The sequence below is a fragment of the Arachis ipaensis genome, chromosome B10 (assembly GCF_059453495.1).
Source record: "Arachis ipaensis isolate K30076 ecotype BB chromosome B10, ASM5945349v1, whole genome shotgun sequence".
NCBI classification, from domain to species: domain Eukaryota; kingdom Viridiplantae; phylum Streptophyta; class Magnoliopsida; order Fabales; family Fabaceae; genus Arachis; species Arachis ipaensis.
The window spans coordinates 146,228,605-146,291,426 of record NC_142435.1 but is presented as its reverse complement, the minus strand read 5'-3'; the positions used below and the strand labels follow the sequence as shown (position 1 = coordinate 146,291,426).

The window sequence follows — 62,822 nt, the reverse complement described above, 5'->3', positions numbered from 1 at the left end:
CAAAATTGGGAAGACATGAAAAGAATAAGATGACCATTTCAAGCTGGACTATTCCAAATATGATAAATGCATTCACTATTCAGCATTCAACAATCCAGCGACTCATACGAAGGTATGCGTGTGCTTTACAGTACAACAGGAACCTTGATTTATACAGTAGACCTCACTTGGGCTCTTTTGGAAAATGCAGCTTGATAAGCGCAGGGAGTTCTGCTAGCTCAACCCGAGGTTTCCCCAGCAAAATACCTTTTAGCTTTTCATCACAGTTGACTACATTCTTGTTGTTTGGATCCTGTTCAAATCAGTGAAGCAACTCATCTTTTAGTCAATCCATCAAAGCTACATCTTAATACATCAAACAAAAGAAGGTCAACTCATGTCTCAACCTGATACTGGACAATATAAATTCTCCCGTATGAAAGAACATACTTTTCAAAATAAGGAAAGAACCTGGAGATTATTGGTTTTGATGTAGGACCAAACGCGCATGAAGCAACCCAAGCGAGAGATCTGAGATTGACCTACAAAGTCTCTGAGAGAGGATGGAAGGTTGACAAGGTCAATCAAGTTGGCAAGCTTCTTTGGGTTATCAGTGACAGCTTTCTTCATGCGCTGAGGAAGCATTGCTTTTTGCTCTCAATATAAAATAAGATGTCGCTCAGAAAAAGATTTTAGGCTGAAAGAAAAGGGGAAACAGGCGAACTAACATGAGGGTACGGAAGAAAAGCTAATGGATAAATAATTAACAACTACTACTACTACTAAGTCCTTATTTATTTATTTATTTATTTTTGTGTGTGTGGGGAGGGGAGTTTTGAATTTTGCAAACATCTTAACATTTAAGGGGAATCAAAATCACCATGTATATAATTTTAATAATAAGCAAGCTCATTACAAATATTAATGCCAACACAAGCATTAAAATATACTGCATTGTCAAGTAAAGAATATGTCATTGTAAAAGGGTTTGCTTTTGCAGCCATTTAATATTGACAATCTCCCACTTCGAAAGAAATACAACAACTTGTCCCACTTAGGCATGGATCATACAACACTACTGCGCCCTTTGAAAGAAATAACACATAAAACGGAGTGCCTACAAAAATTTTGAAAATATAAAATCATACTTATTGAGAAAAAAGAAACTTATAACCACAAAAGATTCCTAAGGCTTATTTGAATCTAAAGATGTCGTTTCAACCATCCAAGTTGGAGGTCCAAGCACTCAGACATCTCGCAAACAAGGTTTTTCTACCTGATAATCAATGTATTTCTAAGGCTTATTTGAATCTAAAGATGTCGTTTCAACCATCCAAGTTGGAGGCCCAAGCACTCAGACATCTCGCAAACAAGGTTTTTGTACCTGATAATCAATGTATTTCTATGTTTAGATAAAATAAAAATGCTATGCACTAGCTAAATAATTCTTACGAAGCTTCATGTTAATATGTCAAAGATAAGATAACGAAATGTGAGACAAAAGTTAAAAAAGCATTAATATTACAAAAGTTGGAAGGGCATCATGCAAAAGAGCCATCATATCTGGACCTTTGCCATATATATAGAACATTTTTGCTATCCCTACACCCCGAACCAACTTTTCAGACAACTCGTCACATGGCCCCCAAATGTGTATACAGTATCCCGTGTGATTTCACATTATCACACAGCTCCTTGTGTGACTTCACACAGGCCGAGTGTAGACCAAACAAAAGAAAAAAGTTTCACTCATCACTCATCAGCAAAATTGTTTGGGGTTTATTTTCATATGAATATATGATGAGATCAGAGCTCATATAATTATTAACATATTTGGTCCACAACCTTACATATTTCTTATTGAATAAATGAAAAACTAGAACTCAGCCTGATCAATTATATTGCAACAATGAAGGGGGAAATGGGAAATCTATCACTTCTCTAAAAACAGTGTGTATTATGCAATTATAACAAATCATTCAAGAACTAGTTGCAGAAGAAATACTTATTTTGTGCAGGAAAGGCACTTAGCATGGAATAAGAGAATAAAAAGAAGAGCAACTGGATCAGCAGGGCTTGTATATCTATCCCTTTACTTCTTTTTCTCATCCTACCATTTATAAACTTGAAATGATGTGCAATTGATTCACTCTCAAATTCTCAATAAATCCATGTAGAATGTATACTACAATGCTAGATTCTCAAAAAGGATTAGCTGAAGGCGGAAACGAAGACAAGCTAGTTGATAGCAACTACATACCGAAAACACAACTATTCTCACTTTTTGACACTGAACTACAGTTATATTAGAACATGCACCCATACCTATACCTACACAATTTTTTTATTGGAATTGCTCCAATCATGAAAGCAAGACAAAGAAAATCTTCAGAATTTGATTACACCAGTAGGATGAGTATCAAACCCTAAAAATGACACTAGTAGGCAATAGAATCCCAACAATTCAATCAAACCTAGCCATTAAATCACATCACAAAGAACAAATAATCAGAATTGTTTCAGAGAAAGAGAAAAAGATAAATTCACCATTGGACACGGCGGAGCAGAGGAAGAGGCGCGGTGGATGGAAGAGGGAGGAGGAGAAGGAGCCGAAGTGGAAAAGGGAGGGGAGGCAGCGGAGTGTGTTTGGACTTTGGAGGGTTTGGTGTTGGACGCAGCAGCGAAAAATGGTAGTTTATTCTTCAAAATACTAATTTGTATTTAGTATTGGAAAAGTACAGGGGAAGCAACTTTTGTGTTTTCTGGCACTTAACCATCAAAATAAAAGTGAGTGATCTTCTACCATTAAATGTAATCTCACACCATTAAAAATATTATTGATGATCAATTGATAGTTACAAAACATCTCCCTAACATTTCTCGTATGTATTTACTAAGTAATTTTAATGCACTCCAAAGAGTTTTGGAGAGTAATCTAATTACCTTATTTTTTTAAAGACTATTTTTTTTTTACCAAAGATAAGAGACTCGAATTCGTAACCTCTTAATTGAGTATGAAGAGACTATGCCATTTGAACTATAATTCATTGGTAAAGACTATTTATGTTATAAATATAAAAAATTTTAATTTTAACGATAATATCACTATAAATAAATTTTATACTTATATTTAATTATTTAATAATACATTATAAAAAATAATTTTTTATATTAACTATATAAATAATTAAATAATTATTAGTATATTAAAATTAAATTTATATAAAAAATTATTTCTGTTAATATAATATAATATAATATAATTAGTACACTATTTTTACATTATATTAAAATTAATTATTTGTATTTTATTTTTTTACAATAAAAATTTAAGTGTAATTTTTTTATATAAAATTAATAATTAAAAATATTTAACTAAATTGTTGTTTTTTTTTGGTGACTAACTAAATTGTTGTTTAAGTGCCTTTTGCGGGATTCTAAATTTCTAATTAAACGGGTCATGGACTAGCTTCATTCCAAAGCAGCCAACTCGTCTGTCTGAGACCGAAAACCCCTTCCAAAATTCCTTACTATCAACGACCACCACAAACAAAAAAGAAATGGCAAATTTAATAACAAAATCCCTGAAATCAATAAAATCCCGAACACTACTCATCCCACTCTCATCATCCCTCTCACACTCTGTCCGCCGCTCAACCTCCGCCGCGCAGCACCAACAACCACCCGCCTCTGACTCCTCCTCCTCTTCCGCCTTCACCTTCTCATCTAACGGCGACAACAACAACAACAACCAGAGCATATATGTGAAAGGGCCGGATCGACGGTCTTCTTCATCGGTGACGATGCCGATGTCGTTCATGACGGGGTCGATAGTGGGGAAGCGGTTCTACAAGAAGGTGACGACGAGGGAGGCTGACGACGGGAACGGGTGGACGGTGATGCTGGACTACAGGACCCTCAAGACTCCTTCCAAGAAACCACTCAAGCTCCCAACTCTTGCACTTGCTAAAGCCATTGCTGCTGAATGGGAATATCAGGTATTCGCAATGTTTGATTTGTTATGACTTATGACATTGGTAATTTAGCTCTTGAACACTGTTTATATTTGGACAACCATGAATGCATTTCTTTTTTCCATGGACTAGATTGTCAGTAATATTATTTTCTGGGAATAAATTGGTGGTTTTCTCTTTATTGTTGCTGAATAGTGTTCTGTAACACCCCCATATAATGTAATTGGCTTGGAAGTAGGATGAAGCTGAATAAATTAATAAAAGATGTTGAAATATTGCAATAGTTTTAGTCCTTATAAATTTAGAGTAATAGTAATGACATAGCATTACTATGTGGTGAGTAACAGTAATGATATAGCATTAGCATCCTGAGTTCATAAAAATAATGATATAGCATCCTGAAAATGTTTTAAACATCATACAAGAATGAAGTAGTATATTAAAATATTGGTTTCAAGGCTCTGAGTCACTGACTATTATGGTGGATATCGATTTGTCGTCGATGGAAAATATTTAGGAAAAACTTTTAAATATACTAGTTGAATGAGTTGCAAATAATGTTTCATCACCAATCAGGGATTATCACAATCACAAAAACTACTTGCTGCAGTCCTGCAGTCGGTGATGAAATGTGCATAGCCAGTTATCAACCATTAATAGTCAGTTCCAAATTCCTGTGGCTTAATTTAATTCGACTTACTATGGCTTCTAATAATGTTGCATACTCAGCTTAACTGTAATTCTGGTTGCTTAGGAGTTAGGAGTCTATTGTTGTATGTGGACTGTGTAATGACACTTGATTTGTTGTAGCAAACAGATGGTATTAGACCCTTCACAATGCCTCTTATGAAACTTGCTTGTACCGCCCTGGAAAGAGTTCCACTCACCAGGCCGAAAATAATTGAGCATTTGATGAGGAAATTTCATCAAGATTTAGTCTTTTGCCATGCTCCTGCTGACAATGATTTGACAAGCCATGTCCATGGTATGTTATTCATTGATATGTCTTTTCATTTCTGGTTGCAGTTAATGAATTAATGAAGTTTATAGTTAATGCTAACATAGTCTATTATTGTAAAAATTGATTAAAAGAAAAGAAAGGTTGTATTCTATTAAAACAAGTTGAGTATGTTTCATTAGAGAAAGAATAGAACTAGAACTGATAATTTCAACTTGAACATTTGGTTAGTCAATTAGAATTGGAGGACCAAAACCTTGGGAATCAACATTCTACAATTTATAGTATAGGGTTAATATTCAATAATTCTATGAATTGGTATCTCAACCTCTACCATAGTATAGGTGTCCAACAATGCTTAGTCCATCTGGTCCATCTATCTGTTTAGCTACGAAATCATTAAGGCCAAAGATATACACCATCCTGTTTCGGAAAAGTGTCCATTTAGAAAAACTAGTCAACATTATTTAATATTTACTGTTTTTCCAGTTCCCACTGATAACTTTATTTGTTGTTGTTGTTGGGGGGGGGGGGGGGGGGGGGGCGGGCGGGGAGCATAAGAAAATACTTAATACGGGTAATTCGTACAATTAGTTTAGTGCAAAATCAAGATGTTTTCAATTATGTCCCTAATCCATGCGCGTATTTATAATATTATTGCGAAACAAAAGGAGTACTACATTGTTAGAAGTAGATTTCAGTGCTTCTTAAAGTGATGATTATTAGACATGTATTTGTTGCAATGTTATTTGGGTTAAAAAGAATCCAGTCTCTTACGAAAATAACCAAAAATAACTAGCATGGGAAAAACTTGAGAGATTTTATTTTTGAATCTTCTGACTTTGCAGATCGCCAAGTGGAAAAGTTGAACCCTCTGCTTTGCTGGGTGGAATCAGAATTTGGATTCAAGCCAGTTGTGTACTCAAGCTTTTTTGGTGGAAAGCAGGAAGATGGTCTGGTAAAAGCCGTAGAGAACCTTCTAAAGAGATCAGATGACTGTGAATTGGCAGCAATTGATGCTATTGCTGCTGCAGCGCATTCTTTAGTTATTGCTATAGCTGTTGTCCGTGATAAATTGCAGATTGAGGAAGCTATTGAGCTTATTAGACTTGAAGAAGATTTTCAGGTTCTTAGATTCGAAACACCCTATATCGTCCCTTAGATATACTTGTTTTCATTTTTTGGAGATTAGTACTGTACCTTATAAAGTTACAAGGTTGGTATGGTTGAAAATTTGTCCTGTCTCTCATCAACTAAAATTAGTGCATCATGGATCAGTTTATTTTATCTTTTCTGTTAGGGACTAATTTGTTTGAAGCAAAAATTGTTACAGACCAATTTAGAGTAATTAGCTTTTAAAATTTTAAAAAACTTGTGTCCAAATATTAGACTATTCATTATATCAAAGGTATGGATAACCCTATATAAAGAAAGGGTACCCTAACACATTCCCGTTATTTTATGATTTTTATCAATATAACTTGATTCTTTTCACAGGTGGAAAGATGGGGCCTGGTTGAAGGTGGCCATGATGTGGATATTGCCGACCTTAGGGTACAGGTTTCGTCGGGAGCTGTATTTCTCGGTTTGTCTAGGAGAACTTAAATTTTTGTCATCCACTCATCCTGTCTGTTTAGTGTTACATTCTTGAGAAGTAGCTAGCAGCTAGTTTATGAAATAAGGTTTTGTCGACATAGATATCCAAAACTTTGCAGAAGATCATGCGCAATCTTCGCCCTGGGATAGGTTGAAACGTTAAACCTTGTTAATGTGCCTTTACTCAGCATGATTGCAAACAATTTTTTTGGATTGCGGATTGGAAAATGCCAAGAAGAAATATAGCTGCTATATAAAGGAGTTTAGAATATCATAGTGAAATAATTTTGCTTTTTAGCATGTGATTGCAAGTTTGAACTCATGAAAAGTGGAAAAGTGTTGTACCAATTCGGATGATTGCTTTTTATGCTTATGATTCTATATGCTCTATTTTAAGACATAATACAATCGTGTAAAACTCTTTATGCTACTAGGATATCAAAATTAGACTATAAATGAAACAGAGATCAATACACCATATATAACAGAAATGCATAATAGGTTCCAATACAAAATCCCTCACTACTACTGGAATGAAAAACACCTAATAAGAACAAATCGCATCACACACAAACACAATAATTTTCCTAATAAGAACAATACTACACTAAAATCACATTACATTACATTACATATAGGAACCAAAAGCATCACAAGCCAAAACAAAGGGAAGGAATAAGAGGGTTATTATTATTCCAGAGACTCCAGCAAAGGGTGTAACTGCATCATGGTGTCCATGAGACTTGTCATGGTCATCTGGAACCAAAACCCTGATAGCCATCTTCTGTCCTTTCTCACAGTGCCCGGTGGCGCCACTGATGAAGTAGAATGTCCCGGAGTGTTGGAACTTGAACTCAGTGTTGCCAATGTTGGAGAAGAAGGTTGGGTGAGTTGAGTTGCATCTCTTGTAATCTTCCTCACCCACCTCCATCACTGAGTCCTTCCTGTACCTGAAACCTGCACACACACACAACTCAGAATTAGTCGCACTTGATTTATTTTATTTTATTTTTTTAAATATAGTACACAATTTTGTTTAAAATTTTGTGTTTTGATGTTGTATGTTGAACTTGTGCAATATGTTTATTTTGGGTATTCATTGAGCATATTTACTTTGTAGTTTGACGTTTTGTTTAGATTAATTATTTATAAATATCAATTTAAAAATAATAATTTGAAAAAAAAATTGATGGGAGTAAAAAATGATCTTAAGATCCCGAAATTTAAATAAAACAAGAAGTGCATGATATACCCACTAAGATAAATTGTGGGTTCAGGTGGAAATATTAACCGATTTGTTTTAGAAGGAAAATGAATTCTCAGGTCACAAATATAAATATGATTATCAACCTCTTCCCTCATGAAGAAAAATTTAGTTTATAATAAGACATGCACACACACATACATCTATTACATAGTGATCCTTTTGTTTTATCCATATGAAAGGTGAAAAAAAAAGTAATTCAAATTAAACTCGTAGAAAAGCAAATACTACAACATTGATCTATGCTGAAAATCGTTAAATAATTTGAAATTTATCATTTTCAAATATGATGATGATCCATTTATATGAGATGATGAAAAAAAAGTGATAGGGTTTAATAACCATCATATTTATAACCTATGGAATAAAAAAAATGAATAAATAACCATTTGTATCCATGAAATATGACACCGTTGACATATGTATCCACACTAGATCGAAACTAAATTTGTACCCATACAAGATGTCCTTCATGTGACAAAAGTACCCTGTCTTTGGAGGGTTGGAGTGCTACGTAGGGTACTTTTGTCACACGAAGAACATCTTACATGGGTACAAGTTTAGTTTCAATCTAGTGTTGATACATATGTCAGTGTCAGTGTTTTCATCTTTTATGGATACAAATGGTCATTTATTCTAAAAAAAATTATGTGTGGAAGAAATAATAAACAAGAAAGCATGGAATAAATAAAAAAAGAAAAGTACTTACGGATGGAGTCACCAACTTGGAACCTGTTGTGAGAAGCCCAGATATTGTAGATGTTGGTGTCATTAGAAGGCGGAACAACCCACCCCTTAGGGCCACCCACGTCGAACTCAAGGGAAGCCACATATTGAAAACCCAAGAAAATGGCCAACACAAACACAACAGAGGTAGTCATGGAACTCATCATCATCATCATCAAAGAAGAATGGCAAGAAGCGAATGAGTGCATATGCAATGAAACTGGCTGAATTTGATGTGTATATATAAAGGGGTTGGCGAAGTTGGAGGAGATATAGGGGTAGTGGGCAGTTACTACTTACTACGTTACACTAGTGCCATGCAAGCTCACATGGTTAGAGCCTTATTTTTTCTTTTTCTCTTTGGTTTTTAATGATTTTTTTTACTACCCTTATTATTCTTTGGCTAAAGTTATAATTGATTATGTCTGATATGTATAGTAGCATTATCAAAAAAATCAATGTTTTTTTGTAGTCATAGTCATTGTAATAATTATAGCTTAAATGAAAAAAACTCGTGTGTTCTAAGAACAAATGAATGTTCTTATTTTGTATTTGTAATGTAAATTAGCTTGGGATTAATTTTTGTTTAATCAATCACCTTGAAGATAATTAATAAATTAGAATAAACACAAAAAACTGAAGGGATCAATAACCATGTTAAAATTACTTTTTAAAATTGTGTATACTGAGAGAAAAAAAAGGGTTAGGAAATTCAGATACTCTAATCTTTTATCTCAATAGAGTATTTTTAGTTTTTTACACCTATTAACCTAGCTTCATCACGTAGGTTTGAGATATTGGAACAAAGTGGAAAATCAGTGGTGGTAATTACTACACATAAAGACACAAATTTTAAAATTTGATAAAATATGAAGATACGATATATATTTTTTTGGTGACAAGATACGATATATATAAAAATAAAGTATAAAATATTGTTTAAATAAATTATAATTATATTTTGATATTTTATTAATATTAAAATATAAAATAAATTTTTAACTATTTTTAATTTTTTTTAAATTTTTTTTTAAAATATATATTAAGAATAAAATTAAATATATTGACATGTGATGATATTTAAATGTGTCTAAATATATTTAAAATTTTTTATTTTTTTTAAGATATAATATATATACGTGTCGGAGAAGTGTGTCTAAAATGTTTCTGGTGATTGTGGTGGGGTGGTGGAGCATTGGTTATTTTTAATTGAAGGTATACGTAACGTCGGAACCAACTCTAAATCTGTTAAAAATGAAACAACTTAATTAATTATTAAATATTTCATTACATTTAAATTAAGAGAAAATATGTTCAGTATTATTGCAATGTGAATTACGGAATCTGATTCAATTAGTTTTTGTCTCTTCACCTTCTTTTTTCTCTAACGATCTAAAACATAATAAATCAGAAAATAGATTTAGAATCATTCAATTTATAAAAAAAAAAAAACATTCTAATGCTTAACATAAGTATCATCCATGTAAAGATTTTAAATTCATTCAGAGACATTTGACTAATTTTTAGTTGAAATCATCTTGATTCCTAGCATTATTGGGTGTGAAATTAGCAAAATCACTAGTTCATAATAAGAATTAAAAAAAAAAAAGAAAAAAAAAACTTCGGAGTGGGGACTAGAGTTCAGTCCACCACCACTTAAGTGATGTTGTCCCCAGCATAAGTATGGTGTGGTTCATCTTCATCATCCTTCTCCTTATCCAACGAAATTAAACACAACACACACCACCACCGAGTCAAACTCGTAGATACACAGATATGGCCACTGCAAACCTTGTCTTCCCTCTTCTCCACCCAATCAACCCCCGTTTCCTTCACAACCCCTCACCACAACGCTTCCCTCTCTCCCCAAACGCCTTCTCTTCTTATTCTTCTTCGCTCGTAGCAACTCGCGCTTTTAACACCAACGAGTTCTTGGGCGATTTTGGTGCCAGAGACCCTTTTCCCGCGGAATTGGAGAGTGGTTTTGGTGAGAAAGTCATTGGAAACGTTGACAGTGAGCACAAGATCCTCATTCCCAATATCTCCGCCCTCTCTCTCTCACAGCAACAATGCACTCCTATTTCTCCTCTTCAGTCTCCTATGTCTGAAGAAGATATTCAGAAGCTTGTAAGAAAGGTACCAATTCACTGCACCAACTATTATTGCTTTTGTAGTGATTGCTAATAGCGTTTGAAGGTTTGAACTTAGAATGAATGATTGCCCACAAAGTAGTTGAATTAGTTAGAGTAGTTAGATTCAGTTAGTTTGTTAGGAGCTGAGCTGGCATTTGTAACAGGCAACTTGAGAAACAAGTAAAATAAGTAGTTACTAGTTAGTGATGTAGGTGATATATGTGTATTAAGCTTACATGAATTCACCAATTAGGTAGCTTACCGCAAACCAACTTGGGTTGGTCAGGTGGTCAGCTCACTCATCTGCTTAAGCAAGTGTCGGAGTTCGAATCCCGCCATGTGTATGCAGCCACCATTGGCCAACGGCAAACCCTTAAATGGAGCTCCAATCCGTAACAGGTTAATCCTTGACCTGTTGGACTAGGAGATAGCGTGGGTAATCCAAAAAAAAGTAGCTTACCGCTAACCAACTCACGCTTACCGTATTTGTTTCCATACCGGAACGTATTGTGTTCCATGTAACTATGGTATTAAGCTAGTTAGCTGAGTAGTTTTCTTGATGAGTTTTTCTTCTGAGATGTAGTTGAAGTGCACTCCTTCTTCCTTCTACCTTCTGTGTTCTCTGATTTCAAAAACTTATGTTTAACGAGTACAAAAATTTAGTCTGCTCTGATAGACTTGATTATTCTATTATAACAGATTTGATTATTCTAGTCGCGGATTATTTTGTTGAAAAAATATGTAAAAATAACATGTATAAATAGACAGAAATATATAATACCGATTTGGTGATTGATACGTCGCGATCAAGCAAGTTTCTTCTCCCTCAATGGTAGAGGCACACTTGCATTGTCCAGCTTAAACTTATTTTCTCTTGGTCTATGTAGGTTGTGGGTTGGAGACTATTGAAGGAGGAAGGTGGATTTAAGCTTCAATGCTTGTGGAAATTGAGAGATTTTAAATGCGGAGTTGAACTCATTAACAGAATCTCTAAAGTAGCAGAGCATGCTGGCCATTTCCCAAGTATTCACTTGGAACAACCCAATCAAGTTAGAGCAGAACTATGGACAGCTTCCATTGGTAAGCCATATAACCTTGGAACAACAAGTCCAGAACAACCCTTCTTATATACTCCATCTGTTTCACAATGTTTGTCTTTTAAGGTTGTCTACGAGAATTAAGAAAAATCTTTCAGTTTATTATAATATTTTTATGAAAAATATAGACAAATGACTCTGATAACCCTTTTAGACAAATAGATCTATGAAGAATTTTGTGATAAACTTATAGGTCCTTGAGAAAAATTTGCAATGGACTTATAGGTCCTAAACGGAATGGAAGATTAACGGAAGAGTGTCATAGGATAAAAATGGTACAAAAATCATGCTTTCAGTTGAAATTCCAAAATGATAATGAATTTAAAATATGCTAAATTTTCTGAAAGAACAAAAATGCACTACATTCGGTTTCATTGGATTTCACATTATTTATTTTTGCTGAATTAGAAGTTTGATGTTGCAAAAGGACACTAGAAATGGTTTCAAAATTTTGCAGGGGGATTGAGCATGAACGATTTCATTGTAGCAGCAAAGATAGATGAGATAAAGACATCAGATCTTGCACCAAAGAAAAGAATTTGGGCATAATGTGTCCAATAATTAACTCGATGGAACATTTTGCCACTATTCTTGAAGATAGAGTTACCATTAATTTGCGTTATTTCAAGAAATGTATTATTCTTTTCGCTTATTTCAAAGGATGTAATTAAGGATCTTCTCTTTGTCTTGCCCCCATTTGTTATCTTTTTCTCCTCATTGTCTCATTCTGATAAATTCCTTTCTTAATGGCAACACCACCTTGTGGATCACTTCATGGTGAGAACAGAAAAATTGTCTGCCTTTTTAAAAAAAAAAAAAAATTACTCCATTAGTTTTATTAAAAAATTAATATATTTGGACGATATTTTTTTCTGTCTAAAACGTGTATTTTTATCTCTCAATTAAATAAGAGAAAGAACATTTAAATAAGTTTTAACAGATTAAGGTATATTCTCTCTGGTCAATTAAAAGGACAATTATTGACACATGACATTTAATCATTTAGATTTTAGAATGAGTTGCGGATTTAGCTAGATTTTATAGACTTAAGGTTTAGTTTGGTAAAATTTTTATTTTTCAAAAGTAGCTTGTAAAAGCTAGCTTTTAAAAGATGATTTTTTAAGAAGTGTAGTATTTATGTTTGGTAAATTAAATTAAAAATAACTTTCAATAAACACAAACAACAACAATTACGTTTGTTAATATAGCTTTTAAAATTTAAAAATACTATAAGAGACATAAATTTAAGCGTTAAATTTGAAAATTAGTTGATATATAAAGTTATATTAGACTTTTAAATTTTGAAAAGTACAAACCAACTTTGAAAAGTTCCACCTTAGGTACTTTTAAAAATATCTTGATCTTTTTAAAAGTTGCAAGCACAAACACATTGATCTTTTTTATTTACCAAACACAAAAAAGAGCTTGTGTTTTTAAAAAGTACAAGCACTTTTTCGAAAAGTTTTACCTAACCAAGTCTAATAATGTCATTCGTCAGATTAACAAGCATTGTTTCTCTTTTGGACTAACATTATGTGCATATCTCAATAATGAATTCATTTACAATATTGTATTTCTAATACCCGACTGATGTAACAAGATCAATGATATAACTATTTACACAAAAATGAAGAAGAGGACAAAATTGTTTTGTTTCCTTCATCTTATTGGGGATATCTTAAGAGACAAAAGACTATTTAGATCCGAGGTATGTGAATTCTGAGTAACAGGTGGTCCAAAAACATCCCAAAAGCGAAGAGTCTCATCTGCCCCAGCTGACACCACTGTTAACCCATCAGGGCTCTGCAAGAAGCCATATGAAGCTATTGTAATTGATCAAGCATACAAATCTATCACTTGAGAAAATACTAATAATAATTCAGACCATACCTGAGATACATGGAGGACTCTAGAAGTGTGTCGATCCAAGCCACCGATTTTGGTCATCGATGGATACCTCCACAAAGAAAGTTGGTTTTGATCTGCACTTGTACTAAAGCCATGGCCACTTAATATCTCCTTGTGATGCCTATTCCATTCTAAGCCACAAACCTGAATTGATCAATAAGATGGTAAGTGTTGCCAGATACAAGCAAGGTGTGGCAAAGTTTGTGTGCACTTAAGTAATTTGAGTTGTTTCTATCACATTATGTCACAGAATATTTTTATACTTTAGAAGCAGAAAAATGCCAAACTTACCTGAGCTTTGGTATCTATACTGCGAATGCAGGTTCCTTTTTGCACATTCCATAACTTAATACATCTGTCATGGGTGCCACCTCCAGAAGCAAGTACATCTGAATCATAAGGGCACCAAGCAAGGGCCTTCACTGCAGCAGAATGATCCTTGAAACAGTTCAAGAAGTTGGAAGAACTCATCTTTGATGAGTCCCATAAATAAATAACATTTTCATTGCCACCACTTGCCAATATGTTCCCCCTGCTTGACCATTTCAAGCCACAAACTTCTGCTGTGTGTGCTTTTACTCTTGAAATCACATTTCTTGCTCTAACTGCTTACAACAACACACCAAAAAGAAAAGAAACAAGATATGATGATATTATAACCCTATTTTATAAACAGCTTATAGGTTAAATAAGTTTTAGTCCTTGCATAATTCATGATTCTTTTATTTGTCTCTATAAAGTATAAACTTCTGTTCTTTGGTTTTTGTTTCTACCATTATTTTAGTCAATGCAAACATGATAAAACAAGAGATATCATTTTTAACTTTTCACATTTATATTTGATTTGTCACATCAACATTTAATGTAGGACTAAAATCAAGCACTTTAAACTATACAAGCACCAAAATTCCCTCAACACTATTGTCAAAACTTTGCGAAAACAATAAAATTCCATTTTCTATTCTTTGTTCACAAACCAAACAACCCTTATTTAACACACATCTTATTATACTATAAATGCATCAAAGGAGCGGCTGAAAGGGGTTTCTAGTTACCATCATGATTGATTATAGATTTGTCATGGCTTCCAGAAGTTAAAATATGACTATTCCATGCAGTGGTTGCAACCCTTTGATCATGACCTTCCAGGTTTCTTACCTAAGTGTACATTACAAGAACCAAGGAGTTAAGTACATCAAGACACTTTGTACACCAAATATCAATAGAGAGGTGCATTACCAGCTTTGAAGTCTCAGGATCCCAGAGTTGAAGATTAGAGTGCATAAATCCTATTGCAATGTATCTAGTATCGTCGGACCAAGCAACACTAGCCGGATAATTGTTGTTAGTGACTGTAAACAACTTAAGTACATTGCTATTCTGTGAGTTCCAAAGGTACATTTCTGAGCCTAACGCAACCGCTAGAATGTTGTTTTTCCCCCAGTCCAGAAGGTTTGTGTAGTAATCATTTCTAATATTTGGTGCATCCAATATCCTTGATTCACCCTGCATTCACAGTAGTTCAGTTTACTCAACCAGAAGATAACTCTAGAAAATGATGAAGAAATTAATGGATTTGATTCCAATTCTATTTTCTCAATGTATGACTCTAAGAACGTTTGCAGGGATGGGGATTGTATACTTCAAGAAGTATATATAGTGACACATGAGAGACTTGATTAGAAAGGACTATATGATATGATATTAATCTCATCTTTCTAATATTCAAATTATATACTATATAAATATAAATAAACTATAACTATTACAAGGATTTTGCTTCAGCTAATATACTACAAGAAAATTTGAATAATATATGCAAGGTTGCTTGCAAGATAAGATATATCTAAATTTAGAAAGTCTTCGCAAACAACCTCCAAATTTCTACACTTTTGTTGTTCAGGACAGATTGCAAAATGCAGTGAAAAAAAGTGAACAGAAACCTTTGGCAATTTACGAAGCATATATGGATTGCAACTGTTTTGAAGCGCCCTTGCCTCTCCCTCTCGAATCTCATCGATATGCCGGATGGATTTTCTACTTGATTTGGGGCTTCCCCTGAAAACCAGCATCTTGAAAGGATTACCTTCTGAATCCAAACTCAGTTTCTCATCCACTTTCTTTCTGTACACATCCTGCAGAGGAAAAACACAACACACACACACACATAAGTTAAAGCTCCTAACCCTAAACACATGTAATTTCTCTAATTTGATCCATTCCATTAGTTCCACAGAAAATAAGGGGAAAAAGAACACAAAATTAAACAAGAACCAATGATTCTGAGGCATCCAATATTCTAGAATGGGAAAACGTTTCTTGGCAGTGCGTAATCAAGGCTTCAAAGTTTGTTTCTTGGCATGAAAATCGAAAAGAAAAGAAGTAATCAAGTACATTGAACTGCTTGTTATGAATCTTTTTGGTCCTGTTTGTGAGCAAACTCTGGGCTTGATCAAGATCCATCAAACTCCTATTTGGTATGAACCGATCACCCTTCACCATATCAAAAAGCAATTCATTACAAACAAATAGAAGAAAGAAAGAATTCACAAGAGAGATGGTGAAGTTTTGGAAGTACTGGGAGATCATAATGAGTGGGAATGCTGAGGAGGCTCTTGGGAGAGTACCAATCACACTCGAAATTCCACATTTTGATGTTGTTGCTTCCAAGAAGAAGAAGATGGTGATGCTAATTTTGGTGTCAATGGCTGTGACGATGATGAAGAAAAGTGATGAGTGAGTGAGGGAGAAACGGGTTTGCGCCAAATACAGTTGGTGCCATTAAAGGAGCAATTTTTCGAACGTTGCAACTTTTTAATTTTTCTTTACTCAATTAACCAACAAATCCATTTGTAATATGAAAAATTTGGGCTTAAATACCAATATTCATCATTTTTGTATAGTAGGTATCAAAAAAATAAATTCAATTTTCATGTAAAAATAACTAATCATTATGAAGTGTCGCATCAGCAAAAATAATTAATTTTTAAATTTACTATTTAAAACATTACTTAAATACATGAATTTAATGGAGTAATCATGTGAAAAAAATAAATATCTTTACATAATCCCACATCATAAAAGATTTTCTTTTTTACTTTCATTTCATAAAGGTAAAAACTCAAGTGCAGTCAATTTCACATAAAATTGATTGTTGAGAACTGTTAAATAATTTGATTAATTTGACTAAATTTTTATCTAAAAGCTTTTGGTTATCAACTTTACGTTAAGTTGACTACAGATGAGTTTCACATTTCATGAATAGTCATAAAACAATAACTTATATTTGACAATCCTTAAAATAGTAGATGGTTTATGATTGTGCCAATTACTAAATATCTTTACAACACTTTTACACTAATAATACAAAACAAATATAAAGTCATTCATGTGTTTTTATTTTTTATTCTTTTTTTATGTAATAATTAGTTTTTGAGAGAATTAGTTAATAACATAGACATCAAAGGCTCTTCTCACTACAAAAAGAAAATAAAAATTTTATATGAATAAATTATAATGGAAACTCAGGTGCAGTCGACTTCACGTGAAGTTGATAGCTGAGAACCGTTAAATGATTTGACTGATTTGACTAAATTTTCATCTAACGACTTTCAGTTATCAATTTTAGTGAAGTCGACTGCACCTGAATTTTCATCATAAATTATATACTTAATATAGAGAGTAAATAGTCATGCATATTAACTGAAGCAAAATAGTGACATTGGCATTACGTGTGTAAATACTAAAGACAAATGCAAATGAATTGAAATGTAAGACATTCTATTGGACCCATTTTTACAATATTCTTATTCTTACAAACATATTATAGACACAAATATCATTCTTTGAGCAAAACTGCTATCTGGAGAACACACATTGTTTTCCTTCTTACAATGAAGTATCTAAATCTCTTGCATGTTCAGATGCTTCATCAAGACCGTTAGTTCTTTTGCCTTTGGAGGATTTCATGCTCATAATTCGAGGAAAGGCACTCTTTGATCTGGTGATTGTTGTTGATGATGCTCCTCCATGTCTCTCAGCAAGCTCATGAGACAATGTTTTCACCAGATCATCGAACCGCCGCTTGAAGGTTGGTAACCTTGTCATGTATTTCGTGATCCCTTGTAGCCTAAGAAACAGAAATTAAACAAAATGATTGACGAAGGAAAAATGATACCCAATTTTGATATTGTAGCTACTCACATGAATATAAGCTAAGATGTAGACACGTAACCTATGATGCATGAACAGCACGGACATGAAACACAACACGACACAAGACACAAGACACGCGGACACACAAATTTTAAAATCTTATAAAATACATGTACACGGCATATATATAAAATATAAAGTATTTTTTAGATAAATTACAATAACATTTTGATATTTTATTGATATTAAAATATAAAATAATTTTTTAACATTTTAACGTCTTCTTTTAATTATATAAAACATTTAAAATATTTTTTGTTTTAATAAATAATATATTATTTCTAAACTCATCTCAAGAATACATGTTAAGAATAATGTTTGACATGCTAACATGTGATAGTATTTAGGTGTGTCCAAGTGTGTTCGAAGAAGAATTTTTTATTTTTTATTAAGGCACGGTTGGACACAGCATACAAACGTGTGTCAGACGAGTGTCGATGAGTATCGTATCTAAAATGTGTCTAACACGTGGATACGACAACTCAACAAAGTGTCCGTGCTTCATAAAATGTAACAGTCCAATAAAAACTATTCAAGATTGTAACATTAAGTAACTTACACAATGTCATTTGAAGAAAAGTTACATCATTCATGTCTCTATAAAAGTTTACTTTTACCCATGGTTCTTAGACCGGAATCGAACTGGCCGGTTCAACTGGGTAAATTTGGAACCTATCACCAGACTAGTGCGGATCAGGAAAAAATCGATTGGCAATGAACCAGTCAAAGAATCGGAAAACCCAATAAAAAAATCAATTACCGATTGAACTGGTTCGATTTTTAACAACTAACCGGTTTAAAATAATAAAATACAAAAAAAAATCAAATTTTCTTCTAAAAATATATTATACATAAATATATTATTTATTTTATTCGATTCAACTCTGGTTGAACCTTTAAACCCTTGAACCTCTACCTCTATCAGTTCAATGACTAGTTCGGATTTTAGAACGTTGTTTTTTTTTTTTTCAATCATATATGTATGTATGACATACCTTCTGGCCAATGCATCAAGCTCAGCACGTTTGCGGTCAGATTCAGGAGCTGCTATTGTTGAATTTTCTACCCTATTTGGATGACCATTCAAGAGAACCAACTTGCCGAGGTAGTCCTCTTCTGAAACAGAAAGATCTTCTGCTTTGATTTGTTCTTTAATGATCAAAAGGGGATTAATCAACCATTCAAAAATCTTAGCTTTTGGCTTGTTTGTGCCAGTTAGTTCGGTACCATCACCTATATCGAAAAAGAAAAAGAAGAAACCAAAAATCTTACATACCTAAAGCCAAGGTAGCATGTGAAAGAGCATAAAAGAAAGTGTAAACCTGAAACTTGGGGAAAAAGTAATATCAGTGGGACAAGTCTTCTACTTACTCAACAATAAACCCTCAGAATCGGCCTTCGCAGAGCGCAAGAGCACCTGGAGAAGGCAGTATGCTGGCAAACCAATACTAATGACTCTACTCCCTTTACCAGACTTGGCCGCTTCTATGTCGTCGCGTGTTATCAGCTCTTCGGAAACCAGTGCTTCAGCTTCATTATAACAGTCCTTGAACAAGGCATCAAACAGCTACACTAGTCATGAACAAATATTCATTTAGAACAAATGCTGAATTCTTATGCAGAACTTGAACATTCAAGTGGGTAAAAAAGGTGTCCTATTTTCGAGTCATGCATCATTGGACGAAATTTTGAAAAGAATACCTCCAGTGGTTTCAACTCAACAATATTATCTTTCAGTGAAAATGTTCGAGAAGGAGTCTTTCGTAGGCGATTTAGCTTTGACAGGGAGTCCGAATGGGAAATTGTCCGCGATATTTTGACCTTTTTCCGATATTGAGGCCTATCAAACACCAAACTTGTCAAAAGCATTAACTGCAGAATCATAAGGACACATTATGCAGCATAACAGAATAAGAACCTAGGGAAGCAGGATCCTTCTGGCATGCCAAGAATGTCATTGCTGTATTCATCATAAAGGGATAAAGCTGCAATAATGTACCGAAGGCCAAAGAAGATAGACTCCTGCATTTTTAAGGAACAAATAAAGACATCTAATCCCCAAATCAGATCCAAGGATGGATACTTTTAGTCTTACTATCAAAATCTATTCATCTGAATTGTAAATTACATGTTTAAGACAAGGCACAAAAATGGTAGGCTTTTTAAGATTCAGAAAATAGAAATCCATTTAAGGGGTCGTTGAGTTGCCAATCAGCGATGCTAGTGAGAAAAGGATTCGATGTTGCCTATGTTACATGAGTATTGAGTACTAACACTACCTATGATATTAACAGAGATACAGAAACTTATATGAGGGCTGACCTGATAGGTCACAACACCTGCATAGGCACCAAGAAAGACACTGGCTATAATGGATGCCAGAACGGCCCCAATGACAGCCAGTGGCCACAGAAGGATTGCAAGGCCTGCAAAAGGCACACATATTGTCTCCAGGAAAGGACCTTCACGGCCGAGAAGATCATGAAACAAACGATTCCACCCTTTAAATAGCATGTAAGGACCTTTGCATATGGCAATAAATGATACCGCTGGCGTATCAACTATGATCCCAAGGACTGCAGCTATAACAGCACCAAGTAAATAATGCAGCCTGCATCAGCAAGGAAACATGGATTTCACACCTTCTTAGCCAAATGGTTCAAGCAATGACTTCAGTATGGACATGATAATATAACAACCAAAGTGAGAAATAAATGACATAAAACCTGATCTCGTAATATGTGTCATCTGGAGGCCCTTCTAGTCGCAAGTCGTCCATAACATCAAAATAAGAATGGTAACAAAGATTTTTTACATCCTTGACAGTATCAAAGGTCTTTGAAACAGTGCTCCATGTACCATCCTGTGAATGCAGCATCATATTTTTGGATTGACTTACCACAAGAGAAGACAAATAACAAACAAGAATTTTGTTAACTTCGAAAGCAAAACATACAATAAAACAGTGCCAAAGTTTATCTTCTTTTCCTTCCTCTACAGCTTTCAAAGTAGCGAAAATTGGCGAAAGAAATCCATAGGCTGCTCCACCTACAATACTCCCAACGATGCCAACCGCCGGCCACAAAACCAACAGCACCGGTAGTACACTTATGCATGTAACAATCTTCAGAATAGGCCCTAATTGTGTAGTTCTGTAAGTTAGGGGAAAGAGTAAAAAGCTCAAATCAACGACGATAAATCCGAGACACTGGAAGCCAAGAAGAGCACCTTGCAACAGAATGATATGTCCAAATACAGTACCTAGCAACACAATAATATGTCCAAATACAGTGTGCAGTCCAAAGACCAAGTATGAGAGCTGAGTTTCCAACTGCCATTATTAGGCATATGAATGGGCAGAGAAGTAAACCTGAAGTAATATTGCAGTTTGAGAGCTGGTGAGGAAGCTTGACAAACAAGTTATCATATGATTAATTCAACAGAACTCACGTTTGTTAAATTATCATTAATTAAGTAAAATCAGTCATTGAACAACTCATGTCAAAATGGAATACATGCATGAAACACCAATCTCCACCCTCATCATTGTTAAAGGAAAAAATTAAGATTCTAAACTCCACCAAAAAAAATAAAATAAAATGAAATCCTCATTTAAAAACACTTGAAATTAATAGAAAGAACTGCCATAGATGTTCCACTATATTGGTACATGTTGTAAAGCAATAATCAAGAAAATCCTTCTCTAGAGTTCACTTTCTATCTCAAAAACTAATAGAAATAATCATGAAGAGATGTTCCATATTCAGTGCTGCATTTTACCAAAGGAATCAACAAGAGAATCCTCTTTCTATGTTTCACACTTGCACTACTACTATTTCCCAATCAAACCAATAAAAACCAAATATCCAAGAAGAATAGATCCATGGTCATGGAAATTCACCTTTAATGGTTCCTAGAAGCATAAGGCCAATGAAATAAGGCAGAAAGCAGATAAAGCTCCACAATGAAGCCCAAATTCCCTTAGGAGGTTCCATTTCTACCACCCCCACAGAGAAGATCTCTGATACACACTCCCTTCACATAATCATCTTCCTTTAAGCACCACAATCACCACTCAAAAGTGAGAAAATTCAAAACTTTAGTCACTTTAACCCTCACCAAGAGAGAATAAAGATTGAAACTGAAATACCCAGATTCTAAAACTCAGTTTTATGCAAGCACCGCTAGCCACCTTTTCACAAAATCTCAACTTGATCTTCATTTTGCACCTAATGTCCATCTGTGTAGGAAAACAACAGGTGGGTCACTCTTAAACTCCATCTTCTCTTTTTTTCTTTTTTTCTTTGTTTTCTTTTATTTCTCTTTTAATAAGAATAAGTTGGAGCTTTAAATTATTGGAAACTCTTGAAAAGGGCACACAGGGAAGTGGAATAGGATTGTGTTTTTACTTTTTAATTTATTTAGGATTGTGTTTTTTATTTTGTTTGAGAGTGATGTAACCAAAGCCAGAAACCAAAGAAGAGAAGGTAACTTTGTGGTTTTGTTTGTGAATAAAGCAATTTATTTTTATTTCTTTTAGTGAAGAATGAATACAACAATGCATACATATATTTTTTTAATTATATTTAGCATCTGTTTTAAAAAATATATGACAACTTATTTCTTATTTTTATATAAATTTTAGTTATTATGAATAAAAATTTATATTTATGCTTAAATTTAGAATATTTATTTTAACATAAAATATGTTTAAAAAAATATTATATATATCATTTTTTATATACCCTTTTAATACATCTTTTATTTTCAATAGTTAAAATAATTGAATAAATTAAAAATTATTTTTTATATAATTAAAAAAAATAGATATGAACTCTTATATTTTAATAATGTTACTCTTTTTTATATATAAATTCATGTAAATATACAATATAAAAAATTCATATATAATCATGAATAGGCGATATCATAAAAAAAATGATAATATTATTTTTATTAAATATAAAAATATATATACAAAATAGTACAAATATTTTTTAAAAATAAATATATGAAAGAATTTCTTATAATGACGTATCTTTTCCAACCCCAATGACTCTTGTGATGTTGCCATGTAATGTTTTGTGCTCAGCTTGGGCATAAAGCAAAGCATAGCAAGTGTGTGTTACTCATTGGTGACTTGTGAGGTGTGAGTTTGTTTTGGTATGAGGAAAGGAACGAGCACTTTGCAATTTTGCATGTAATTGTAAGTGTCTTTTCTTTTTCTTTTCTTTTTTTAATTAAGATTTGGAGTACAATTCCAAAATAATTTCTAACAATATATCGGATAAATAAGTTTTTTGAAAAAATGATAGATTAATTGATTCCTACTTTTTTTAAATATCAGATAAATTAATTTCCGATAAAATAAAATGATAAATTAATATTTAACTTTTTTTTTAATGATCAATTAGTCTTTAACTTTTTTTTAAAAAAAAATAGCATAATTAAGAAATTGAATTATCTAAAAATCTGAAAAATAAAGAAGTAAAATTTTTATATATTTATTTAAAAAATAATTATCTAATATTCTAAATAATAAAAAATCAATATGTCAAATAATTTGATTGAAAACTAATTTGTCTCAATATAAAAATCATGCACGAATTCTAAGATTGAAGTGTTATTGTATAATTGTATGTTGCGGCAGGCAGAATGTTCATTCAAATGTAGGATAAGGCACGTGTGAGCATATAATATTACTTTTTAAGGGAAATAAAATAGGTGCCTAATCTTTTTATGCATGACTAGCCAATGAAGACAAAGCCATGGCCTAACTTGGCCTTGTTCAACAACTCTTATCAGATAGGAGGCATGGGAACAGAGAGGCCTTTAAAGGCTTTTTATTTCTTGTATTGTAGTAGCAGAGTATTTCTCGATAATGTAAAAATTTAATGTATTTTTATTTTGGATGAATATTATAAATTTGAGGGTTAGATTTGTAATTTTTTTAAAAAAAATTTACAAATTTAAAGATCAAATTTATATTCTAACACTGAAAATTTTTCTAAACATGCAAATGATCCTCTGATCTGAATTTTTTATTTTTTTTTTATTTTTTATCTAAAATTAATTATTAGTTTTTTATTCTTACCCAAAATTTAACCTTCAATTTTTACCTTCACCCAAATCTAAACTTTCAATTGGTAGTTTTTTATTTAAAAAAAATATCTTTATATCTATAAAAAACACACAAATTCTTCATAATTATGCATAACACACGCCTCTAATCTATTATATATAAAAAAAAAATAATGTTAGGGGCCAATAATTTTTGTGATTAGTAGTCATCAAATAATCATCAATGATGATTTAATGGTGTGAGATTTCATCCAATGGCTTACCTTTCTCTGCTGGTTACATGCTGGCCAAAATTCAATAAAATTGCTGGTACCCTAAACTTTTCCTAAAAAAAATTAGCCTCATTTAAAATGTTCCAATTAAAAGTAAATGCACTCCGTCATCTTCATTTATAATAATTAAAAGATACCTAAGAAAAATAAAGATCTATTGGTTATAATTATTTCTTTGAGCATGCACTACATTTGTCTTTTATTTTAGTATAAGATACAATGTTAGTTTTTAACGTCTAAATTATTTCTCAATTTTACTATTAATATGTAAAATGTCTTATTTTTATCTAAAAATATTTTAAATAGACTTACTATTATTCCTCCACTAAATCTTAAAGAAATACTTAATATTCTTAAGCACATGTATATTGATAACATAATTTGTTAAATAAATATTGTCAATTAATTTATTGTCATCCTATTTATGAAAAATGATAATGACTTCTAAATTGATAAGAAAATTTTCTCTTAATTCTTTTTTTTTTTTCAAAATTATCCTCAATTCTTATTTGTCATATTAATATTTTTTAATTTTTTTGGTGTCATTGTGAATAACAACAAACAATAACAATAATGTCTTATCCACTAGGAGGGATCGACTAAATGGATCAGACGATTTCATGGAACTATATCATATATTATGTCTACAGAAAAATTATTTACATGTAGATCTCGTTTAACCATCTTATAGATAGTTTTTCTCTGTCTTTTACTCCTTATCTATCTTCCATCTCATCCACCCTCCTAACTAGCTTTGTCGGTCTTCTTCTCACCTAAGACACGATTCTACCATCTTTTTCACAAATAGGTGCTACTCCAACTCTCTCCCTCTCTTATATCTTCTCATCTCTGCCACACTTAACTTACATTCGTGCTTCCCTTTGACCACCGAACACTCTGTACCATAAAGCATAGCCGGTCTGATAGTAGTGCGATAGAATTTATCTTTAAGTTTTAAATGCACTTTTTTGTCACATATAAAACCAGACGCACACCGCCATTTTGACCAACCTACTTGGATCTTATGATTTACATCCTATTCAAACTCTCCATTATCCTGTATGATGCATCCAAGATACTTAAAACTTTTAATTTTTTGTAGGATATTTTCTCCAATCTTCACCTCTGTATTAAGGTTTCTCCTTCGGTGGTTGAATATACATTTCATATATTCCGTCTTACTACAGCTTATGCGCAGACCATACACTTCTAGAGCTTTTCTCCATAAATTCAACTTCTTATTTATGTCTTCCCTTGATTCTCCCATAAGGACAATATCATCGGCAAAAAACATGCATCATGGCATAGGCTCTTGGATATGCTCTATAAGTACTTCCAAGACTAATATGAAAATGTATGGACGTAAGGAAGATCCCTGGTGTAATCCTATACCAATAGACTATGAAGTACGGACACTTCCCTGAGTTACCGCGTCCGCGTGTTGGACAAATTTCGGACACGACACTCACCGACACTCGTCTGACACATGTGTTTGCTGTGTCCAACCGTATCTTAATAAAAAATAAAAAATTCTTTTCCGGATACGTTTGGACACACCTAAATACCATCACGTGTCAGCGTGTCCAATCTTATTCTTAACATGTATTTTTAAAATAAATTTAGAAATAGTATAGATTATTATTTATTAAAACAAAAAATATTTTAAATACGTTATATAATTAAAATAAGATATTAAAATTAATTAAAAAATTAATTTATATTTTATATGTATATACCCGGTGTCTTATAAAATTTTAAAATTCGAGTATCCCGTATCGTGTCATGTTCCGTGTCCTTGTCAGTATCCGTACATCATAGCCAATAGAAAATTCATTTATTACACCACCTTGAGTCTTCACACTAGTTGTAACTCCATCGTACATGTCTTTAATTGCACGAATATATGTAATTCTTACTCTTTTCCTTTTCAAAACCTTTCATAAGACCTTTCTTAGCACCTATGAAGCACGGACACTTCGTTGAATTGTCGTATTCACGTGTCGGACACATTTTAGACACGACACTCACCGACACTCGTCTAACACGTGTGTCTGCTGTGTCCAAACCGTGTCTCAATAAAAAATAAAGAATTATTTTCTGGACACACTTGTACACGCCTATATACTATCACGTGTCAGCGTGTCCAGTCTTATTCTTAACATATATTCTTAAAATAAATTTAGATTAGTATATATTATTATTTATTAAAACAACAAAATTTTAAATACTTGATATAATTAAAATAAGATATTAAAATAATTAAAAAATTAATTTATATTTTATATGTATACATGTCTGTGTTCTGTGTCGTATCCTGTGTCCGTGTTAGTGCATCATATATATTGTACACTTTTTTCAAATTAATACATAATTTGAAAATGGTAATATTGAAAACTTATTCATCAAATAAGTTATAATTTCTTTAACATAAATATTATTAGCTTTTTACTTAAACAATCACAAAATAAATAAAATTAATAACATTTTCATTGCATATGCATTAACGACATTAAGTATTTCATTTATATTTAATGATAGGCCAATATTAAGTCTATTTAAAACAATTTAAAAGAAAAATAAACGTGTCAATAAAAAAAATTAATATTTAACCCAAACGTCACCTACTTTACCCATCATTTTATTAGTCAAAACATATATGAGTAGCAGTTTGTCTCCAGAGAAAATGAAGCAAAGGATAACCAGCTGGTTGATCCAGTAATTTTCATTAAAATGTATAGTCAACTCAACATACATGGGTGTCAGTTATACCAATATTCAAAGAACGCCCAACAGGACCACAATATTTTCTTTCTTCCCCATTTGTGACAGAAAATTACTCCTAAACTACACAAAAAACTTCCAGACTAATGATCCTGTACGAAGTGAAATAATGAACTGTGTAGGTTAAACGTACTTCATTCTCCCAAAGATCAGATCAATCATTATAGAACTTGATGGTTAACATGCTTTCTGCCCTAAGTCCCCAGAAGTGGTAGACAGTGCATCTTCACAGAGAAAGAACAACTTTTGTGCAACAAGTGCGCAGAATGAAATTGGCGGCGACACTCTCACGGCATAACTCGACATGGAAAGAGGCTCAAAATTTCAAATGAAGCCATGTCTGCTCTTACCTGGCAAAAGGAAAAACAAACCTTACACCTGTTCATACAGATGCAACTGGCATTTAGATACCCTCATTATATCCTAATTTCCCAGTAAAAGGCAGATTTGCAATCTGTTTGTTAATGCTTGGTTCATAACTTCATATACATATATATTCTCATTATCTGAATGCAATTGCTTATATTTTCCTTTTATCTTAAAATCAATATGAATTAAAGAAAATATGAAATGGAGCTTGCGAAAACTGCTGATCAACCAATCAACCATTCAAATAATGATAGTTAGTGACTCATGCTTGAAATTGATTTCACTGGTCAACTAAATTTTTACATATATAGATTACACAACAAAGCCCTTCATCCACTAGGTGATCTCAGTTTCCATATCTAGATACTAATCAAACAACAGGCACAAAATATGCAACAAATTTACTCCCCACAATAAAAAAAGCTTTAGGGATTAAAATACACACCTCAGGTTGGTAGCGAGGACATATGAATTTGACTATCGAATTCCCCATTTGATAAATCTGAAGTTTTTATTGAATCCGTTCTACTGCGATCCAATGAAGTTGCTTCATATATCCCTAAATAATTTAATAGCAGGAGCCAGGAGTTAACAAAAACAAGTTAGACAGAAACAACGCACAGTGAGATAATGCAATACTGTGCAGAGTTGGAACAACACCATATGTATTCATGATTAAAGACAAACTATCTTCAAGACTTCAAACATATAACACCAAAGCCTTTTTTATAGATATATAGCTATATTTAAGTCTAAGTCCAGTTATTTTTCACAAAAACATAATTACTTAAGCCATTAACATTGAGAACTACTTTCAAGTTATTTGAAATATCAAGTTCTTCAGTTATGGCTGGTAAGTAGGTACTTGAAATATCAAAACTCTCCCACTATCATATTTATAAAGACACTAGTAAGAAGGCAATAAATAAGAAGATAATATAAATAATTAAGCATCCACTTATTCAGGATAAAAATGATTCTTGAAATAATCTCTTCCTAGAAAATAACCTCCATTAGAACGAGGCAACAGGGAAAATCCACAAAAAGAGACTCAAAAGGAATAAATTACTTTAATTCTTGTTTTGGATGAAAAACTTTGTAAGAGAAGCACCTTTGGGAAACTAGCATATACTAATCTTGTCATTAGGGCTTATATTAGAGAAAGAAAGCACAAAATTAAGAAATAAATTGGTATTCTCTAAACACAATGTAGCAGGGTTTGCCCAGCCTGTCTGTAACTTCGAGATGGAAAATCCCTCAAAAAAGAATCACATCTATAATACCAAAGAACAGATAAAACAGATAAAGCCATTTATGAGTTAGCTGCATTTTCCATTATCAAGGAATGTGTTATCTGCAAGTGAGAACAAAAACCAAGAAACCTAATAAGCTACAAATGGTACCCCAAACTCGTGACTCCAACAACTAGCTACAGCACTTAAGTGGTTATTTTAACATACCACAACTTGGAAGTGCAAACCTATTGAAAAATAATTAGAACAGACAAGACAATGAAACAGCCACTTCATTGCTACAAAAAATTCCATGGGGAAAAAAATAGGTGAGGATATTTGTATTTAAAAATAATGACTGGACATACCAAAACCTAATATTAAGCAGCAAACCGTGAAGCCAATGAGAGAAAAATCCATCTTGTACACATTCTCCATGATGATGATGCATGCACCAGCTACTGTTAAATGTCTTGGTGAAGAGAAAACCATGTGCAATCTACAATAGAACTACAACTTTCAGTTGTTTCAGAACCACAAAGGGAACCCTAAGAAATCCATCATTTTATTGTACACCACACAGAACTCTTATTATACTTCGGAGCTCATCATATTACTTTAGAACTAACCCTACCAGATCTGAAACCAATATTTTTCAAACATTCAATGGAGTCAGACAAAGTAAGCAAATTATCTCCTGGACATGGAACTCTAAATTCATATCTGAAAATTGAAGCCGATTTTCCAATAAGATGAGCTGAAAATTACGGCTGAAATACAATTAATCAATAGTTAGCAAGTACAACCTTGTCTAACAATCTAATGAGCATACAAAAAACAACTGCCAACATGAAAGTTTGCCGTTCATTCACCTTGTCTAACAATCTAGAGAGTATACAAAAAACAACTGCCAACATGAAAGTGTGCTGTTTTTTCATTCATTTATCCACTAGAACTTATGGTAACAGTGTCTCAACATACCTCTCCTCTGCTATACTGTCAGCATAGAATATCACAATGTTTCCAAAGAAAATAGTGCTCAAAAAGGCCCAAGTAGAGAATGGCAACTTTCCACTATCGCCAGAAGGTGAACCCTGATAATCAAACAGATGGAGAAAAGGATTACAGATAATTGTCAAACACCAATGAACCCAGGAAATTAAAATAATAATCAGAAACATGTCATAGAACTCACTATGATCATGTCCCACATGGCAAAAGGAAACATAAAACATGTTGCTGAGGCAATTGTTAAAGCATGAAGCCGCCTTTTAAGTTGATTCTGAAAACATAAAATGATCAGTGTGTCAGTGATAGATAGTATGATCCAAACAAAATAACTGCAATTACATTAATATTTAATGCTACTACCTTAATTGAAACACGTCTCGCAATCACCCTTCTGAGGGCTGATAGGATTCCAGCCAAAATAGGAACTAGCATTTGCCTCAAGCCCAGAGCTTGTTCAGTTTGAGCCTCTGAGTCCTCTCTATCTTCCCATGGTGAGTTCCAGTTAAGTTTACAACACTTATGGATAAGATGAAAAGATATTTTGGTAGCAAAACTAGCTAATTTATACAATAAAATAAAATGAAAAGGGTGAAAATAACTAAATCTGAATGAGGATATAGAATGGAGAATAAGTTGCTGTAGCCCAGCCTTCAGAAAGCAGGTATAGAGATGCCAACATTGCAACTAGGCCACCTATCTGGTTCAAAATAAGAAAGTATCAGCCTGATTAGGGAAGATGTTAAACATATTGCATAAATGACAACCAGTAGGACACATCACAACATTTGATCTATATACAATTTGAATTTTCTTTTTTTTTTTTTTATTATGAAATTAGAAGTTATACAAGTTCACATTTTCTTTTAACAGAAAAACAATGTTGTGTTCCATTGGAGAGTAAAGAGGAAACTATATACGAGATCTTTCAAAATTGGAAGCAAGAGATAGAACAAGGAACATGAAATAAATCAAGAAACAACTTTCTATTTGGATTTGCAAGTCACTACCAACATATTATGTTTGAAAAGACAGGAGGGGGAAAATCATTAGAAATAGTGGGGGAAGAAAGAGGGGGGGGGGGGGGGGATTCAAGGATAAGTCTTTTAATTCATTTGGGACACATTTGTATGATATATCTATGAATGTTACAATCTGAAAGTTTCACCTTTTTCCACAAATTGCTTCTCCTCCCATATAACAGTGCAGATAGTACCCCAAGGACAGCACCAGAATACTCAGACAGTATTGCTCTGAATTAGTAAGAAAGAGAATAACTATGTTAAGTTCATAAATAAAAAATTAAAAATCTGATTTCAAGCATCACTCAACATGCGCAATACTAATATACTGAAGAAATAACTATATAATGATGGCAGCTGACAACAATTGGTCAATGACAAACTGTAAATCAGTTATCAGGGATCTATGCGAATGAATTTCATTCAAGATGCTGCATGAGTAAAAAGACATAGTTAAAGACTAATAATATGGCACACTAATCTTACAAACTAAAATTTTCTACAAGCATACTAAAACCAACCTAACTGGTCCACATGATCTCAGTCCCTTTCCCCACAAGACAAAATACAGTGCTGTTATAGCACCATTTATTATGGATGGCACAACCTGAAAAACAAATGGTACTAGTCAAGGACTGTTCATATCACTAAAACCTTTGGATATGAATGTATTGGTTTGTATATAGCACTCTGCCCTAAGATGAAAACAGTTAAATTTACCTGTGTATTAGAAAGTGGCCTGCCCTTCCAAGGCTTTTGCAAAATCAAAAAGAGGATTGCTGCAGGAGCTATGCAGGCAAACAAGAAAAGAACAACCGAAGCTCCACTTTGGGTTAAGTAGCGATACATGGAGTATATCGACCATATCCTCATGAAATTTGCAGCAACATGAATAATTTGCAATGGTGTTTGTCTACAAACGGAAGATTATCATCAGCACGCTAAGAACAAACCCAGTCACTAATCAGTATGGCATAGCAGAATGTCACTAGACTCAGAAATTCCCGAGTACAATAAAGCTTTTCCCTACTGCACCACATCAACTACATAAATCAAACAATATCTTTGTATCTTACCAGAAACCATATCCACAAACACTGAAACACACCATCTAAATCCAAGCTCTTCTTACTAATTTTGTCTACAAGTTAGAACTGCCAATTTTTAAATATTTTCCTACCAAACATCCAATATAATCTTCTTAATCTAGCATCCACTATCTTGTTCTCCCAAGACCAGACCACCCAAGACTTTCTTATATTATCATTATTAATTGATAAGTCCCATAAAACTAGATAGTCATGTCTTTCCTACAGTAAATGATACACCAAATTTGTCCACAATCCACACTGATTCCTAATATTATCTTGTCTACTGTGTCAATGTGTCACAGTAACATACTAGCACTGAGCCAACTACAAACACAAATCAAACTAATCTAGTACATATTAGACAGCATGGTAAATATTGGTAGGAATAATCATCATAAAAAGTTTGAACCAGTGGCTACAACCGAGTTCTTAAAACAACTGAAACATTAAGATAACGACTACAATCAAACGCTAAAACATTGGCGCACTAAAAAACACCATAAAGCAGAAATCTCCTATTCCATTGTCACAGGATAAAACCCAATAATAATAAATATTGCCACAAATTAGAAATAACCGTTTAATAATGTGCATATCCAAAAGCAAAATATTAGAGAAATGGGGAGAATTTTAGGTTTTTCTCTTGAGATACAATTTTACCTTAGAGGTTGAGGAGGAGAACCTCGATCCGCCGGGAATTTGTTCGGGGACATCATCGTTTACGGAATCCAATAGACGCAGAGAAAGATGACGATCGAAGGGAGAAATGAAGAGTGAAGAGTGTGACGCTTCAGAAGAAGCAAGTGTAGCTGAAATGAATCACAAATCCATGGCAGATTTCAGAGCTTAGTTGTTTACATCGGAGTCTTCTCTTTCACTTCTCTTCTTTTTTTTTTTTTGGTCGTTCCTTTCTCTTTCCTTTTTTTCTCTTCTATTTTTTTGGTCAGGATCATGCCTTTCTCTTGAATCTTGATCCTCAAGTTTCACTGGATTTTGGGCCTATATTGGGCCCCCAATCTACCTCTCTTAGAATTTATTTTTTTTTTACCAAAGATAAGAGACTCGAACCCGCAATCTCTTAATCGAGTATGGAGAGACTATGTCACTTGAGCTATTATTCATTGGTTCCTTTCTTACAATTTTATTTGTAATAATAAAAAAAGATTAATTTTAATGCACTCAAAGTGTTAAAGCGTTTTACATTGTTGTATTATCACATTTATTATTTTAGATGATCATTCATAAAGTCAATATAAAAGATAATTATTTTTAATTTTTTATTAATGCAGTATTACATAATTAAATACATACATCAAAATTAAATTTTAATAAAAATTGAAGAAAAAAATATAAAAGATCAAAATAAATCTTTAAATTTTATTAGTTAGTCAAATTATTCCTAAAATTTTTAGGTGTTTGCTACGATACGTTGATAAATTAATACGTATCGATACGTTTAAAATATGGACAAATAACAATAAGACATGTGGAATTTATTTTTCACGTCAGCATTTAATTTTTTCTTTTTTAAATATATAGTATATCACCACTTTTACTAAAATACCCTTTTAATTAAATAAAAATAAAAAATATTTATTTATTTAATTTTATAAAAAGACTTAAATACCTTTTTTGTATATATTAGACAAAAATTATTTTTTAAATTAATTAAAGTGTTTAATTTTATAATTTTAAAATTTAAATAATTTAAAAAATAAAAATAAAAATACATTTAACAAAATCATTTGTCTTTTCATAAATCCTAATCAATCATTCATACCAACAAAATTAAATAAATTTAAAAAATACTAAACAAAATCATTTTGTTCTTTGTTTACTGGTTCTCACGCAACCTTCATCTATAATTGTTCATACAAAAAAGTCATCTGAAAAACTGAGAAAAAAAATAAAAGAACAGAGCTTCGTGTCTTCATCTTCTCGGTTTCTCACCAGCACACTCTCAACGAACGTCTCTCTCATTCCCAATTCTGAGACTCAAACTGTCTCTTCTCTCTCACTGCCACTAGAGTCTCTCTCGATCTCACTAGATTCTCTACTCGTTCACACTCACCAGCGTCTCGTTGCTGCTCTCGTCTCGTCGCCGGCATTTCAACGTCTCACGGCCTTCCCTGGGCTCCTCCTCGCCGGCGACAGAAGCACTCATCAGATCGTCGTCGCTCATCGTCTTCTGGTTTCAAGTACTCGCTGTCGCGAGTCGCCGTGGATCGTGGACCGTCATAGGGTCGTCAATTGCTTCGTCGCTCGTCCTCTTTTGGGGTCGGGTCCTCTTCGTCACCCAGTCGCCGTTGGTAAGTCCATGCATCAGCACTTTCCCTGTTCTCCCTTTCCCAGATTCCCTTCTCCTTGTATTTTGAGATGATGTTGAATTGGTAATCAATTAATTTGTTAGTGATTGAATCTTGAATTTGTTGCTGTCTTGCTGAATAATCACCGAGTTTAATTTTTTTTCTTTGCTAAAAATTATCAGAGTTGAATTTGTTGCTGATTATCATCGAACCTTGAATTTGTTGCTGGCTTGCTCAAACACCCCCTATTATGTTTTCTATGCACTACTTGTGTATGTTACAGTTTTCATATGACCGGGCTTACAATTTGTTGCTGTCTTGCTCAAACACCCCCTATTATATTTATCTCTACAGTTTTCATATTGTACATTGCTTCATGATTTCAGTTTGTTTTTGCATGATATACTTCAACTGATAGCTTATTTCCCCTGAATGAATTAAAAAAAAAATTGTAAACTGAACATATACACCATTCGGGTATTTGGATCAAATAAAAGCAAACAAGCTAAACCCCCAATTGACAAAAGGAAAATACAGCCAGTCTTATTTCCATTCACATTTCACATATCTCTAAATTTTATAATATAGATAGAAGATGACTCCAACCATTGGAAGGAAAATAAAATCTTGAATGCAAATTGACATTCAGAATTGTAATGGTTCATATAACTTTAAGGAAGCCAGTAAATAACAACAAATTCAGAAATTAATAAATATGATAATGATAAAAGTAACAGTTAAGAGAATATATGAATATGTAAACTTTTAACATTAAAAATGCAAAGAGATATTTTTTCTTCTTATGTTCTAAAACATAATGCAATCGGATTACCAAATGTTCAAGCATCAAATACTAACTAAAGATTAATGTTTCTCATTTATATGGTCTAACTTCCCTGCTCACAACATACATGCTCATATTGTACATTACTTCATAATTTCAGTTTGTTTTTGCATGATATACTTCAACTGATAGCTTATTTCCACTAAGGTAGTTAGTGATATCAGTGCACTTAGGAGGTTGTATTATAATATGTACAAATTTTCTTATTTCACAAAAATAGTTTTGCACTTGGTTGACTCAGTTAAGTAACAATAGAAGAAGGAAGTATGTAATGCATGAATCATAATAAAATAATGGCCCAATTAAGCAACAAGATCCATTAGTTTGCCTTAGGTTTCTTCAAATTTATTACCATGATAATATTCTGGGGTAAAAAGTAAGTGAAAGATTACCGTGCAATTTTATGTTCATCTGTCCTGGTTTTTTTTCCTTGGTACTGTTCACTAATTTAGACAAGTGCTTTTCTCTAATATGCCTTCATTTTCAGGATTGTCACAATACACATATTTCATAACAATTTGATCACCGGTGAAAACTCATACAGCAAACTCTCTTGTTGATTTGAGGAGCTGTTTAATTTAGCCAACTCAGATTTAAGTGCCACTTCTCAGTACCAATTTAGCATTACCGGTTTTGAGCTCTATAATGAATAGGTCCTGTTCTCTTTTACTTACTGTATACAACTTTTCTGGTATCCACTGTTTGCTTCCTGGTTTTGGTTGGCAATTTTCTTGTATACAACTCTTAAAGTTGTTTATTTAAAAAAAGCCAAGTTCCTAGTTGTTTATAAGTTATCTTGGAAGTGATTATACTCCCTGTACAGATTGCACAAAATATAAGAACTCAAGTAAGACTTTATGTCACTATCTAGCTATTCTTTGTAAAATGAGTGGAGAAACTTTAATTTTCAGGAGGGGGAGACTCACATAAAAATGGCAAAAACAATTTTTTTTTGTAGTTGCTGACGTGTTACTCTGTAATTGGTTATTTATGTTACATTTTGTAACTTCTCTTTGTAACAAAAATTACAACCAAAATATATATTATTAGAGATGTCAACCAACTATTTTAATGGTGTATGCATGGAAATGTGGAACTGTATTATGTAAGATTATTATATATCTAGATCGCATGCATGGACTTCTTCAATCAAAAGGAGGGAAGACATGGTAAAGGATGATGACACTAAGAGGCTCTACCATTTCTACTTTAGCAATAATTTTGTATATTATTATTACTATTATGCATAACAAGTTTGAACTCTTAAGTTAGCTAGCTGAATTTGATTTACATATAATGGTTTTTCATATGAAGCTATTCCATGAAATATTTTCCCTTAAATTTGTTTGTTTAGTTGCATATTTTAATGCACAATCTTCTCAATGAACATTACAATGAGCATGTAACTAATTTAAAAATCATGGCTTGTAACTTTATTGTTGTATTGATGTGAACAAGCTTGAAACTTACAACCAAAGGTCATAACAACATTCAATTAAAATCAATCCCACACATAAATGGGGACACCTTGTTCTTGCCACAGAGAAGGAGAAAAAAAATTGTATTTCATACAACAAAAATGGTAGCATACAAAGAAGGAAATTTTTTCCCATTATTTGTTACCTAAAAGTACAAGGGACTGGCCCCAGAGAATTAAATGACACCAGGGTCAAGCACAAAAAATGAACTGTAAAGAATAGACTAAAACAAAAACAAGGTTGGGGAAAAAGAAAAAGAAAAACCATTGACATGCAACACACTTTTTTTTGGTGTTTGTCAGAATCTCTCAAAATTGTTCTAGCCATATTAGCCATTAAAGGTGTGAGTTAAAGCTTCTTCAAGGGATGACTTGGCATTGCCTTGCAAATCCTCGAGTACAGCAGATTTCTCACCAGGTGACAGCTTGTACGGTGATTTCTTTAAGGTGTATTCAAAGCCGAAATTGCAAGTATCTTTGTATGAGGAAGTTGACTTTTCAAATTCTTCAAAAAGTGGCCTATACGAGCAAAAGCATAAATAGTAAACACAATGCACAAAAGATAGCACAAAGGAGGATTCAAAAGTATATAACAAGCAATACAAACCAGTTGTTTCACTCAGGATTCTGACTTACCTTTCCAGGAGCGTCCCTTTGACCTGTAGAACCAATGCTTCGATGTGATAATGATGCACCATGGGATGCAAGCATTCCCTTAAATCCATGCCGCTTCATTCCACCCTGGTAAAAAATGAAAAATGAAAATTGAAAATCATATAACTAAGAGATTAAGGTCTATAAGACCAGTAGCAAACAACTGCCCCCTTTGAGTACAAAGAAGGATTCAACACACAAAGGACTATGCACATACATATCCAATGAATAAATAATATAAAAACAGCAAAAGGAGAACTACAAAGACCCTTGTTTCAAGATTTGTTGGATTTATTAACTTATTCTTGCAACTTCAGGACTTAGATAATTGGTAGCATCAAAATCAATATTTGAGCTTAATTACAATTTGCTATAAGAACTTTCACCATTTTTTAACCAATTGACAATTGGAGGAATGGTAAAAGCATTACTAAAAACAAAAAACAATAAAAAAAAGATGCCATGCACTATCCTATCATTGCATGAGAATAAATCCAATCACATTATACATATGAGCAGTATTTAACATTAAGATAAGAGATAATCACCTGAAAACCTTTTCCTTTTGTGATTCCCGTTATATCAACATACTGGCCTGGCACAAAATGACGAACATTTAGCGAAGTACCAATAGGAAGAAGTGCATCCTCTGTCACCGGAAAGTCCCTTAGCTTCCTCTTCATCGGAACTCCTTAAGCCCGAAAATGACCCACTTCAGGCTTGGTCAAATGCTTCTCCTTCTTCTGCCCACAACCAATCTAACTAGAAACAAAGCAGCCAAAAACTTTATAATTAGATAACACAAACTTAACTCTCATGCAACTTGCCAAGACAAAAGAATACTACTCCAGTGAGAAAAATAAAATCATACATTGAATTTCTGCGAGTTTGAGCTAAATTAACAATCAGGACATCGTCCTTTATTTACACTCTACTATTCCCTTTGGTGTAAATGACTCTAACCTCAAAATCAAGAACAAAATAATATATGACCTAAACTTTTTACAAGCAGAAACCACCAAAGGAATGCAATTTTGTTTTTAACACTCAAAAAAATGACAATGCTACGCACTTGAAGGGCAAAGATTCCTTCCTTCTCAGGAGTCTTAACTTGAGAAATGATATTATCATCGACCCAAAATACGGTTATTGGAATTCTAGCGCCCCATTTATCCCAGAGTGCACTCATACCACACTTGAGGGCTATAATCCCGGTTCGTTTGGAATTTGGGGTCATCACCCCTGGCTTCGCATCGATAATCCGAGACTTAGGGACGGCATCGGAGCTGAATCCCCTCAGAAATCGAACAGGGAATGGTGCCGCCGCCGCCGCCGCCACCGCCTCGGTTGCGAAGAATTGAAGACGAGAAACGAGACCTCTCGAAAGGGCCAGCATCGCAGAGCTGCATAGGAAAAATAGAGAAAAACCAAATTCAGAAGTTTAGCTTAGATAAAATGAAGAACAATTTGGATTTTTTGTTTTTTTAATATGTTTAACATAGATGAAGAATATTTTTGGTTTTTTATTTTTTTAATATGTTTTTGTTTTATTGTTTTAATTATTTAAAATTATAGAATTAGAATTAATTAAATTTTAAAATTTGATTAATTTAAAATAGTATTTTTGTCTAATTAAATAAAGGAATGATGTTTAAGTCTTTTTATAAAATTAAATAAATAAATGTTTTTTATTTTTATTTAATTAAAAGGGTGTTTTAGTAAAAGTGGTGATATATTATATATTTAAAAAAGAAAAAATTAAATGTTGATGTGGAAAATAAATTCCACATGTTTTATTGTTATTTGTCCATATCTTAAACGTATCGGTACGTATTAATTTATCATCGTACCGTAGCAAACACCAAATTTTTAGTCAATTAATTAGTTAGTGCTACAAATTTATTAAAGTTAATCACATTTTTCTATCCTCAACTTTATATCCATATCTTGTTCTTTTTCACTTATTTATGAGAATTTAATTTTTATTTGTGAGAGTTTTAAATTCCATAACACTAAACCTACATTTTAAAACTATTTTAAAATTTTTAAACCCACAATATGTAATATATTTTTAAAATAAATTAAAAATCCTCCAAAAATTATATTAATTCAATTTCCAAATTTTAGTTTTTCTAAAAATCTTATCATTTTATATATTAGAAAAGAAAAATAATATTGTCATTCTCATTTTTCATGATATTATTTTGTAGGTGAAAACTCAGGTGAAGTCGACTTCACGTGAAGTTGATACCTAAGAGCCGTTAGATGAAAATTTAATCAAATCAATCAAATCATCTAACGGCTCTTAGGTATCAACTTCACGTGAAGTCGACTGCACCTGAGTTTCCACCTACTTTGTATATGAGCATAATTTTTTTTGCATTATATAGTTGCATGAATTTATAAAGAAAAAGGGCTATTATCAAAATATTAATGATAATATTTATTTCTTAAATATTATTTAGTTATTACTTATTTGTATAGCATGGTTATTTTGGTTGAATCCTGGTTAATCTACTTGAATCTGTAAACCCGTGGTCAAAACGGTTCGACCAGTTTTCCTAAGAAACCAACATCAACTAAAAACCAACCAAATTCCAAAGCAAAAACAAAAAGAAGAACAGAGTTAACATCCAAAGCTACCCAATTCTCCAGAAGTGAAGTTTTCTACTCTTTCGTTATCTATTTATATATTTCAATGTCTTAGCATTCAGGTGAGCAACCATTTCCTCCTTCTCAATTTCGTGTTTATTAAATTCTTACGATTTCCTTGTTGCTAAAATAATGCTCTTTCAAATTTCAGCTTTAACCGATGGGACACGTTAATCTACTCCATGGCACAGTCTTTCTAAACAAATTAAGTTTCCATGACTTCCCCAAGTTGTTTAAGCAACGAATTTGCTCTTATACTAGAAAATTTCCGAAATTTCATAAGCATTATGCTGCTTCACTGGCTTTGCAAGGTTTATTTATTTATTAATTATTATTTATTATTGTTATTATTATTGTTTAGTTTTGCTCGTGTCTTATTTGATGTTAATTTTTTTTTTACAGTGGGTGAGAAGTTAGCAAGTCATGTTGAGAGCACACTTAAGCATAAGGTGATTCAGTTTCTGGATCCCTACTTTTTGCTACAACTACAATCTTATGGTTTGATATTGTTGGAACACTAAATTTAGTTCCTCATGTATTAATCATCCTACTTGATTTGTTTACAATTGATTGCATATAGAGGAAAGCAAGAAAGGATTCTCTTATGTTGATTTTCACATGACCATGTCACATGTCATGTGTGATTTCCCACCATTCATTTAAATATGGGAGCCAAACAAGATGTGATATTAGAGAATGCATGGTCAGTGATAACACATGATCAGGTCATGTGAAAAATCAATTTGCAAGGATTCATTCACAAAGGAAAACTGGTATTTTCTTGTTCTGGATGAGTTGCATATAGGGGAAGAGAGTGAGAGCGAGACATAGAGTTAGGCATAGTGAAAGGTAGATTGCAAATGTATGAAGTTTGAGACACTCACTAAAGCGATTCTGGCTTCGCTTTGATGTTATCGCATGGCATGGCCGGTTAAAATGAGTTATGTTGTTAATGGTTGTAGTCTAGGCTTGCTTCTTGTCTCTTCTCTCTTTCTCTCTTTTACATGAATGTATTTTGTTGTGGCTCTAAGTATAAAGGTTTCACTTTTAGATTTATGTTAGTAAGGGAGAAGAGTTGAATGGTATTCCTCATATACAAACTCTTGGAGAATTTCCTAGGGAGGAGCTTATTGGAAAAGTTGTCATGGTCAGATTTGATTCTAACATATTACTCAAGCCAGAGAGTGACCAGAAGATTCAATCAGATTTTAATGCAAGGTTTACAATTAAATATTTATATGATGCGGGAGCAAAGGTAATCTTGGTCAGTGATTGGGACATGAATAATTCAGAGTTTCTTTGTCAAGCTTCAGTTGCAGGTACACTAATCATTTCTTTATGATCTGTTTATATTTGCAAATTTGAGTCTTTAGCATTTTTCTTAACAGAGACAAAGGTGGGAAAGATTTATTTAATATTGAAGTGCTAAGATGTAATCAACATGAGTGATGATATTAAGAAATTGTTTCCTTTATATAGGTGACCTTCTATATTATATAATTTATGGTATTTTCTACAGATTTTTTGACAGAAATTCTTCAACTACAAGTTGTTCCACTGCAAGGCATTTCTTGTAATAAACTATCAAAGATTACAGACCTCAAGAAAGAGAATGTTTATTTGCTTGAGAATCTTTCTGATTTTAAAGAGGAAGTTGCCAATTCTTTGGAGTTTGCTACAGAATTATCATCAGGAGTTGATATCTTTGTCAATGACTCCTTCTCCCAGTCTCATAAAGTTCTAGCATCAACTGTTGGTATTACTCGTTTCTGTTATGCCTGTATAGCTGGTTTTCACTTTGAGGAGAGGCTTTCTATACTGAAGAATATTGCAGAAGCTAGTAGGAAACCATATTTTGCAATTGTATGTCTCAGCCACTGATGTAGCATTAGTTCTCAGAGACAACTCTTCCATTCAAGATGGCTTGTATTCCTTTAATCTTAAATTTATTCACTGTTAGTTTCTTATTCAATCCAGATTGGGGGCGGAAACTTCTATGATAAAGCAGCTTCCTTTGAGTTTCTAGCTTCCAGATGCCAGGGGTTTGTCTTTGTCGGAATGATGGCATTTCAAGTAATGCATGCATTAGGAGTATCAGTTCCTCAGAACTTGGTGGATCATAAGTCATTTAATAAAGCCTTGGATATAGTTAGACTTGCTCAGGATAAAAATATAGAGATTCTGTATCCAAAAGATTTTTGGTGTAGGAATAAATGTGATCCTAAGCAATTGCAAGTATTTCCATCTCATGGCATTTTGGATGGTGAGCTTTTTTCATCAAATTGATAATGCTGGTTGTGACATTTAGATATTGAGTCTGAGATATGATTTTTCCAGCAAAATAAAACTGATCCATAATTGATTTTGACCTAGTTTGGGTGCCTGTTGACCTTGGACCTGCATCATTGGATGAAATATGTTCCTCTCTTGCAAATTGCAAGGTATATAGTAATTTATTTTGAGTAGAGTCTAGTGCAAGCATAAGATGCTGTTGGTTTAATTTCTTATAAGTTGTCATAGTAAAATATCATAATAAGACATCTGGGTCGATATCTTATTTGTGGCTTATAGGATGGCTAATTTGTAAAAGGCATTTCATGCCTTTGGATTATCTGCTAATTTTAGTTCAAATTTGTGCTTGTAATCAATAACATCCAGTTGATATGCGCAACATACATAAATAAGTAATGATATTTCAATTTAATATATTGTACTCTACATCTGTTCAAAATGTCATGAGGGCATGTGACACCACATAACATCTTTTATTTCTTTGAAACAATACAGAAAATTCTTTGGATTGGTCCAGTGAAATTTGTTGATTCCAATAAGTGCACAAATCAGGCCTCTAAATTGGTGGAATTTCTTGTACAATTGAGCCAAAGCAACTGTAACATAACCATTGTTGGGAACACGGCTTGTCAACTGATGAGCCAGGAAAGAAGTCCGATGTCCTCTACAAGTATGATTGAGAATGCCTCAGTTGTATGGGAATTTCTCAAAGGAAGAAAGCTCCCTGGTGTTATGGCTCTAGACAGAGTAATAAACTGTTCCTTCATATTTTGCATGACCTATCTTGCATGTATCTTGTGGTTCAATTGTATATATTTTGGCCTGAGAATTTCTGGATATGATTAACTTTCTTTCGATTATGTTAATGAGAAACTATGACTGTAAACTGAAAATATATGGACCACAAATGAATGAAGCAGTTAAAATTGTAGTCAAATTGCACAATTCTGAATCGTGAATTGTGTGAGTCGATATGAGTCAAAGGGTCTGTGATTCAGATCAATGGCTTGAATCGTACACGCTTCAAAATTTGTAGATTTGGTATTGGAATTGTATTTTACAAGCCAGAACCGTGAATCACAGCTTCGACAATGATTCCGAAAACTGATGCCCTGATGCACTAAATAATTGCTATTTTGCTAGTATTTAATACTGTGTCTATTGTTAGATCTTTATTGCTGAGTATTTGGTGTTTTTGGAACTTACGTATGCTTTTATGATGACTATATATATGTTTATGATGAAAAAAAAATATTAAGATAAGGAGAAGAATAATGCTTTAAGATAAGGAGAAGAATAATGCAAATTGGGGATAAATATTGATATTAACATAGTTCCAGGATCATGGGTAACTTTCTTTTAGCAACTCAAAGCATTAAAAATAATTCTGCATTAATGATATTATTGTCACCTATGATTTATATTTTGCAGGCCTATCCATCTGAAATCAACTGGAAGGATGTTTATTCTGACCCTGCTCAGCCTCTGGTTGTTGATATAGGAAGTGGTATATTTTTCTTGTACAATTTTCACTATACAAGTATTTAGTAAAATTATGCAAATGAAAACATATATATTCTAGAAGTTCACAAATACTATAAATTACATGAGCAGTTAATCTGAAAACTTTTGTCAATAAATAATATTTAGGGATTTTAAGAATCAGTTTGTTGAACTTTCAAGTTTCTACCACTACTATTGTTGTAAGGAAGTTCCCGTTTTAGGCGGCAGAAGGGAGTGGAAGTGGAAGCTTCTAAAGTGATACATCTTGGTGACTCATTTGACATGTGTTTTAAATGACAGGTAATGGACTTTTTCTTCTCGAAATGGCTAGGAGGAGGCAAGATTTAAACTTCCTTGGTTTGGAGATTAATGAAAAGGTTCCTACTTGCTATATCCCCTTTGTTGTGGCCTGTTTTTCTTGCAAAATACAAAACTTCTATCTGTCTCTTAACGATTAACATCTTTTTCAGCTTGTTTTGCGCTGTTTGGACTCTATTCTTCAACTTGGCATAAAGAATGGGTAACACTCTTGCTATCCAAGTAGAATAGAAGCAGCATCGATTTGGTTTTTAGATGGCCAAGATAGGATGCAATTTATCTTTAATCAATACCACGACCAAGTGATGGCAGTCATTAAAACCTTTTGAGCTTATTTAAGGGGACATAAGATAGTGCATCACGGATTTTCAAGTTGTTTTGTAGTTGAACTGTTGTTCTTTTGGCTAACTTTGTAAGTTTTGCTTTATTGGTTTCCCTGTTGTAGGCACTTTATTGCTACTAATGCAACATCAACATTCCGTTCAATTGTTTCTACTTACCCGGGAGAGTTAGTTCTTGTCTCAATACAGGTCAAGCTTAAATTTTGTTACATTTTAAACTCTAGCTTCATTTTATTATATTTGATTTCTGTTACACACCCTGAAAAGGATGAGGTCAGCATAGAAGGGTCAACCACTGAAAAACCAAAGAAAATACCACCTTACCCTTTTAGCTATGTGAGAAAGAATTCATTTCCTTTCCCTATCTCTAGAGACCAGTTTTACATCTTCCTATACTGAACAGTCTTAAAAGATGGTTGCTGATGCAGAAAATGCTTACAATTCATGTAAGCTTTAGTCATTCCCCACTACTGACTTAGAATAGATTATTTATTATGTCACAATTTCTTCTACTTGATTTGCTTAACATCTTACAATCTGCTATGAATATAACTATATTTTACAGCTTGGATATAGGATATAAACTATTTTTAGTATGACATTACTTGTGACTTGCGAGTAATCATAACTTTGTTTTGAATGTTCTTCTACTTTATCCATTGACTACGGATCCTTTATTTTAATTTTGAAATTCTGTTTCTCTGTAGTGTCCAGATCCTGATTTCAATAAACCTGAGCATAGGTGGAGGATGCTGCAGAGATCTTTAATTGAAGCAGCGGTGGATCTTCTAGCACCTGACGGGAAGGTAGTTGTATTTTCGAGGAGTTCTACTATCATTGTTTGTCACATCTGAGTAGAGTAATGGATCTTGAAGTACAGTGAAATAGTTTCCTTGATTAGTAACACAGTTATGCATATGGGTGACTTACTGAGCTTTGTTTGTTATGTATCAAGGCTTATTTGCATTGTTGATATCTTCCAGGTGTTTTTGCAATCTGATGTCAAAGCTGTAGCAATGAGAATGAAAGAACAATTTTTAAGACATGGCAAGGGTAAGCTTGATTTGATGCATAGTCAAAACAATGGCCAAAGTGAGTGGCTTGAAGAAAACCCTTTTAGGGTTAGATCGGATTGGGAAAGACATGTTTTGGAGCGCAGGGACCCAATGTACCGAATGATGTTCTCTAAATCACATGATATTAATGAAATTTCAGCTGCAAATGATATGTAAGGTGGAAATTCACATACAGTTGTCTTCATGTGATAAGAACCGTTAGATCCAAATTTAGTCAAATATATCAAATCATATAACGGTTCTTAGCAATCAACTTCACGCGAGTCTCCATCACTATGTAATTTAGGAAGTTGGCTAATCCATCAACCCTCCAAAGGATTGCCGTGGCAGAGTAGCGCTGCTGATGGTTGAATGTACAACATGATCTGTATTTTGTGGCATGGAACAGTTGATTCATCATCCAACTAGCACTGAAATGTTGAATGTCACTACAAGTTGGGGAATACAGTGCAGGATTGTTGGCGTTGACCACATTGAAACATTTTCTTAAATTTTTGAAGGGGGTTTTGGGAGGGAAGCTACAGTGTATGGAATGAACACATAGGAATATTCATTAAAGGATTCACACCATGTTGCAAAATGTGCATATGATTCCTTAAATCTGAGATATCTCCTTCAAGGTTGAATGAAGTAGGTAACCAATGAAATCAAAGGTGTGGATCAGGAAAATGTCCAAATTTTGCATCATGCATTCTATTTGTAATCAACGTATAACTGGAAATCAAAATTGTTATGGATCTGTTGCATTTCTTATCTAATTACTCTCACTATATAGGCTCTCTGTTGCATTCTATTTGTAATATAATTTTTGTATTATATTGATAAGTTTTTGTACTTTTTTAACCAAAATTTATTTGCTATATCAATAAAGAAGCAGCAGCAGCTTTATGTGCGATTTTGTTGGATTTGGTCTAAAAAACGCTGTATTGTTATTGTTTTGAATTTAATTTAGTATGCTTTAAGCAATTAACGCATAATTCCCACAATTTTTTTGGATAACCAAAGTCCTAAGACTTTTATATTTAACTTTTTATTAATATGACTATGTATAATTTACAAAACTCTGAAGTATATATATGTAAAAAAGTATTTAAAATGAAAAATTGGTAAAATAAAAAAATAAATAAAAACGATCCTAAAAGATGGGAAAACATCCACATGAGGCCTTAGCTAAGACGCTCATCAATGCTCCCCGACGCCTAAGTGGCCGGACCAATTCCCAGCAACTCTCTCCTCCGTCGCTGGAGTCGTCCTCCGCCGGAAACTTCGGCAACGACACGGGCTCATTTCGCTCTTGCCTCATCTTAATGTCACTCAGATCCATCTGCAACGGAAACTTCACCGTTCCAAACATCCCGTTGTAACGCTTATTGGAACTGCAGCTCCTCCGGCACCGCCTTTCCATGCAGGACGGTGATTTAAGCAAGGCGGTAAACCCGTTGGCCCGACCGGAGTTTTGCTTGGCCAAAGCCTCTGGTTTACTGAGCTCCGGATCCGGTCCGTTTTGACGAGTTATGACTTTGCCGCAAAAAACGACGTCGTTGGGAACGGTTGGGGAATTAGGTTTGGGGAACTCGAAGTTGGAGTGAGATGCAGGTCTAGCTTCAAGTAAATTCTGGTAACGTTCCATAATTTGTTAGTGACTAATAATTCAGTTAGAGGGGATCTTTGTTTGAAGGTAGTTGTGGATGTTAATTGGGAGTGGAACACTCAGAGAGCCATTTATAATTGGTGGTGTGGTTCAACGTTTATGATACGTCATTATTTTTTTCTCCTTTTTTTTTTTAATTATTTTGTGATATAATAATAAATTAATACACGCAGAGTAAGAACTAATCTTGGCTTTGTAAGCGCTAAACAGTTTTTCTAGAATGGAGATTGTATTTGTAGCGGAAAGTTTGACTTGGTAATGTTTTGTTTCCGCGGAGTTTCCTTCAACAGCACGGCTAGCTCACTTATAAGCTAATTCTAGAAATTAAGAATGGAAAGAGATCCAGAAGAATTGCACTGTATTTTAAAATGGTTCTAGAATTTCTTCTATTATTTTAAACCAGCTTTTGTTGCACTGTATTCTTACTAGCATTTGTTGACTCCAAGAAATGTTTTCTCTTAGGCTCCTTATCATTCTTTAATTAATTGTATACTTATATGTTTTTTGCTTTTTTAAGATAGTACAAGTGAATTTGACATTCTTAGACTCATTAAAATTAGGGCCATATACATAAATAAATAAAATGATTGAAGAAAAATATTATGCAAATATAACATTTGTAAATTTCAGACACAAATACAATAAATTTAATTGTATATAATCTGCTACATTTTTTAGCGAAATCCAGATGCACATAATCCACTATATCCTTTCACGGATTCTTTTGTTTTTTAATATTAGTTTTAATATTTTTTATTTTTGTAAAAGGGTAAAATTGTCCAAAAAATATTATTTATGGACAAAAGGATGATTTTACAACGTTTTGTAACGTTGAGTATGATTTTAATAAGAAAAAAAAGATCAGGGACGAAATTGATTTTGACCCCAGAGGATGAAAAAAGTACTTATCCCATTTTTTATCTATTCAAATTTGAAAAAAAAATAACTTGACATGTTTAAATTTATAAGTATTCAATTGTACTCTATTATATTTTTTCTTCACTTTTTTTTTTTACTTTTCTTTTATATTTCGTTAATTAATTAAAAAATATATAAAATTTAGATATGTTAATTTTAGGATATATTAATTGGTATCCTACAACTACTACTAGTGGAATAGAGTTAATTCTAATGGTTGTTGATGATATGGCAAAAATAATCTTGGATTTATTTTTATTTCTGTTTCTCTATTTTTCTTTTTTTATTAGTTATTTTGTTCTCTTTATTGCTCCACCTAATTATGTTGAGTTTATTTCTTAAAAAAAAATCTACTTCATGCCAGTTCATATGTGTAAATATTGCAGTATTAAAAATTCTGCTAGTTGTCATCACTCCTACTTAATACAGATAAGATGTTCTTTGGTTCTTTAAAAAAATTCAAAATTAATAAATAAAATTATTACATATTGTTAAAGTTAAAATAAAAATAATAATATTGTTACTCTTATTTTTAAAATATACTATTTTATATATAAATTTTTTTATTTTATATTTATATAAATTTATAAAAAAAAGTAATATTATTCATTCTCTATAAAAAAAATCTTATAATTCAACAAAAAAAAAATTTATGTGGTTTTATTTCTAGTTATGAAAGCAAATAATGCTGCAATATAAAAACAAGTCATCATCTCTTTTCAAAAAAATATTTACAAAAGAAGATATCGTAGACTTTAAATCAAACTCTCTAATTAATGTGTTCATGATAAGTTGATTCGTCATCATTATCTCTAATTAAGTATTCATTCATAGCATGACCAAAATAAATAAACGGTTTCTATAGAATAGTAATTCTCCAATTAATGAATTTATGAAGGGTTGATTCATGCATCAATATCTCTAATTAGGTATTTATTTATAAAAGGGTAAAAAATAAATAGGTTTCTAATTTTTTTAATTATAAATATTTAAATTTTAAATTTAGAGAGAGATAATATCTATTATAATATTTTTAAATTTTAAAAGTTATTTTATTAAACGCATTTATTGTTATTTGTGTTTATTAAAAATTATTTTTAATTTAATTTATCAAATACATATGCCTACAACTTTTAAAAAACTAGTTTTTAAAAGTTAGCTTTTACAATCTATTTGTGCAAATGACGATTACATTTTGTATCAATTCGTTCATTTTGCTACATTGGTTATTACTATTACACAAGTTTATATAATAAGTCACTCTCCTCGTAATCCGCTGATTATTCTTTCACAAAATTTTGTCATAAACCGCTACAGGGTATAGCAGTTTATCTTATGCATGCTCTCAAGGTAATCTGCGAAAGGGTATAGCGGATTACGTGCATCTGGGTTCCGCTACAAGGTGTAGCGGATTATATACAATTGTATTTGTTGCATTTATGTCTGGAGTTTGCTAATGTTATATTTGCGTAACGTTTTTCTTCAATTATTTTATTTATGTAAATTGCTCTCAAAATTAAGATATATATTTAGTATTTGTCTATTATATAATGGGATAGGAAGAGTTTCAAGTGTATCGAAAACACTAGTGTTTCACTTGTTTTAACTGTTGATCTGAATTATAAAAAATATATATAATATATATTAATTGAAATCAATAATTAAAATAACTGGAACACTAATGTTCCTAGTATACTTACAATTTTCCAATGAGATATAACTATATAAGAGTAATTTGCTGTTTAATTTATCTTTTTAAAATATTTTGACTAATTTTAAATTTTTTATTATTATTATTATTATTATTATTATTATTATTATTATTATTATTATTATTATAATTGACTATTACATCTGTAAACTAATTTTAAATCATTATTCAATTACGTCCTTAATTTTTTTATCACTATAAGCATATAAGGTAAGACATAATAGATAATTAGATGTTCACATATTAATATTACAATAATATATGATAAAATGTTTTCATAAAATAATATATTACGGTAAAAAAACTTATTGATTTTAAAACTTAGTTTGGTGATTAAAAACGTCATAACCACTTAATATTTTAAATATATATATATATATATATATATATATATATATATATATATATATATATATATATATATATATATAGTGTGTGTGTGTTAATTATTAAGTAATCTAATAAAATAATAAAGAATATAAAAAGTAGTAAAAAGAATGAATAATTGTTTATCAACTAGGAGTCTCGGACACATATATCCGTTTTAACTTTTAACTAATATTTATGTTGTTTTTCTTAAAAAACAAGAGAGTGAAAAAATATGTTATTTGTTAGTTAAAATAATTATAAAATAATACTGTGTTCTGGTTGCTTTCTTTTTGTTTTCTTAGCGCTGATTATGTTTGTTTATAGAGAGACACTAAGATAAGGATATAAAAATATAGAATCGTGTTTGATAGATAAGATATGTACAGAGATATTGTATCCAAAAATATTAAATTAGTGTATTTTGTGTTTATCCTAATAGAAAAGACACAAAGATATTAACAGAAAAAATAACTTATTATTTATTTATTTTTTTATTATATTTGTTAATTTTTTATAATTTTACTTTTTGTTATTATATATTTTTTTAAATTTTTTAATAAAAAATTAAAAATAAATTATATTTTATAATTTATTTTATTTTATTACCAAATAAAATACAAGATTACTAAATTTTATATTTCTATTTTTTATGTCTTATTTTCAATATCTTATCTTATTCACAAAAAAACATATGATACATGTTTAAAGTAATCTGCCTTTTACCGATGAATAATTGTCTTTTAGAGTTTTAATGTTATCCAATAATTAATATTTATAATTAGTTCTTTTCAATTCTAACATTACTTTAGGCAACGGGTTATAGTTCTCTTTATACTCGCTTACAAAATTGTGACTTTGAGTCTTTCTATCTTTAATAAAAAAATTCTAACATTACTTTAGCAATTTACATATATCAACTTGTAAAATTTATATTACAATTTACTGATTATTAACCAAAAACATATTCATGACAAACAATTACTACTCATTTGTTTTCAAAAATAATTTAAATTATTTACTCTAATTTAATAACTTGTAAAAAATGGAGGATAATAAATTAATAACCAGTAAATAAATGTACAAGCAAACACGTATTTGCAAAATTTTAATTTTAAACCTTGCGGATGTATCTCATTGACAACTAACAGAAGTTGATATATTAAAAGTATTTCATCTCCGTACATTCTACAATCTATTGTACATTTTGTCATCAATGTACTCAAACAAAAGTAGACCAGCTAGCTTAAATATCTAATTTTTGAAAGACTAAATTCAGGTTTCTTTTGTTTTTAAAGGAAATTTATGGTTTTTGATAACTAGAAGATTTTGACGTGAGTCAGGTTAACGCGTACAAGATAGAATCTTAGGCATTACAAGGGGAAAAAAGTCCACATATTTCTAGACATGATCGGCCGGCCACATGGGAAGGAGCAATCAAGGAAAGGGATTTGTCCCGCCGTGCGAGCAGGATGCGATGGTTGACAAAACCCCTTTTTTTTAATAAAAAAATAATGATTCAAATTAGTCTTTAAAATTTTTAAAAATAGACATTTTAGTTTTTTTAAAAATTAATACACAGAATAATTTTAACATTTTTTTCATCAAATATAACAATTTTTTGTCTTTTTTTCGACATAATTCACTAATAAAAAATGTTAAATTGACATCCAAATTTATACACATATCAGTTAAGTGTCTACGTGTACGAAAAGAATAAAACAGTCTCGGACCTTCTAATAAAAGACCCTAAATCCTCCATAAGGACCCTAAATCCTCCATTACCCTCTTGGCTTCTTCCACCTCCCTCTAATCGCACTCTCCGCTGATCTCCACCTACGCATCCTCTGCATCGAACTTTCTCGCCGCAGCAACCTCCACCAACTCCTCCACTCCATTTCCAAGACCTCAAACATGAAAGTTGTTATTTTGGACTTCAAAAACTTTACTGTTACCACGCAAGTTACCAACAGACTCAATATCCATACGACCATACCTACTTTTACTTCGCTTCATGTGCTTTCTCTCTGAGCACTATCTTTTGTTTTCCAACTCTTTACAAAACCACCACAACATCCCTAAAAAATTTTCCACGCCTATTCAAATTCTTGGATACCCAAAATTTTCATTGATGATTTCCCTGATGTAATTAATGATCGTGAGAGTAGCATTTATTATGCTTTCCTTGACATATCCAAGACCATGAGAAACATAAGGGTGTTTATGGATCGGATCATATCTATAGATCTAAGGTAAATATCTGCATCTAATCTGAAAATTGTGGATACGATCCGATTCACACCTTTTAAGAATCAGATCGCGGATATCTGCTTTATATCCGTAGATTCGCACAATAATAATTAAAAATAAATAAATAAATAAAATATATATATATATATATATATGTTAGTCTCTCAGCCTTTCAAGAATTCAATTCACATTTCACCCTAACCTAATCCTAATCTTATTTCCGGCACACATCATTCTTTACGGCGTTGCAACCCCAACTTGCAACCATTCGCCCCCAATCTCTTACCCGTTCACCCATAATCTCTCACCCGTTATTCACCCATAATCTCTCACCCGTTATCATTCACCCCCAATCTCTCACCCATCCTCAGATTCAGAGACACCAAACCACTCATTGGCCACTTCGTCTTCGTCTTCCTGATCACCGTTGGAAGCTACTCGCCGGAGATCTCTTGATGTTCCTCCCTCTTCGTGGCGTGTTTTCTAGTCGAAGCTGTTCCTTGCGAAGTCGCGTAGTCAGGTTCGTCTCCTTCGTCACGTTCTCATCGATCACCGCTGTTTCCTTCGTGACTGTGGTTCGTGGTTCATGGTTCTCGCTGGCATTCTCATCCCTTGGCTCCCTCGACTTTACAACCTCCGTTATCTGTTCTTGACCTATTCCATTCTCAGTTTCTGCCATATCTCCTGATATCTGTCCTCTGTTTTCGAAATCGACATCTTCTGTTTCGTTGAATCATTGTTCAGAACTTTAGGAAATTTTTTAATGAACATCATTTGAATTTTGTGAATAATGCTCTTATTGTTATATCATTGGCTTTGACATATTTTGTTGTTGATGAATTGAATAAAATTTTCTAGAGTTATTAGTGTTGGAAATCTAGACGTTCAAAGTCAATTGCATCCTCATGAACCATCTTTGGTATTATAACTAAGTACTTGTATTAGTGTATAATAACGTAGATTATTTTTTTTTCAATTTATTCTAATATGTTTTACTAATTTTTCAATTGGTATTTTATTAATAGGAATACATGGTTGTTGAAATTACCTGATGCTGATTTAAGAAGGGATCAACTTGTTTTACTATTGTTATATTTTAAGCATGTGTAGATTGTTTAGACTTTAAGTGTGTTATAGTGTTGCTGTTTTATTTTAAATGAGACATTTAGTATTTTAGTGCTTGTTGTCTTCACTTATTATTGGAAGTGTTTTTAGAATGTTTGGTATTATATTTACTTTTTTTTTTTTTTACCAAAGATAGGAGACTCGAACCCGCAACCTCTTAATTGAGTATGAGAAGACTATGCCATTTGAGCTATTACTCATTGGCTGGTATTATATTTACTTATTTGTATGTTTTAGTTAGTAATTATTATTCATATATTGTATTATTTTATTTTTGTTATTTAAAAAAAATTGAGTAAAAATATTTTAGGAATAAATAAGTTTAAAAGTGTGAAAGAAACTTTTTTATTGAACTTTTTACATAAAAATATTATAAAAAAGAGAAGGTTAAATTATGCGAAATTCTCGATATTCGATTCGATACTAAAAAACGTGGATATCATATCCGATCCTATTCGATAGGAATTGTGCGGATCGGATCGAATTTTTGGCCATATCCAATTCGATCCAATAAGCATACACCCTTATGAGAGACAGCACTGGGATCATCGCCAACACCTGTAGCAACGACAACACCTTCAACCATGGAACGTGTCTCCAGTAGCAACAGCGGAATCGGAATAGGGGAGAGGCAGAACAACATGAACTGAAAGCTCCAGAGGCAAAGCCAATTGAGCCAGAGATTAATCCTAGACAACCGGAGATATTGGAGACGAGAAATTTGATGAGCTTCAATGCCAATCCAGAAAGAGAAGGAAGAAGGAACGGGATGCGGGGGCCGCAATGAGATTTAGTGATGGGCATTGGGCGGTGAGTGCAAGGAGAGGTAGGCAACCGCGAGCAGTGAGGGCAAGCAACGAGATTGCACAGTGCCACAGAGGGGCCAGCAAGAGGCGTCGTGACACAGAGAGGCTGGTTAGCGGCACGACAATGAGATGGGAGTTGGCGAGAGGCGACTACAGAGAAGGTTGAGGCTTTGAGTTCTGCCTCCGTCGTGTGTCGAACACTGTGAGTATGAGAGACTAGGTTGGCGAGGGGGCGAGCGACGCGACACCGGGACAGAGGCTAGCGAGAGGCGGTGATAGAGAGGATTGAGACTTTGTGTGCTTGAGAATTGAGACGTTAAGTGATGTGAGTGTGAGAGAGAAAGTTGGAGAGGGGGTTTCAAAGGCGCTTTGTATTTTTAATATGGGAGTTGATGGTGGTGTTTTTTAATAAGGTGGAAAGTTTGTGTTTTTTATTTGTATGGATATCACAAATCTGAGGGTCAAATTTGTGGTGTTAATTTTTTTTTTGTTGATACCACAAATTTGAGGGTCAGATTTGTGGTTTATAATTTTTTTTCACACAACTGACCCACCGATTTGTTTATCCGTTAAAAAAAATCTTTAACCCACACAAATTTGAGACTCAGATTTTTCTACTACCCTAAATTGGACCCTAAGTTTTGTTTTAGAAACAAAACTGAGCTTCCGATTTGTGAATTTCAATTAAAAAAAAAATTTGATTTCCATATCCATAAAAAATACACCATTTTTCCATAATAAAGCATAACACATTTTAAACTTCCATAACTAAAAAAATTAGCCTTTCAAAGGCCTTAATTTTTTTTCTTTTTATAAATACAAAACATCATCATATTATTGATAAGGACGGGGATTTATTTGTCCATCTGTGTCCTTTTGACACGTCACGTGCCATGTGGGCGTCTAAACGTACCACTTCATCATTTTTTATTGAGTACAAACGAAGAAAGCATGTCATGGTGGATTGATTTGTCTGCCAAAAAAACTTTGAGAATGTTTTTGTACATTAATTTTTTTTGGGACTAAAGTGTTTACTTTTAAATTTTTCAAAGACTAATTTAGATAATTATTCTTAATAAAATATTTTTTATTTCTAAAATTTGTGAAAAAAATTAAAATATTTTAAAATTTTATATTATTTTAATTTTATTCTAAAAATTTTTAATTTATATCAAATATATTATTCACAGTTAAATTTTTAAAAGGTTATGACCAATTCAACATGACAACTAGGTTTAAGAACCAGAATATTGTTGCTAAATTAATTTTAAAATTTTTTAAAATTTTAATATCAGAAATATATTTGATACAAATAAATTTTTTAAAATAAAATTAAAATAAAATAAAATTTAAGAATATTTTTAAAATTTTTAACAAATTTTAAAGACAAAAAATAAATTTCACCTTTTCTTGCAAGGTCATTTTAATTATCTTTTCATTTAATAGATAATAAATGCATTAAAATACTTAAATATTTAAATTTTTCACTACAAAATTTTATATAAATTTAATTTTAATATATTTATCCATAAAAAATTTTACATAACTTTAAAATGAAATTTATGTATTTAAATAATTTTTAAATAATAAATTTAAAAATGAGTTATTTTTAATGATATAAAAATACACAATTAAATATTTAAAGTGTACTTTTACCTGAGAAAACTAGATTTTATATTTAATTAACCTAACCAGAAATTGAGGACGATCATTAAGGTTGCATTTAAATTAGTGTCAAATTAACATGCTTGTTTAACAAGTTGTTTATTTAATTTGACAAAATTGTTAACTTGGACGGTTTTAAGCACATTCAGCAACTCAATTCAAGTTTCGTCAATAGTCTAGTTCAAACTTTATCAACGATATTATTAGCAACTAAGTGTGTGTTTGGATTGTAGTTTGCGAACGAAAGTTTACATAAAATTGATTTTGTAAAATTGATTTTGATGAAAAATAAGTTTGGGTTAACGTAATTTATGTTTGGCAATCTTTATATCAAAATTGATTATAGTAAAATAAATGTTGTTTGGATTATACTACTCAAAATCACTTTTAAATGAAAAATTACTAAAAGAGACATCAATTTAAATAAATTTTTTTATATGTATGCAAAATCAGAACACTAACAAAAATAATATAAAAAATATTTATCATATAAATAAAATAAATACAATAAAATAAATATGAAAGAGAGTACTATAAATTTTATAATATCAAACAAAAAAATATATTCTATAATTTTTCTAGTACTATTAGTACTCTTTAATTTAGTATTATTTTGGACTATAAATTTTCATTATTTATGGCTTTATTGTTACTTATAATTAATTTTTTATTTATTTTTTCCTTTTTTATATGATCATAATTTATATTATACAAATTTTTGATAATAAACGTAGTATATAATAATTACAATTACAAATTTTATAAAGTCATAATAAAAAATAAAAAAAATTAATACAAAACAAAAATAAAGTACATCAAAGAATAGGAAAAAAAATCATTCAGATAAGAAATAATAAAAATTCCATAAAATCAACAACATATATCATATGAACAAAAAAATACAATAAAAAGTAAATAAAATTCGTATGAATAAAATCAAATAAAAAATAAAAAAATTTCATACACAACATAAATATAATGCAGGAAAGGATAGAAAAAAAGAATTCATATGAAAAAAATAATAAAAATATCCAAAAAAAAAGGTCAACAATATTTGTCATATGAATAAAAGAAATACAATAAAATAAATAAATAATTATATGAACAAAGCCAAACAAAAATAAAAAAAAAGATTTTATAAAAAATATACCTATAAAAAATAGTATAGTAAATAATAAAAAAAAACTTATAAAAACATAACATGAGAAATTAGAACACTACACAAATAATATAAAAATCTTTATCATATAAATAAAAAAAATATAAGTAAAAAATACAATAAAAACATAAAAATTTAAATATGAAAATGAGTATTAAAAATAATAAAAAAAATAAAATATTCAATTGGCTAGTGATTAAAACAAATTTGAACTATTTTAATGAAAAAAAAAATTGTAACTAAGAACTATGAAGAAGTAGGAAAAACTACAAAGAATTATTGTGAAGGTAATAGTTAGTGGTATTCTTTTTATAGAAGAAAATGAAGAGTAGGGTTGGTAAAAAAGAAATAAATTTTTCACCTAATTTTCCAAAGACAATAAGCAACCATGAACATGAAACGCAGAAGCTACAAATTTTAGCTTCTCCTGAACGTGCGTTCAGAAGCAGAATCAATTCTGCGTTTAGGAAAATAAAAATGGCCAAACATAAAAATGAAGCTTTCAAGATGTAAAATGATACCAAGCTTAAAATTTAGGTGAATTACAAAAATAATTATAAGAAAATAAGAAGGTTGGTGATGTACTCTCAGGTCATTGAAATTTAAAGTAATGGAAGAAGAATTAGAAAGAAGTGAAAAGAGAGAATAATTGATTAAAAGAACCACCACAGAGTACTGAGTACCAATTACAATATATATAGCAAAAGGGAAAATAAATTACTAACTAATAGTGCTATAATTATGTCTAACAAACTAACCAACTTGACAGCTATACAAAAAACAAACTCTATTATGTTACATCCCCTCGCAAGCTGGTATTACGTGGTTTATGCAAATCAAGTAATCCCAGCTTGGAAAGCAAATGAGAGAATGGTCCTGGAGGAAGGGATTTAGTGAATAGATCAGCCGGTTGTTCACTGGAGACAACGTGCCTAAGATTAGAAACCCCTTCTTTGAACTTGTTTCGAGTCACATGACAATCAACCTCAACATGTTTGGTTCTTTCATGAAAGACAGGATTTGAAGCAATATAGATAGCAGATTTATTATCACAGAAGATATCAACCGGAAGAGGAGGAAGAATGTTGAATTTCTTTAGTAGTTTGAGTAACCAAACGAGTTCACAAGTGCCATTAGCAAGGGTGCGATATTCTGCTTCTGAGGACGACCTTGAAATTGTAGCCTGCTTCTTACTCTTCCAAGAAATAAGAGTTTGGTCAAGGAAGAAACAATAACCACTGATGGATTTTCGGGTGTCTTTACAAGCCCCCCAATCAGAATCAGTGTAACCAGATAGTGTGAAAGAATTGTTGACAGAGAAAAATAAGCCAGTTGCTGGTGATTGTTTTAGATACCGGATGATCCTATAGGCAGCCTTCAAGTGGGCATCAGTTGATGAATCCATGAACTGAGATAGGCATCCAACAGAGTAGCTGAGATCTGGTCTTGTGTTAGTAAGGTACAGAAGTCTGCCCACCAATCTACGATAGATGGTTGCATCAGGAAGAGGGGAGCCTGAAGCCTTAGACAGAGAAGTAGTGTACTCCATAGGAGTAGATGCTGGTTTTACACCAAGCAAACCGCAGTCTGTGATCAAATCCAATGCATACTTTCTTTGATACAGTGCAATACCAGCATTGCTTCGTGCTACCTCCATCCCAATAAAGAACTTAAGAAGGCCAAGGTCTTTAATTTTGAACTTATCATCCAAAAACATTTTGACAGCTTGAATTTCACTCAAATCATCTTCAGCTAACACAAGATCATCAACATAAACAAGAATAGCTGTGAAAGTTGTACCTGTAGATTTGGTAAAAAGCGAGTGATCATTTTCAGATGGAGTAAACCCCAGATCAGCAAGTGCAGCAGACAACTTGATGTTCCATTGGCGACTAGCTTGTTTCAAACCGTACAAAGATTTTGTCAACTTGCAGACTAAGTTTGGATTGGAACACTGTAACCCCTTTGGAAGTTTCATATAAACGTCCTCATGTAGGTCTCCATGGAGAAAAGCTGTATTCACATCAAGTTGATGAAGATGCCAATTCTTTGCTGCTGCAACGGTAAGAAGAACACGCACAGTGCTCATTTTCACAACGGGACTAAAGGTGTCAATGTAATCGACTCCAGGAATTTGAGTGAAACCTTGGGCAACAAGACGTGCCTTATGCCTCTCGATAGTGCCATCTGGGTGGAATTTTGTGCGAAAAATCCACTTACAACCAACTGCATTCTTTCCAGGAGGAAGAGAAGTGATGATCCAGGTTTTGTTTTGCTCAAGAGCAGTGAGTTCTGCCTCAATAGCCTTCCTCCAACAATCATGCATAACAGCCTCAGAATAGTGTTTAGGGTCCGAGTTATTTATGAGAGCAAAAGTGAAGGCCTGGTGCTTGGGAGTAAACAATGAATATGACAAATGGTGAGAAAGGGGATACTTACATGTTGAAGGTAATTGGGCCGCATTGATTGGATCTCTATGTGATGAAATATGGAAACAATGAAAATCTTTAAGATAAGAGGGTGTTTTTCTTTCTCGTTCAGACCTTCTCAAAACTGGTGCAGCAGATTGTGACTCAATATGAATGGATGAATGTTCCAATGGTGCCAATGCAGATGCTGAGTCTAAGGTGGCGGGTGATGCAGAATCTGTTATATCATGAAGAAATGCCATAGGTGATGTAGAAGTGGCAGATAAATCAGGTGTAGTGTGTATGGTGTGAGGTGCAATTATGCCATGAGTATGCTCATATGAAGAAGTATGTGCAGAGTTATTATAAAAGAATGCAAAAGGGTCAAAATTGGATGATTCAATTGAAGGCCGATCTATAGAAAAATCAGTGCTTGGTATTTGTTTGAATGGGAAATAGTGTTCATAAAATTCAGTGTTTCTTGATATAAAAATTTCTTTGGATTTTAAATCAAACAAAATGGACCCTTTTGTTCCTGATTGATAACCAAGAAAAACACATTTTCTAGCTCTAGGATCTAATTTTCTTCTATTAGTACTCAAAGTGGTAGCAAAAACAAGACAACCAAACACCTTGAGATGAGTCAAATCTGGTTTATTCTTGAAAAGTGTCTCATAAGGCGTTTGATGATTCAAGAAGGTGCTTGGTAGTCTATTTATTAAATGTACTGAATGTTGCATAGCATAGTGCCAAAAACATTTTGGCACATTAGAATGAAACAAAAGTGCTCTTGCAATATTCAGTATATGTTGATGCTTCCTCTCAACAATTCCATTTTGTTGAGGAGTTTCAACACAAGATGTTTGATGTAATATTCCTTTTGAGTTATAGAAGGAGTTCATTTTAAATTCCATCCCATTATCTGTTCTAATTTGTTTCACAACTTTATGAAATTGAGTTTGCACCATTTGAACAAAATTTTCTACTAACACTCTAGTTTCGGATTTTAGTTTCATGCAATAAATCCAAGTAAACCTCGTTTTATCTTCCACAATTGTAAGAAAATATTTATGGCCAGCAGTAGATAAAAGTGAGAGTGGTCCCCAAATATCTATATGTAACAAATCAAAAATATATTCTGATTGTGTATTACTAATGGGAAAAGACAATTTTTTTTGTCTAGCCAAGTGGCAAGAATCACAAACATGAGATAATGAAATGCATTCAATAAATGGAAATGTATTTTTCATGATTGACATTCTTTTGGATGGTAAATGACCTAGTCTAGCATTCCATAGAGTTCCTAAATCTTGCTGCACCGTGACATTTACAGAATGTGTGTTAACTTCTGGTGTAGTTAGTTTCCAAGGTTGAGCATCCATCACATAAAGATTACCAATGACTTTAGCTTGCCCAATCATCTTCAATGATGGGAGTACCTGTATCTCACAAAAAGAATTAGTAAATTTTAATTCACAATGTAATGACTTTGTGAGTTTAGACACTGAAATCAAATTATATTTAAAGTGAGGTATGAATAAAACATTGGTAAGAATCAAATGTTTAGAGAGTTGCACAGTGCCACAAATGTTTGTTGTAGTGGTAGAACCATCAGGTAGATTTACCAAAACTGATCTCATATAATGAAAAGTTTTGAAAGACTCTTGAATATAGGATGCATGATCAGTAGCTCCACTGTCAAGTATCTAAGAAGTTTTAGTAAAATTTGATGATACACTCAAGCAATGCCTACCTTTTGGTTGAGTAAGGGTGGCGGAAGAAGTAATGTGGTTTACACTATTTGAAGTTGGCATGCGTGGTTGTTGAAGGAGTGCTAGTAAGGTTTCCTTCTGATCTGGAGTCAACACAAGTACTGTATCATCGCTCTTTTTATCCTGGTTAGAATCAGCAATCTCAGCACTAGAATTCTCAACTATCTCGTCAGTGCTAAGTTGATTAGCTACTCGCTGCTTTTGGTGAGTAGGAAAGCCATTTTTCTTATAGCATGTCTCTGCTAAATGACCAATTCGATTACAGTAGCTACAAAACTTTGAAGTGTAGCCTCGACTATAAGATTTTTGATTTCCTCCTCTGCCTGAATTTCGTCCACGGCCTCTGCCTCTTCCAGAAAATGAACCGCCTCCAGTTGAGGTTTGCACCTCTAAAGAGTTAGTCACTATGTTGCTATTTGACGGGTCACAATTCAATTCTTGCTCTTGTTGGGTTAACATAGATAGTACTGTGTTAATTTCAGGTAATGGCTTCATTAGCATGATTTGTGATTTAACATTTGAATATTGTTCATTCAATCCTTTTAAGAATTTGACAACATATTCCTCAGAAGCATAGTCTCGAACAATTCGTAATATTAACACAAGCAACACAACTAAGAATAGCACGTAAATTTTCTAATTCTTCCCAAATAGCTTTCAACATAGCAAAGTAAGAGGTAACAGTAAGATCACCTTGTTTGAGTGCATGAAATTCTTCTTTTAACGCACCAACTCGAAAGACATCTCCCTGTGAGTAACGACGTTTTAAATCATTCCACAAGTCTGGAGCTGAGCTAATCCACATCACGCTCTTAGCGATTTCAGGGCTGAGAGAGAGGTTGATCCAGGAGAGGAGAAAATTGTTACACCTATCCCATGCTTCAAAATTAGGATCACCTTCACCTGGTTTTAGAATGGATCCATCGAGAAATTTCACCTTGTTCTTCGATCTAAGTGCTCTCCACATATCGTGCGACCACTGATAATAATTTTGAGGTGTCAATTTAAGCGGAATTAGAGCCAAACCAGGACTCCTGGATGAAGAAAATAAGGGCTAATCGGATCAAAAATTGCAGAAGAGGAACTAGATCTGCCAAGATGTGCCTGGAACTGAGAGAATTGACGCATGAAAGCGGTGAAATTCTCAAAATCTGCAGCGAAATTTGATGAAGGGCTTGCATTCGGATTAGCTAAATTATCTGCCATAGTTGGATCTTCTCACTCTGATACCATGTAAAATGATACCAAGCTTAAAATTCAAGTGAATTACAAAAATAATTATAAGAAAATAAGAAGGTTGGTAATGTACTCTCAGGTCATTGAAATTTAAAGTAATGGAAGAAGAATTAGAAAGAAGTGAAAAGAGAGAATAATTGATTAAAAGAACCACCACAGAGTACTGAGTACCAATTACAATATATATAGCAAAAAGAAAAATAAATTACTAACTAATAGTGCTATAATTATGTCTAACAAACTAACCAACTTGACAGCTATACAAAAAACAAACTCTGTTATGTTACAAAGCTCAAACGTACTTCTCTCCTTCCCAACGTGTTTGCCAAATACACCCTAAGTCTACAACCTTGTTAATAGCACTGTTAGTAATTTCTACTTTTCTAAGAGTGTTCATAGATAGGATAAAATTATATTATATTTGTCTTGGCTCGAATTTGAATTTAAATATTAATTGAGTCTATTTTTAAAATTTTTATTCAATTCTAAATCTAATAAAATTTTATTGTTTTTAAGTCACACTAACATTGGATTGAAACCGAATAAAAATCTAACTTAGTAATAATTTAAGAATTAGGAATTTAATT

General features: G+C 32.4%; 9 protein-coding genes, 1 long non-coding RNA gene and 1 pseudogene across 18 annotated transcripts; 4 read left to right on the top strand and 7 right to left on the bottom strand.

Annotated features, from left to right (window-relative positions):
- Nucleotides 1-44: 44 nt before the first annotated feature.
- On the bottom strand, nt 45-2,667 carry LOC107624334 (SWIB/MDM2 domain superfamily protein). The gene is made up of 3 exons (XM_016326835.3): nt 2,527-2,667; nt 451-676; nt 45-292 (listed from the first exon to the last, which is right to left on the bottom strand). Exons 2-3 carry the CDS (start codon nt 622-624, stop codon nt 164-166), a joined length of 303 nt encoding a protein of 100 aa, XP_016182321.1. The 5' UTR covers nt 625-676; nt 2,527-2,667; the 3' UTR covers nt 45-163.
- Nucleotides 2,668-3,408: 741 nt separating this feature from the next.
- On the top strand, nt 3,409-6,910 carry LOC107623934 (ATP12 protein-like protein). Its single transcript, XM_016326341.3, has 4 exons — nt 3,409-3,977; nt 4,764-4,938; nt 5,760-6,037; nt 6,409-6,910. The coding sequence occupies exons 1-4, from the start codon at nt 3,540-3,542 to the stop codon at nt 6,514-6,516; spliced, it is 999 nt and encodes a 332-aa protein (XP_016181827.1). The 5' UTR covers nt 3,409-3,539; the 3' UTR covers nt 6,517-6,910.
- Nucleotides 6,911-7,135: 225 nt separating this feature from the next.
- Nucleotides 7,136-8,706, bottom strand: LOC107621281 (early nodulin-like protein 21). Its single transcript, XM_016323315.3, has 2 exons — nt 8,481-8,706; nt 7,136-7,464 (listed from the first exon to the last, which is right to left on the bottom strand). Exons 1-2 carry the CDS (start codon nt 8,704-8,706, stop codon nt 7,136-7,138), a joined length of 555 nt encoding a protein of 184 aa, XP_016178801.2.
- Nucleotides 8,707-10,175: 1,469 nt separating this feature from the next.
- LOC107624070 (Transcriptional coactivator/pterin dehydratase) lies at nt 10,176-12,496 on the top strand. The gene is made up of 3 exons (XM_016326514.3): nt 10,176-10,633; nt 11,517-11,709; nt 12,184-12,496. The coding sequence occupies exons 1-3, from the start codon at nt 10,274-10,276 to the stop codon at nt 12,273-12,275; spliced, it is 645 nt and encodes a 214-aa protein (XP_016182000.1). The 5' UTR covers nt 10,176-10,273; the 3' UTR covers nt 12,276-12,496.
- A 773-nt stretch (nt 12,497-13,269) lies between these two features.
- On the bottom strand, nt 13,270-16,415 carry LOC107622135 (cell division cycle 20.2, cofactor of APC complex-like). The gene is made up of 8 exons (XM_016324040.3): nt 16,213-16,415; nt 16,029-16,127; nt 15,578-15,769; nt 14,874-15,140; nt 14,690-14,792; nt 13,926-14,239; nt 13,617-13,778; nt 13,270-13,529 (listed from the first exon to the last, which is right to left on the bottom strand). Exons 1-8 carry the CDS (start codon nt 16,282-16,284, stop codon nt 13,386-13,388), a joined length of 1,353 nt encoding a protein of 450 aa, XP_016179526.1. The 5' UTR covers nt 16,285-16,415; the 3' UTR covers nt 13,270-13,385.
- A 978-nt stretch (nt 16,416-17,393) lies between these two features.
- LOC107623671 (putative membrane protein At3g27390) lies at nt 17,394-22,206 on the bottom strand. Of its 2 annotated transcripts, none has more exons than XM_088485686.1 (10): nt 21,751-22,206; nt 21,111-21,219; nt 20,806-21,001; nt 20,576-20,712; nt 20,172-20,460; nt 19,768-19,871; nt 19,551-19,689; nt 19,221-19,416; nt 18,845-19,082; nt 17,394-17,763 (listed from the first exon to the last, which is right to left on the bottom strand). In XM_088485686.1, exons 1-10 carry the CDS (start codon nt 21,842-21,844, stop codon nt 17,523-17,525), a joined length of 1,743 nt encoding a protein of 580 aa, XP_088341812.1. In that variant the 5' UTR covers nt 21,845-22,206; the 3' UTR covers nt 17,394-17,522. The 2 variants fall into 2 exon arrangements, with proteins under 2 accessions (XP_088341812.1, XP_088341815.1); XM_088485689.1 differs by having other exon boundaries at nt 19,221-19,395; nt 21,751-22,170.
- A 4,680-nt stretch (nt 22,207-26,886) lies between these two features.
- On the bottom strand, nt 26,887-32,681 carry LOC107621282 (zinc transporter). 2 transcript variants are annotated; one of them, XM_088485713.1, is made up of 11 exons: nt 32,366-32,681; nt 31,335-31,527; nt 31,136-31,221; nt 30,761-30,845; nt 30,214-30,292; nt 29,956-30,086; nt 29,780-29,866; nt 29,566-29,678; nt 28,953-29,083; nt 27,798-27,911; nt 26,887-27,361 (listed from the first exon to the last, which is right to left on the bottom strand). In XM_088485713.1, exons 1-10 carry the CDS (start codon nt 32,419-32,421, stop codon nt 27,799-27,801), a joined length of 1,074 nt encoding a protein of 357 aa, XP_088341839.1. In that variant the 5' UTR covers nt 32,422-32,681; the 3' UTR covers nt 26,887-27,361; nt 27,798. The 2 variants fall into 2 exon arrangements, with proteins under 2 accessions (XP_088341839.1, XP_088341836.1); XM_088485710.1 differs by having other exon boundaries at nt 26,887-27,333.
- Nucleotides 32,682-33,595: 914 nt separating this feature from the next.
- Nucleotides 33,596-36,242, top strand: LOC107624348 (uncharacterized). The gene is made up of 2 exons (XR_001616849.3): nt 33,596-34,014; nt 35,343-36,242. It is a non-coding gene; the product is annotated as an uncharacterized LOC107624348 (long non-coding RNA).
- A 458-nt stretch (nt 36,243-36,700) lies between these two features.
- On the bottom strand, nt 36,701-38,450 carry LOC107621658 (large ribosomal subunit protein uL3m-like; annotated as a pseudogene). Its single transcript, XR_015881275.1, has 4 exons — nt 38,059-38,450; nt 37,535-37,744; nt 36,969-37,073; nt 36,701-36,851 (listed from the first exon to the last, which is right to left on the bottom strand). The product of XR_015881275.1 is annotated as a large ribosomal subunit protein uL3m-like (transcript).
- Nucleotides 38,451-39,573: 1,123 nt separating this feature from the next.
- Nucleotides 39,574-46,017, top strand: LOC107623488 (uncharacterized). Of its 6 annotated transcripts, none has more exons than XM_088485677.1 (14): nt 39,574-39,700; nt 39,790-39,949; nt 40,041-40,087; nt 40,690-40,957; nt 41,158-41,501; nt 41,616-41,901; nt 42,012-42,079; nt 42,426-42,677; nt 43,362-43,437; nt 43,734-43,810; nt 43,904-43,953; nt 44,197-44,281; nt 44,807-44,898; nt 45,076-46,017. In XM_088485677.1, the coding sequence occupies exons 2-13, from the start codon at nt 39,799-39,801 to the stop codon at nt 44,858-44,860; spliced, it is 1,758 nt and encodes a 585-aa protein (XP_088341803.1). In that variant the 5' UTR covers nt 39,574-39,700; nt 39,790-39,798; the 3' UTR covers nt 44,861-44,898; nt 45,076-46,017. The 6 variants fall into 6 exon arrangements, with proteins under 6 accessions (XP_088341803.1, XP_016181255.1, XP_088341783.1 ...); XM_016325769.3 differs by having other exon boundaries at nt 44,800-44,898; XM_088485657.1 differs by having other exon boundaries at nt 44,800-44,901; nt 45,076-45,421.
- Nucleotides 46,018-53,640: 7,623 nt separating this feature from the next.
- LOC148582030 (uncharacterized) lies at nt 53,641-62,205 on the bottom strand. The gene is made up of 7 exons (XM_088495110.1): nt 62,026-62,205; nt 61,693-61,978; nt 60,981-61,577; nt 60,772-60,857; nt 60,507-60,666; nt 57,619-59,642; nt 53,641-53,835 (listed from the first exon to the last, which is right to left on the bottom strand). Exons 1-7 carry the CDS (start codon nt 62,203-62,205, stop codon nt 53,641-53,643), a joined length of 3,528 nt encoding a protein of 1,175 aa, XP_088351236.1.
- Nucleotides 62,206-62,822: the final 617 nt, after the last annotated feature.

Coding starts and splice junctions, on each gene's coding strand:
- LOC107624334 (XM_016326835.3), bottom strand. CDS start 624: ATGCTTCCTCAGCGCATGAAGAAAGCTGTCACTGATAACCCAAAGAAG. Junction 293..450: donor TCAAAACCAATAATCTCCAG/GTTCTTTCCTTA, acceptor TGATTTGAACAG/GATCCAAACAACAAGAATGT.
- LOC107623934 (XM_016326341.3), top strand. CDS start 3,540: ATGGCAAATTTAATAACAAAATCCCTGAAATCAATAAAATCCCGAACA. Junction 3,978..4,763: donor CTGCTGAATGGGAATATCAG/GTATTCGCAATG, acceptor GATTTGTTGTAG/CAAACAGATGGTATTAGACC. Junction 6,038..6,408: donor GACTTGAAGAAGATTTTCAG/GTTCTTAGATTC, acceptor TTCTTTTCACAG/GTGGAAAGATGGGGCCTGGT.
- LOC107621281 (XM_016323315.3), bottom strand. CDS start 8,706: ATGCACTCATTCGCTTCTTGCCATTCTTCTTTGATGATGATGATGATG. Junction 7,465..8,480: donor CCAAGTTGGTGACTCCATCC/GTAAGTACTTTT, acceptor GTGTGTGTGCAG/GTTTCAGGTACAGGAAGGAC.
- LOC107624070 (XM_016326514.3), top strand. CDS start 10,274: ATGGCCACTGCAAACCTTGTCTTCCCTCTTCTCCACCCAATCAACCCC. Junction 10,634..11,516: donor TTCAGAAGCTTGTAAGAAAG/GTACCAATTCAC, acceptor TGGTCTATGTAG/GTTGTGGGTTGGAGACTATT. Junction 11,710..12,183: donor ACTATGGACAGCTTCCATTG/GTAAGCCATATA, acceptor AAAATTTTGCAG/GGGGATTGAGCATGAACGAT.
- LOC107622135 (XM_016324040.3), bottom strand. CDS start 16,284: ATGTGGAATTTCGAGTGTGATTGGTACTCTCCCAAGAGCCTCCTCAGC. Junction 16,128..16,212: donor CCACTCATTATGATCTCCCA/GTACTTCCAAAA, acceptor GATATGGTGAAG/GGTGATCGGTTCATACCAAA. Junction 15,141..15,577: donor TGCTTCGTAAATTGCCAAAG/GTTTCTGTTCAC, acceptor CTGTGAATGCAG/GGTGAATCAAGGATATTGGA.
- LOC107623671 (XM_088485686.1), bottom strand. CDS start 21,844: ATGGAACCTCCTAAGGGAATTTGGGCTTCATTGTGGAGCTTTATCTGC. Junction 21,002..21,110: donor ACATATTATTGTGTTGCTAG/GTACTGTATTTG, acceptor CCTAACTTACAG/AACTACACAATTAGGGCCTA. Junction 17,764..18,844: donor CTTGATGCATTGGCCAGAAG/GTATGTCATACA, acceptor TCTGTTTCTTAG/GCTACAAGGGATCACGAAAT.
- LOC107621282 (XM_088485713.1), bottom strand. CDS start 32,421: ATGATGTCCCCGAACAAATTCCCGGCGGATCGAGGTTCTCCTCCTCAA. Junction 31,528..32,365: donor TCTCCTCCTCAACCTCTAAG/GTAAAATTGTAT, acceptor TTCCGTTTGTAG/ACAAACACCATTGCAAATTA. Junction 29,084..29,565: donor GACAGTATAGCAGAGGAGAG/GTATGTTGAGAC, acceptor GTTCTATTGTAG/ATTGCACATGGTTTTCTCTT.
- LOC107623488 (XM_088485657.1), top strand. CDS start 39,799: ATGGGACACGTTAATCTACTCCATGGCACAGTCTTTCTAAACAAATTA. Junction 40,958..41,157: donor TTGTCAAGCTTCAGTTGCAG/GTACACTAATCA, acceptor TATTTTCTACAG/ATTTTTTGACAGAAATTCTT. Junction 43,438..43,733: donor GGTTGTTGATATAGGAAGTG/GTATATTTTTCT, acceptor TTTAAATGACAG/GTAATGGACTTTTTCTTCTC.
- LOC148582030 (XM_088495110.1), bottom strand. CDS start 62,205: ATGGCAGATAATTTAGCTAATCCGAATGCAAGCCCTTCATCAAATTTC. Junction 61,578..61,692: donor ATTTCATGCACTCAAACAAG/GTGATCTTACTG, acceptor GAATTGTTCGAG/ACTATGCTTCTGAGGAATAT. Junction 60,667..60,771: donor AACATTTGATTCTTACCAAT/GTTTTATTCATA, acceptor TGTGAGATACAG/GTACTCCCATCATTGAAGAT.